The sequence below is a fragment of the Schistocerca nitens genome, chromosome 4 (genome assembly GCF_023898315.1).
Source record: "Schistocerca nitens isolate TAMUIC-IGC-003100 chromosome 4, iqSchNite1.1, whole genome shotgun sequence".
Taxonomy (NCBI): domain Eukaryota; kingdom Metazoa; phylum Arthropoda; class Insecta; order Orthoptera; family Acrididae; genus Schistocerca; species Schistocerca nitens.
In genome coordinates this window covers 95,383,988-95,456,076 of record NC_064617.1, presented here as the reverse complement: position 1 = coordinate 95,456,076, position 72,089 = coordinate 95,383,988, and the positions used below count along the sequence as shown (strand labels likewise).

Sequence of the window (72,089 nt, the reverse complement as noted above, 5' to 3'; positions counted from 1 at the left end):
GTGACAGAATAAAAAAAAATATTCTGCCATCTATGACAATCGCACAGCCTATTCGCTCTATACTATGACATTGAGTGCTTTAAGTACCCTACTGTACTTATCAACGTACTTAGCACGAAATGTTATTTAGATCATCATGTCTGGAGGACGCTCAGAGACACATAGGCTGGAAATGGGAATCAGGTGCACCAAAACGAAAAAGAAAGGCTGAGACGATTATATCCAACCAAACTATGAGTTCGAGTATGATGGAATTTCTTAAGAAAACTTAAAGTCTGACTGCTCCATGGGCCTCCGATGAAGCTCTTATCCGTCTTTAGTTTCTGAAACAGAACCAGCTTCAGCGCCGAATGAATCTGTTAATCTTTCTAATACAGCATCAGAGTTGGGTGAAATTGCTGTGATCCGAGATCGTGAACCGAATAAAGACATCTAAAGTGATAATCAAGAGGAAACCGTTCATATGAGAGAGTCATTTATAGAATTAGGTCCGGGAAAGTGGATATTTCCAGTAACAGATTCGATCACAGTTACCGCAAAGGTGCAAATAAAAGACATTTTATTAAATTTAATTTTAGATTGAGAAACGGCGAAAAGCAACGTTGCAGATGGTTAACTTACTCCCTATCTCAAGACAAAGTTCATTGCTTTCCATGTCGACCTTTTTCACATTTGCAGACGCTGATGGTAAAAGAAGGATGTTGTGACTGAAAAGATCTGAGTAGGATATTGCAAAGGCGTGACCAAAGTTAAGGGCACATGGAGTGCATGATTAGATGGATGGATTCTGTAAAGGAATCACATACGGAAAAACGATAGATAAGGGAAACGACAGACTGATTAGGGAATCACAGAAGTATTGTTATAACTTATTTGAAAGATTGATCGATATTATAAAAATACACTTCACACACTGGCGTTTAGAGGGCATCGAGAATCATTTAAACTGAACGATAGCGGAAACAATGTAAGTTTTATAGACCTATTTAAACCGTTATCCAGATATGATCTGACACTAAAAGAGCACTTACAACGTATTAACGAAAGGCAACACTGTCAGCATTAACCGAGCCACGGCATACAAAATGAATTAATTATATTAAGTCCTAATCTGTTATCAACGAAATTATAAACAGAGTCAAACAACAAAAATATTAAGCCTTCATGCTCGTTTGTTCCAGGGATTCGAGCTGTGTGGAACAAACCTCAATAATATAATATGTTGTAATTCCTGGACTGAAGAGAACATGTCGTCGGGTTTATTGCCGTCGCAGAAACAACGGGAGAGTATTTAACAATTGCCTTATTAAAGGAACTAGAATAAGGGCCTAGACATCTTCAACTTTTGTAGTCCTGTCTTCCTCAGTTGCGTGTAATATTACGGTATATTGATAATTTTTACTTATGGACCGTTTGACAGCAACTGAATAAAACACAATTTTAGTGCCATACGCGTTTCGCCTTTATTTTCTGCAAGGCATCATCAGTGGCAGGTTACGTGGACAGTTTCTTACATATTACGCTCCTGTTGCATTTTTGGTGTTGTTCTTCTTCTTATGAACGCCAATTTGCTGTTTTTTCCACATTCCACAGCACTATGCACTGAACGCTTGTTTTAATGCAATGTTTTGGTTTCTTTTGAGTTTATTGTTGCAGTACACGTGTGGTATTAGATTTTACTACGTGTCAACAATATAAGTAAGCTATGGCAATCGGTTCAAGGATTTGAAAGTCACTGCTGATACTTTACGTTCATTTCGTGACTGGATTCAAGAATTTCGTAACACAGGATTTGAAACAAGCGTTGCAGAATCTCGATTGTTTGTAGAAAAAAGTAGTTAAGAAAATGAGTCTCCGTTAAAAAAAAAGAATAGGACAGAAAAAACGAATGTTCAGTTATAAACAGTTTGTTGAGCCCATACAATCTGCTGAAATGCAGTACAGAGTTAGCTTTTTTAACACACTGATAGACGCTATAAAAGTCGACACTGAACGCCGATTCAAAGCTCTCAACGAATATTTTCAATGATTTGGTTTTATTTACGGTATGAATTATTTGCAATCGTTATCCAAGGGCGACCTTCGCAAACATTGTAATGATTTAGGTACAATAGTTCGAGAAGGCCAAAATAGCGGCATACTTTCGAACTTTGTGAGGAACTCCAACTTTTAAAATCCAATCTACAGGGCTCAATCAAAGACGCAAAACATCTTATTCAGTGTATATTAGAAAATAATCTGCAAGAAGTATATCCAGATCGTTACATAACAATCAGAATGTTGTTGTTGTGGTCTTCAGTCCTGAGACTGGTTTGATGCAGCTCTCCACGCTACTCTATCCTGTGCAAGCTCCTTCATCTCCCAGTACGTACTGCAGCCTACATCCCTCTGAATCTGCTTAGTGTATTCATCTCTTGGTCTCCCTCTACGATTTTTACCCTCCACGCTGCCCTCCAATACTAAATTGGTGATCCCTTGATTCCTCAGAACATGTCCTACCAACCGATCCCTTCTTCTAGTCAAGTTGTGCCACAAACTCCTCTTCTCCCCAATCCTATTCAGTACCTCCTCATTAGTTATGTGATCTACCCATCTAATCTTCAGCATTCTTCTGTAGCACCACATTTCGAAAGCTTCTATTCTCTTCTTGTCCATACTAGTTATCGTCCATGTTTCACTCCATACATACTCTTTCAGAAACGACTTCCTGACACTTAAATCTATACTCGATATTAACAATTTTCTCTTCTTCAGAAACGCTTTCCTTGCCATTGCCAGTCTACATTTTATATCCTCTCTACTTCGACCATCATCAGTTATTTTGCTCCCCAGATAGCAAAACTCCTTTACAATGCTCACAATTCCGGTCAGTACAGCTTTTGCCGAGAGAAGTTTCTCAAAGTTACAATTGATTAAAACATACTTAAGAAAGAAACACGATGTACCAAGGAAGACTATCTGCGTTGTTAGTACTATCAACTGAAGCGGAAATAGCGGCTGGTATTAACTACGACGTAATCTCAAAAAAATTCAGTGAGGCGAGAAGCCGAAAGGTTCGTTTATTTTAATGTGTGTTTGTTTAATGTAACTTTTGTTATTGCAGTAATTATAATAATAAAAATTATGTATAATATTATTGGTGTATAATTCAGCTCATTTAATTTAACATTTTCTTTCTGACTGGAAAGTGAAAGGGGCCTCGCAATGCTGATTCGTCGCCGACGTTCAGTTTTTCGCCTAGCGCCGCCATTATTCTTACTACAATGTATGCAATGGTTCAGTACCGCATTGTGACGTGAAAACTGCTATCTTTTTGTCTTAGAAACTGACAGTTTGTGCAGAAGTAATGGGCAACCGCAGAAGCCTTTCAAAGAGGTGGCAAAATTCTATAATTGTAGTTTTTTATGTAACTTTGTCACATTATTGTGTAGTCATGCCATGTGAAATGCCGAACTCGTAATTCCGTTGACTTCAAGAGGCGGTGTGTTGCACACTACAGAGTTTGAGTAGGTGGACATCTTTTCGACCTTGAAATTTCACACTTTTTGCCTTTCTTGTAGGAAGCGACAACCAAATGATTGAGGACCGTATCACGGAACTAAAGTTGATTTGTTTATAGTATTAACGCTCAATCAGTGTTGTGGAGTATGAGGATATCCCATCCAACATTCCAATCAGCGCTGGAATTTTTCGTACTGAGCACTTCTGCTTCACAGTAGCTTTCATTCAGTTTGTTATGACCGTATGTAGTTAACAGTCTTATTGCCGCCACAACAGGCAATGGACGTAATTTCCCGTGAGCAGGAAAAAAAAAAAAAAACAGTTGTCGGACTTGGTAAAGTTACAATATTTCCCGCCGCGCTCGGCGATGTTAAATTTGCAGACTACTAGAGTTGCAGTCAACCACTGCTATCAATTTGTGAGATTTGTTATGAATAAAAAATGTGAGCTTCGAATTCTAGGAGGCGGGAAGTGCGAATTCTTACCCCCTCCCCCTCCATTGCGGATGTGTAGGCGGAAATTCAACTACATAAATTGTGAGAAGATGAACGTTTCGTTGTTACTACAACGGCATTACAAAATATTCAGAAAATGTTGTCAGTATGCTTCAGTAAATGCAATTAGCCTACAAAGCACACTATCAATCAAAGACAGCCTTCCATTTCTTAAGAACTATGCCACGGCCCTTTTTTTTTTTTAAAAAAAAAGGGGGAGAGAGAGAGAGAGAGAGAGAGAGAGAGAGAGAGAAACTTTTTTAAAGAAATTTGAAGATTACTAGTAAAAGTGTGTTGTTTGATGCTCCTGGTGCAATTATTTGTAAAAATTTGTCTGCCAAGACTACACTGACATGTTCCACATTGTGACGTTTATTGGGAATATGAACACGTAATTAACTGCTTGGAAGGCTGCACTACATCATTGTAGTTACTGCCGATGACGGAGGGGGCGGGGTCGCTGGACCTGGGAGTATAGAATGTTTTTATATTTTCGAAGAAGAATGACAGGCATTCTACGTTATCTTCTTGTTGTCTTAAAGAGCTCTTTGCCTTATACATTTACATAAGCCAGCAGCCTCCGCAGAATCTCATATAATCTATTTCCAGCAAACACGCAACACTTCATAAATAGTGCAGATCAGTGCTTTAACTGGTTTTTACATGTAACATATTGCATATGAGGTCGATAAAAGAACGTCGACAAAGAACTTCATTTAGACGCAACGCGTTTGCTAACAATGGCGTTAACTTCATGCTGGTGCATTCAGGTGGCATTCTTTTCTATCAAAAAATGTTTCTCCCTGCTAAAAGAGAGATAACGTTTCTACAGAACATTAATATTCTTAATTTATATAATCAAACTGATTTTCCAGATGCATCGAGCAGATGTAGCTCACATGATCCCCTCCTGCAGGGCAGTAAACTGCGCCACATCAAGACTGTCAATTAATCCCTGAATTTCTCCAAATAATATCACGCAATATTTGTAGAAAACTATTCATCACGCTGTAATTTGTCCTTTTTTGTCTCGTGCGTTCCCTTCTATTCCACATTCCGGCTTCTATGAAATTTACTTAACGCAACACGTAGTGACATGACAGCAGGTTGGCTGCCCTGCCAGCGGTAGATACCCGAACGACAAAGTAAGTATAGCTGCAAGCCAACAGCAACAACGGTAGGTAGCAACTTCGTAGTTTGGGTATAAATACGGGGAGACAGTCAGGTCAATCATTTTCAGTTTCGTCCGTGCAGGCTAAGTGCTACCGTACAGCTGTTGAAAATGGACAAAGCTGCTCAGGATAATCGCACGAATCAGTGCAACCCAAATCACGAGAAAACCGGGCCTGGTAAGTTATAAAAACCGACTGGCTCAAAGAGTGTGCTGATTACTTGGTAGTCAAGTACTAATGGTGCCATGTTCCTATGTTACATGTAATTTCGAGAATGTTGCAGAAAACTTGACATAAATGACACGATCTGTTGTGTAACGTTGCTTTGATAAGTAATTATTTTAGTGTTTTCTTGAACTATAAGTACTAAGGTATTGAAGCACAACTGTTGGTGACAGTGGTTACGTGCTGTTGATTTTGTTAGGCTGTTGTGCATAGTTACTGTGTGTGCCATTGTGTTCTGTAGTTCTTTGTTTTAACTTAAGGGTATCGTACACGAAAAGCAGTGCGACTGGTTTTTAAATTGTTTCAGTGCATATACGCCCCTACCGTTTTTAAACAACGATTTATTCCCAGATAACACTTTGGCTATATTAATGCAGTAAAGATGCTTATTTTTCGGTGATTTTGTTCAGCCTAGGATTCTATATTGTCAATAAGAGGCTTTGAACCATGAAGTTCTTGATGTCACATATCTTGATGGGAGTACAAAAAAGAGAATTTCACGTAATTGTTGTTTAAAGTCTGTGTGGTCAAACTTGAGGTACAGTGAAGTCAAAAGTATTGCTGGTTGCATGTGGATTGTTGTTACGTGTATGCTACATGTAGTGCAACAGTATTATTTTTAGGCTGCAACGGGTAAGAGAGCATTTTGTATTCATCACAGAGGATAAAACTGGCTAAAAGTTGTGTAGTGGGCAACCCCTTTAATTTTTACAGTTCATGTACCATATATGTAAATAATACCCTTCAAAATACTCGCCGGAGACTTCCCCATTATTAATGTAGGTATTCAGATTAAATCCCCATTATTAAGGTAGGTATTCAGATTAAATTTGCAGTTATAAATGACAGACTGCATTGAATATGACACGAACGTAATCATTCAGAGTGGTAGCTCGTAAGTTTACATTTTGGGTGTTTTCAAATTTTTAAATTTAGATAAATATGGGTCTGAAATTGATGGCATCTGTTGTATAATATTTATCCTTATGAACATATTTATGCAATTTCAGCCGCTGTCACTAATAATAGCATATTTAACTTGACTGAAGGAAGAAAGGATTGTATTCGTACATTTTTTGTACGTAATTAAGTGTAGTTTATGGCAAGAAGGAAATAATGTTAAAAGCTTTCACTACTCTCCGTTTCGCGTGTTTGTGTAAATGGGAGTTTTCGTGCTTTCTTATTTTTTTTGGGCAAATTTACAATATCCCTAATACATGTATTAGTTAATTAACTTCCGGGCAAAAAATCAGACATTCTTACGTTACACTCACATAACAATGTTATATTGCAGTACATCTCTGTTAACTCTCCGGCTGTTAGCTCCAATCATTGTTGTCTCTGTTACGAAAGATACATTGTTTATGAAACATTTTTATAATCCGGAGGACACTTGTCAACCGCGCGAGCTCTGCTGCCTCAATCTGAACGGAGTAATTCTGTATTACTTTATTGCTTCTTGGATTCAATCTATGTTTCGTGTGCGTAAATTTAGACGTATTGAAACTGATTGCACTTACCCTCCGTGTTACCCAGTATTCTCTTTATTTTTAAATTTTGAAAGAAATGTCAAAGGCAATAAACTCTAACAGAGTTTAGTAGAGATCCTAATGTATGGCTGGAATGATTCAATGAGCTGAGTGGTGATGATGCTCACATTGATAGTATTGATTCAGAGACTGAGGATTCTTTTCATGAAAGCGATCATGATTCAGGTAAAGAACAAGAAGTGTCAGAAAACGATGAATATGAAACACAAAAAAGATATAACGCGAGACGATGCAAGTGAAAACCGATTCAGGTTTCTGTTTTGATGTCGAGGTTTGATAATGTCCGTGATAGAGGTGTTCATAGAGAGATTGACAAGTTGGCTGCTATCATAGCAATCATAGAGGTATTGAACTATTCACGAACAATTGCCAAAAATATTTTTCACCTGGTGAATATCTTACTGTTGACAGATAGCTTTTGGCATTTAGAGGAAACTGCCCGTTCAGGCAATATATTCCTAGCAAACCAACTAAGTGTGGGTTAAAAGTGTTTGCTTTGGTTGATGTAAAAACAACTTAAACTTTGAATTTAGAAAAGTACGACCATGTAATGTTAGTAATTGAGAATGAGGGTATTGTTCTTCGAATGGTCAAACTGTTTCAAACATAAGAATATATTGTACCGTGTACAAATACTAAATGTATTTTATTTTGATTTAATAAAAAATCATCAAACCAACCTAGACCGTTCAAAGTGTACAAATTGTGGATGACACCAGTCATCCGCGCGAGTGACGATGTCACGAATTTTCGCACAAGTAACGGAAGGTTAAACGTTGCTTGTAGTCACTCTTCATTTTGTTTCGTCATTGCCTCAGACAACGGATGTGATCTGGGAGGCAGTAGTTTCTTTGCTGCAATCTTTTCGTGGTAATTTCCATAGTACCTAAAACAGTTTAAACAGAATTAATGTTGAGACTCTTTCATCGTCTTCATCAATGACCTTCCCTTGTGTACTAGATTGAAGACTCATTTTACTTTTTTCGCGGATGACACCTCCATCTTCATCAACAAAATTCCCAACCACGATCTTTTCCCAAAAGAGAGTTATTAAGTCATTAGCAGTCTCTCCAGCTTAGACATTCTTTTAGAAACCATCTTAGATAATTAGGGATACTGACAACTGCATGTCAATCTATCTGCTCCCTGTTACGTTTCATTGCTTTAATTGAGCAACTACACGAAACCAATGATTAATACCATACCCACAATACCAGGAGGAAGATGGACGTGTATTATGAATTAAAAAACCTTAGTATTGTACTTTTAGAGTCCATTACATGAGCTGCTAGGTGTTCAATGCTCTCCCACCGTCACAGAAATCACTTGTCCACAAGCTTTCCCATTTTAAACAACAGCTCAAACATATTTCAGTTTTTTCTTTTAATTCAACATGGTCACTTGACTAGCATACAAGTGAGGCCCTAAGAGCAGTAAGGGCGAAAAGCCAGTCTTCGACCCCACATTTAAGTGAATATCAGAGATATCAGTGAGACAGGTTTTTCGTGACTGAACATGTATGCATACAGTGTTGGCCTACAGTGCAGATAAACCTGACCCACCATAAGATCAACAGATGAGAGAACCATTACTAAATGGTACAGCCTCACGATCAATGATGTTCCTTATGGTTCTCAGCGTCTCAAATGCATTGCTGCGTGATAAAATCCAAAACTCATATCTCATTCAGAATCCCACAAAATAGGTTTTTCTATAAACATAACTATAACTTGTACTGTGTCCGATCTAGGGATTTTACTATACAGTGAGTCAATTGGCGTATCTGGGGAATGTGCTACTGTCTAGCTGGAATTATGCCAAGTGAACAGGGATAAAAATTGCTGCAGTGTGCTGCCACCATGTGGCATTGATGTAAACTTTTACTTGAATAGTAAGGGCCAGCTGTGCACACCATGAATCATGTACGTTGTTTATCAAATCTTTATGTATTTGGCCCATAAGGCAGTTATGTTACGCCAGACACGCAATGCTTTTCCTTAAAACGTGCATAACTGAAGGCATGCTTGTGGCCCTGATGCTGAGTTCCACCGTGTCTAGGGAGCAATGTAGCGTAGCGCAGTAGATTTAGTGCGGTCTGTTTCAGATTACCGCATGTACATTGCGTTTAACAGCATTCAAAGAAAAATAATGAATAAATCTGCATGGTGTTCATGTGCTCTTGTGGATTTGCACAACAGCTGCCACTGGCTATGTTCCAGATTAATGTGTTACCACAACCTTTATTTGGCATTCGCTTTGTTAGCTTCACCAATTCTTATCAGAATATCACCTTCCAGCATAAACCAGAGGTTAAATTATAATTTAACCAGTCACCAATAGGGTGGGTCCTCCAATACAACTCTCTGGCCTAAAGCTGTTTGAGATCTTGCAGGTTACAGACTTTCCAGGACAAAACAAAAAGTAAAATGGCAGAGTAGTGGTAAAGTTTATCATTATGGGCTGCTTCAACACTTAGGTAGGCTGTACATTGTTTTTCTTATTAAGGTACCATACAGAGGTAACTTTGCTCCAATTTTGAAGGAAAAAAAAGAGAAAAAGATTCGGTACTGGCAAGCAGCTATTCTATTAAACATTTCGGAACAATTTCAGTTTCGTCTAACAGTTACAGGCTTCTGCAACAATGTTGAGTTATTATGTCACTCGCTGTCTTGGATAGTTTCTGGTAACCAAATACGTATTATTGAGGTAATTTTTGCTAAGAAAAAGTGGTATTTTGCTACCAGAAAACAGGCTTTTTAAATCATACAACAAAATGTACACAACACCCGATTTTATTACTGTACAATCAAAAGCAGCCGTACAGATTACTTTCTGGGAAAATGGGGCAACTTTGCACCACTGGCAAAGTAAATGGAAGCTAGGAGCTCGCCGAAATGCAGATTACACCACAGAAAATATGAAGGAATGACTGGAATTGATAAGAAATTGAACGCTTGCTTGAAATGTCACAGAATGTGTCAGTTGTTTATTACTAGTAAACAACCTAAGAAGTGAACAATTCATGCAGTGCTCAATTATTCTAATGATGAAGATCCTTTCTAGAAAATTCATGATGAAAGTTCGGATGAAGATTGAAAATCGTGCAGAAGAAATCAAATAGAAGTATTTTTCTTGAAAGTTTTAACAAAAGATGTTGCATCTGATAAAGATGTACTTTTCCATAAAGGATTAGTTGAAGGTATAAATGCCTCAAAATGCTTAAGTGAAGAGCCATTTTCTTTATGCCAGATTTGCTTGATGGTGATGAATTTCTACAGAATATTTTCCTGCAAAGGCATTTTGACAAACCGACATAGCTACTGAAATATTGGTCCTTGTTTGATAACAGAAACAGCACTTAATTTTGTTCATGTTCGTTAAGTTTTTCTACCTTTAACTTTTATTATTTTTGTCTCTTTAGTAACCTGTTGTTCAGGGTCCACTTTGATCCACTTTTAAAATATTATTAAATTTCAAAAATAACTTCTTTGATGTCTTTCGAATATTCACATTTTCAAAAGTCATTTTACAAAACCCCTTTACATTACTCAGTCAAAATGGTTACTTTTACTGAAGAAAATCGAGTGTATGTTCTTTGGATTAAAATTTAGTTTCTGTAACATATAATTTTAAAAGCATGGGCAGGGTCAATAAAGTGCAAAATACAGAATTATGTATGTTTTACAATATGCTATAATTAATTCAAACATTAGACATTAATTCATTCCACAGTGCACAGTTGGTTTTAGGTGCATTTTATTGTGCTTCTATGACATAATTGTTGGGTAAAATTACTATTCATATTAAATTCGTTATATGGGCATTTATGGCTAAGTCACCACCTTAGTCACTTTTTGAAATTTTCTCCTATCAACATGTTAAATCCTTTGGTAGCAAATAATGACAATGCCTCCTGTGGGATATGGGCTTTTTGCTTCTGAGTTAATCTTCTGTTTGATTCATGCCTTCTATGCTGGTTGTGAATTCGTATTTTGTCTTTTGTGACTTTTTTAGTTGTCTTTTGTGACTTTTTTAGTGTCTTCTTTCACTGGAATAATTGTTTTTGGTACAAGATGTTCCTTGCTTCACTTTCACTACGAATTTCAAGGCTCCCTTCTGCAGTATACAGGGTGGAGAAAAACTGTGTCACAGAATTGTAACCCAGGATAGCTGATGACAGTAGGAACCAAAATTACTAATGTTGTGTAGGTCGACAACTCACTATTTTTAAACTAGGAGGAATTGGCGCCAAGTGCTCCGATTGGTCGTGGGATTGCCCTGTTGCACTGTCGGTTTACACATACATACGTCCCACCTTGGATAAATCATGATCTCGGGCAGGCAAAGCATTCAGTCATACGTTGTCCAGAGCATCTGGCAATAGGGCAATCCTGCAGCCAATCGGAGCACATGGTGCCAAGTTTCTGTAGTTTTAAAATAGTGCATTGTTGACCTACACAATATTAGCAATTTTGGTTCCCAATGGCATTGGCTATCCAGGGGTAAAATTTCTTGACACAATTTTTCTCCACCCTGTACGGCACATTGTGTCCCACAGTACTCGACTGTAAAACAGGATATGCTAATCAAAAATATACAGCCCTTTTTGCTGCTGTCAGGAAAGTCGTTCTATGTATAAACCCAAAACTTTATTTTTGAACATGTTTTTGACAGAATTTTCATCAATCACAGTATTTTGCCCATTTGGTCCACCCAGTTTAAAGAGAATAATATTTGTTTTGTTCAATGACAACTTTAAAAATGTCTCTTTCAGGGTGATTTATTGCCTTTTCGATAATGTGTTTCTTATTGACTCCTCTCCTTTTATAGGTCGTGATGCTGCGTACCAGGGAGCAGGAACAAAAGCAGATCTGGACAACCGTGCCAATCAGTTGAATCCGAACAATCCTAATTACCAAGGAGGGAAGAAGTGAGGAAGAATGGGTAGTTTCTTCTATATGACATGTGATTAATCATTAAAAGATTGATAATTTGTAGCAAAGCTGGTTAATAATTCTTGTCTCAGAAAATTATGTAGTTTAACTAAAGGCAATTAAATTTTGGAACTCTGAAATGTTGTATAATCATTAAAAAATTGATAATTTGTAGCAAAGCTGGTTGATAATTCTTGTCTCAAAAAATTATGTAGTTTAACTAAAGGCAATTAAATTTTGGAACTCTGAAATGTTCTTTTTTCTCTGTTCATTTGCCTAGATCCTTCTTACGTAATTCTGATTGTAAGATAATCTCAGGCATTATTAATCTGATTTCAGTTTTATCAGATACCAGTAGTTGCCATTATGTGCATGGCAAAGGTGCTAGACATGACTTGGTTTCTGCTAGGTGAAGCTGACAGAAATGATCAGATTTGCCCTCACACATTCACTGGCTGACTTATAAGTACAAGTGTGTAACCATCTGATGTGCCTAGGCATTATCTTCGAAAGCAGAATGTATACTTGTCTTTTTATGAATTAACTCAGTGTTGTGAGGAACACAATTGCAAAAATATATTCACATGTTTTAGTAGCACTGCAAATCACCATAGTAAAACAACTATTTCAGCCTTTTGTTCCAAAATAGCAGAGTCCATCCATACACCTCTTCAACACAGTCCGTTACTGTAATATTTTTATGTTTCAATTACAGGCATGTAAGCATTTGCGGACAGATATTGACTGTTGCACATCTAGAGTGATCAGTAACATTAGAATCTACAGTAACACATTGCCAAACTGTTCAAAAACATGAATTCCGTGGAAGAAGTAAATCTTCTTCAAATTTTGTTTATGCAGTGACCTGTGTGTATTTTTATTTCTGAATGTAGGCACATATGTCAAAAATATTTTGTCGTGTTATGTAATCAGGGCTACGTTACAGAGATTTGCAATTTAGATAGCAATTTGCAAATTTTAAGATAGCAATTACTCCCATCCCACTTATGTGACTGGTATTTCATCACCAGAGTACTCATGGTTGTGGAAAAGGGTAGAAATACTTTAAATGTTGCATTACATCATATAACACACATTCTTATTAATGTTTCACAACTTAAAAGTCTTATTCACCTAGACTTTTGGGAGTTACTGAAATCATGTAAACTAGCTGTATATAGACGAACTGAAGAGTCACCAAGCCTTATTATATTCTATTTCATATCCCAAATTTTTTCTCACTGTTCCGTTATTTGTTTTTTACAAAAGATTTTTCTATGGGTTTTTTACAAAAGATTTTTCCATGGGAAACTTCCTTCTTTTGTCACTGCTGCTATGTTTTAAGATGCAGTAGCATTTCGGTGGAGTGGTATCATTGCAAATATTCATGACTAGTGTGTTCATCAGAAAATTTTCACAAGGTACCTGTATTGAATGTAGGGCAAAATGTTATGTTGTTTTAAAATTACACTGAAAAGTAAATGATTAGTATCAAAAATGCAGTGAAAAGTTGGTAGTACAAGAAATAGGACTTTTTGTTGAAAAGCATTCTATATTGCCCCACACTTACACTACCACCTCGCCAGACAAGTTAGTGCTTCATGTATTCAGCACAATCTGACTGTTGTAAACACTATCTAAGTTGCATGTGTGCAAGAAACTCCAAAGATACCGCAGTAAACATTGAAGGTCTATTTCAACACCTCTGTTTAACTAGGAATAATGTTCTTGACACTGTTTTCAGTATTTGTGGGATATTAAATCCTAATCTCCTTTTTATTTTTTTCCTGTTTGCAGTTATCTGCACTTTGTATTTGTTCACCCATCTGATATCTACTTTCAGGCAGTTATGTAATAACTTTCCTTTAAGATTATTTTGCCATAGCATGCCAATTTATGAGCACACATTAGATCATGACATTACAAGTCATTGATTATACCATTGTGTTGAAAATTTATACATGCAGGATACGTATTCACTCACAAGGGGAACTCTCCATCACACCTACCTCAGAGTTAGTGGTAAGATGGCCTAGTGGATAGCCCATCAAAAGCTGAACACAGATCAAGCATGAAAACAGGAAGAAGGTATGCTGAACTGTAAAAGGAAAGCAAAATAGATACAGTAAACTGTCCAAGAACAAGATGTGCAATAAGGAGAAGCCTGAGGCAGCAATGCCATCATGGGTAAGTGGTCATCGTGCTGGACTGCCAAGTGGATGAGCCACATTAGAAACTCACTTGTTCCATTTGGTGATTTTTTTTTTCCCACATTATAAACTGTCTGGTCATTAAAATGTTTGTTCTCTTTTTGTAGTCTTGAGTTGTCATACAATGGTTATAGATTATGAGTTGATGTAAGAATATGTTACTGTTGCAAGTAAAAATTATGAATAGTGAGAGCAGGTGAGATACCACATAGGCATCTCACAGAAATGAAAACAAAAAATAAACAATGTGAATTACAACAAAGGAATTCAAGAGTCACGACTTCGAACATGGAACACAGCTTCAAAAACATTAAAAACATACTTTTCGACAGAGTACAGAGAAACTGTGTGCTTGTGAAACTTGTATTCGAGTGATCACATCACATTCATATGAACACCTATATAGGTCAAGGAGGCATATATCACTCACCAGTCATACAAATTAGCTACGTCAATAAGAGATTCCTATCATACGACACACCTACTGCCACTAATGCCGCATATGACACATCAGATGTGTTTTTAGGTGGAGGATTCGGTTAACTTCTCACCTTTTCAACAAACTGCAATTCCCATTCGAAAGCCACTTCTTCGGCTCCCAATAGAGTAGTTGGGCTGAATCAATTGTCTTTATAGGTCACTACCGTTCACTGTTGCAAATGAACGCTATATCCACCGTAAGCATGACACCATTTCTGTTCCCGGCTGCTCTTTTGTGTAGTTCCTGTTCTTGGACGATCTGTGTTTAGTTTTTGAAGGGCTGTCTGCTGGGCCCTGTTACCACTAAATCTGAGGGGGTTGCAATGGGGAGTTTCCCTCATCAATTTAGTTTATATCAGAAATCATAATCCTTAGTTCATTTGCAGAGTGAAGTGAAAACATTAAATTTGCATGTTGGCAGACATTTCTGGTAAGATGTTTTCCCCTTCTGAATGGATTAATGATAAATAGAAGAAACAAACATTGCGGAATGCCTTGCCTAACTATTTCCTGCCTTGACTATATGCTTCCCTCATTTTTGAGATGGTTAGAATTCTTTTTTACCTTGGCTGAGAGTGAGTTTCTAATCAGATTTCAATTTTCTCAAATCCCATGTGGTAGCAGGTAGCACAAAACTAAAGCATGGGTTGGCATGATTGATGTCCTTTTTTTATATTAAAAGATTGTACCCCTTTCAACAGTATAGTGAGCTGGCTAAACATCTATCACTAACCTATGCAATCTAAATGGCTTTACCTGTGAAGAATTGTAATCAGTGGATTTATGTGGTCATGGTACTTGAAGCCTTGCATAATGGGATTCCTTTCATAATATAATCATATGTAACTATTTAAAATTTATTGATCAGGTGACCAGTTTTGATCATGACACAATTATCATCAGAGCATTAAAACTTTCATGATGATAACTGGGAGCTAGTGTGAGAAACAGCTTAGTATGTAATGACAACAAATGCAGTGGTGTCATTGTAGAGTTTTGATGTAAATGCAGTGGTGTCATCATAGAGTTTTGATGATCGCACTATGGTCAAAACAGGTCACCTGATCAATAAATTGTAAATTTAATAACTTACATCCAAATGCAGACTGATTTTACTTAACAACTTTTAGTATAGAATTGTGTTATTGTTTAGTTTTTTTTGTAAATTTCACACACTCACATTGTACATAGAAGCACAGTATTCACAGGACACACTGTTTATACCAGCAAGATTATTTCTAGTTGGTATACTAGTTTAATACAAGCCAGTACCATATTTCAACAGAAGTAAGCTACTACATATAATATTGTATTGTTTTTGTGCCACATACGCACAGAAGTAAAGATGTGTTTCTGTCCACATGTGCCCGGGATGTATTGCAATGTAGAATGAAACTGGAAGCTTAAGGTATGTGTTTGAAAATGACCTTGGGTTGAAATTGGCTGATGCACAGATAATAAAAAGGAAACAGCCTACTTAAATTATTCTGGGTCATGATTCTGTACTTTACATTCTTTATATGTTTAATGTATTTACATCCGAAAGAAGCAGTTGACACCTGTTTTTCGGTGATACTTTGGACATATTTTAACTATGCTTCAAGCAACAAAAACGTTTTGGCCTAACATAGCTGCACCTTTGTTTCTTCTATGGGAGGTTATATGTACAGTAAAGCCACATTTTTATGTTCCTGCATGTTCTGCTTTCTCATTTTTTATATTCACTTTGCTCAATCCCAAAAGAAGTCGTCGTCTTCCAATACAATGATTTTCTGTCCTAACTATTCCATGTTTGTTACAACATTTCATGCATTTTAAGTTTTATCTGATGTTATCATGAACTTTAACATTGATTTTCATACAGATTTCTGCAAAAAGTTCATTGTATTGCTGTTCAAAGTCAGTGCTGGAACAAGGCAGAACAAAGTCAGTGCTGGAACAAGGCAGAAAATTCACGCTATACGCAAACTTGTTGATCATGTAACAGAGTGTGGTAAGCAAGATTTTCATTGTTGGCATGTTTGGTGGTGGCTACCTGTATTATAGGTCTGCAGAGTTTGGAAGGTGGCAATTTAGTCACTGCCTTTATGATAATCACAATCTGATAATAGTGACTCTAGTAACAACCTTCCTTCTGCTTATTGCACTGTATTACAACAGTTTTAATTTAATTTCAAAATTATTTATACAAATAAAAACTGCTTTTGAAGGTAGGCATCTCTTCAATGGACATTCACGAATTGTTGCTTCTGTGTGAAATATCCTAACCTATTCAAGGCGCACAGTCTTTGGTCGGTACGAACTGATGTCAGACATAAACATTCCGCCTCAAGATGCTCCGTAACACAATTTGCAAATACCTTTTTAATGTGGTTTCACGAAAGAGTTGTGATAGTCGCTATTACACTGAAGCACCAAAGAATTCAAATGCAGAGAGATGTAAACAGGCAGAATACGGCACTGTTTCCGGCAACACCTATTATATAAGGCAGAATACGGCACTGTTTCCGGCAACACCTATTATATAAGATGATAAGTGTCTGGCACAGTTGTTAGATCAGTTATGCTGCTACAATGGCAGGTTAACAAGATTTAAGTGAGTTTGAACGTGGTTATAGATGGCGCATGGGTGATGGGATGCAGCATCTCCGAGGTAGCGATGAAGTGGGGATTTTCCCGTACGATCAGTTCATGAGTGTACTGTGAATATCAGGAATCTGGTAAAACATCAAATCTCCAACATCGCTGCAGATGGAAAAAGATCCTGCAAGAATGGGACCAATGACGACTGAAGAGAATCATTCAGTGTGACAAAAGTGCAACCCTTCTGCAAATTGCTGCAGATTTCAATGCTGGGCCATCAAGTGTCAGCATGCGAGCCATTCAATGAAACATCAACAATATGGGCTTCTGGAGTCAAAGGACCATTTGTAGATATGTCTCCAACAGGTAAGCATCCTGTCTGATCACCTACATCCATTCATGTCCATTGTGCATTCCGCCGGACTTGGGAAACTGCAGCAGGACAACGCGATACCACACACATCCAGAATTGCTACAGAGTGGCTCCAGGAACACACTTCCAAGTTTAAAACACTTCTGCTGGCCACCAAGTTCCCCAGACATGAACATTATTGATCATATCTGGGATGCCTTGCAACATGCTGTTCAGAAGAGATCACCTCCTCGCACTCTTACATATTTATGGACAGTCCTGCAGGCTTCATGGTGTCAGTTCCCTCCAACACTACTTCAGACATCAGTCGAGTCCGTACCACATCTTGGTGTGGCACCTCTGCATGTTCACTGGGGCCATACACAATATTAGGCAGGTGTACCAGTTGCTTTGGCTCTTCAGTGTAGAAAGAAACAAAAACAATTATTTCAGATTTTTGTAAATAGGCAAAATTTGAATTGTTTTAATTTCATATTTTGAACAATACAAAGACAATGACAGTAAGAGTAATTTATTCATTTTTGCTTCTTGTGTTTCTTATGCTCTCTGTACTTTAAACTTTTTTGTGTTCAGTCCATTGTCCATTGAAAACTGTAGAAAGAGGATTTTACTGTATAATTTTATCAGTAAAGAACGAAGAACTGACAGGTAAAGTACCTGTACTGTGAAAAATGAGTTATTATTACCTTAGTATTTTGAGTGTTTCTATACTGGAAGGTGATTCTATTCCCATTTTTAACTGAGTAAAAGTGTCAGGAAATATACCACATCATAGACAAAGTATAGCTTGAGAAGGGTCTTATCAAGTTAGAACAACATTTTAGTGCCATAATAACCAAAAGATATGCATTTTATTAGGGATATTATGATTTATTGTAATTCACACGGGGGATTTTGTTTTAAACTATTTCAAATTTCTGGCACTGTTAACAGCATCTGCCACAATAAATCTAATACATCTGTACTTGAAAGTTTATTACCAGATATGTTTGCTACCTGTTTATAAAGCAGTCCCTGAACTACGTGGTCAGCCATTCCAGTATGCCACCGCTTCTGCGACAGCTGTCATTTGACAACTCAAGTTTCGTTTATCTCACTGGTTATTTAATAATGCTTCAAACAGTTATTTGCTTTGTTTAATTTTCTTTATGTGTTGCATGTGTTTTTAACAACAGACTGGGAGATTTTACTTTAGTAGTAGTAACCGAATTGTGACCATTGGTTGCTGCTTGGCCTCTGGGCTAGGTAGAGATTTATCTTCCTGATACAAAATACGTTACTTAAAGATGCTAATTACATTGTAATCGTCACCCACAGATTTCTGTGCCTGTTGTGGCATTCTCCTTACGTAACTTCTATCCAACAATAAGACCTTTTTTGTCTTCTTAACCCTTTCCTTTGTAGCCCTAGCTTGTACTTAGTGTCATTCCACGATGTTACAAATTTTCTGTGATGATTTAGAGGGGTAAATGTTTCAATTTGGGGTGAAGGACGGCGGCCTGTAAATGACAGTCAAAAATTAAACAATAGCGGAGATGCTGAGTTGCAGGTAGGCATGACAAAAAGACCCTCACAATTAAAGCTTTTGGCCATTACGGCCTTTGTCAACAATACACACACACACACACACACACACACACACACACACACACACACACACACACACACACACACCTGCAGTCTCAGGGGCAACTGAAACCACACTGCGAGCAGCAGCACCAGTGCATGATGAGAGTGGCGACTGGGTAGGGGTAAGGAGGAGGCTGGGGTGGGAGGGGGAGGGATAGTATTGTGGGGGTTGTGGACAGTGAAATGCTGCAGGTTAGACAGGGGGCAGGGAGAGGTGGGAAGAGGGCAGGAGGAAGTAGCAGATAAGGAGAGGGATAAAAAGACTGGATGCGGTGGTGGAATGACGGCTTTGTAGTGCTGGATGGGTGAGGACAGTGATTAATGAAGGTTGAGGCCAGGAGGGATACGGGAATGTAGGATGTACTGCAAGGGGAAGTTCGCACCTGCGCAATTAAGAAAATCTGGTGTTGATGAGAAGGATCCATATGGCACAGGCTGTGAAGCAGTCATTGAAATGAAGGATATGCTTGGCAGAGTGTTCAGCAACAGTGTGGTCCACTTGTTCATTGGCCACAGTTTGTTCGTTTGTTTGTTGGTGGTCATTTATGTGGACAGACAGCTTGTTGCTTATCATACCTACATATAATGCAGCACAGTGGTTGCACCTTAACTAGTAGATCACATGACTGGTTTCAAGGTTGCCCTGCCTTTGATGGGATAGGTGACGTTAGTGACCGGACTGGAGTAGGTGGTGATGGGAGGATGTATGAGACAGGTCTTGCATCTAGGCCTATTACAGCAAGGGTTGTGTAAGGATGGACAAGTACACTATGTGATCAAAAGTATCCGGACACCTGGCTGAAAATAACTTATAAGTTTGTGGCGCCCTCCATCGGTAATGCTGGAATTCAATATGGTGTTAGCCCACCCTTAGCCTTGATGACAGCGTCCACTCTCGCAGTCATACGTTCAGTCAGGTGCTGGAAGGTTTCTTGGGGAATGGCAGCCCATTCTTCATGCACTGAGGAGAGATATCTGATGTTGGTCAGTTAGACCTGGCACGAAGTCGGTGGTCCAAAACATTCTAATGGTGTTCTTTAGGATGCAGGTCAGGACTCTGTGCAGGCCAGTCCATTACAGGAATGCTATTGTCGTGTAACCACTCCGCCACAGGCCGTGCATTATGAATAGGCAACGCGATCATATTGAAAGATGCAATCACCATCCCTGAATTACTCTTCATCAGTGGGAAGCAAGAAGGTGCTTATAACATCAATGTAGGCCTGTTCTGTGATAGTGCCACGCAAAACAAGGGGTGCAAGCCCACTCCATGAAGAACACGACCACACCATAACACCACTGCCTCCGAATTTTACTGTTGGCACTACATATGCTGGCAGATGACGTTCACCAGGCATTCGCCATACCAACACCCTGCCATCGGATCGCCAAATTGTGTACCATGATTCATCACTCCACACAACGTTTTTCCACTGTTCAGTCGTCCAATGTTTACATTTATAACACCAAGCGAAGCATCATTTGGCATTTGCCGGCGTGATGTGTGGCTTATGAACAGCCGCTCGACCATGAAATCCAAGTTTTCTCACCTCCCGCCTAACTGTCTTAGTAATTGCAGTGGATCCTGAGGCACTTTGGAATTCCTGTGTGATGGTCTGGATAGATGTCTGCCTATGACACATTATGACCCTCTTCAACTGTCTGCAGTCTGTCAGTCAACAGACGAGATCAGCCTGTACATTTTTGTGCTGTATACTTCCCTTCGCATTTCCACCTGACTATCACATTAGAAACACTGGACCTAGGGATGTTTAGGAGTGTGGAAATGCCCTGCAGTTTCCATTTATTCGGACCGCCTAAAGAAGCTCTAGGAGGTCAACGATTTGAAGATGATGACAGTGGAAGACTTTGTGCGCAACTGGCTGGCGACACGACCCAGTTCTTTTTATGATGAGGGCATCATAAAGCTGCCCATACGCTGGGACAAACACATTTCCAAAGCATGAGACTATGTGGAAAAATAAATTATAATTGCCTTGAGTTTTTCAATAAATGAATTTAAATAAAAAATAAAATCCCGTTTATATTTGATCTACCCTTGTACATGGAGGAGACCTGAAGACACCGGAAGGTTTCAGATTGTTTTTATAATGGTTGGACACAGATTTAGGAAGCAAATTTTACATTGTATAACATTTCCGGGGGCAGATGTGCACTCTGACCACAATTTATCGATTATGAACTGCAGATGAAAACTGAAGAAACTGCAAAAAGGGAGGAATTTAAGGAGATGGGATTTGGATAAGCTGAGAGTCCCAGATGTTGTAGAGGGTTTCAGAGGGACCATTAGGGGATGACTGAGAAGAACAGGGGAAAAGAATACAATAGAAGAAGAAGAAGGGGTAGCTTTGAGAGATGAAATAGTGAAGGCAGCAGAGAATCAAGAAGGTAAAAAGATGAGGGCTAGTAGAAATCCTTGGGTAACACAAGAGGTACCAAATTGAACTGATGAAAGGAGAAAACATAAAAATGCAATAAATGAAGCAGGCAAAAAGGAATACAAACATCTAAAATATGAGATTGACAGTCTAAAAAATGAGACTGACAAGAAGTGCCAAATGGCTAAGCAGGAATGGCTAGAGGACAAATGTAAGGATGTAGAAGCACATATAATTAAAGATAAGACAGATACTGCCTACGGGAAAATTAAAGAGACCATTAGAGAAAAGAGCACTACCAGTACAAATGTGAGGAGCTCAAAAGGAAAACCAATCCTAAGCAAAGAAGGGAAAGCAGAAAACTGGAAGGGGTATATAGAGAGTCTATACAAGGGAGATGGACATGGGGGCAATATTCTGGAAATGGAAGAGGTCATAGAGGAAGATGAGAAGGGAGGTACGGTATTGCGTGAAGAATTTGACAAAGCACTGAAAGACTTAAGTCAAAACAAGGCCCCGGGAGTGGACAACATTCCGTTAAGAGCTACTGATAGCCTTGGGAGAGCCAGCCGTGACAAAAGTCTTGCATCTGGTGAGCAAGATGCATGAGACAGACAAAATACCCTTAGACTTCAAGAAGAATATAATAATCTCAATTCCAAAGAAAACAGGTGCTGACAGGTGTAAAAATTACCAAACTAGCAGTTTAATAAGTCACAGCTGCAAAACTCTAACATGAATCCTTTACGGAAGAGTGGAAAAGCTTATACAAATCAACCTCAGGGACGATCAGATTGGATTCCGGAGAAATGTAGGAGCACACGAGGCACTACTGATCCTATGACTTCTCTTAGCAGATAGGTTAAGGAGAGGCAAACCTACGCTTCTGGCATTTATAGACTTAGAGGAAGCTCTTGACAATGTTGACTGGAATACTCTCTTTCACATTCTAAAGGTGGCAGGGGTAAAATACAGGGTGCAAAAGGCTATTTACAATTTGCACAGAAACCAAGTGGCAGTTATAAGAAACGAGGGGCACAAACAGGAAGCAGTGGTTGAGAAGGGAGTGAGACAGGGTTGTAGCCTCTCCCCAATGTTATTCAATCTGTATATTGAGCAAGCAGTAAAGGAAACAAAAGAAAAAATTGCAGTGGGAATTGAAGTCCAGGGAGAAGAAAAAGAAAACTTTGAGGTTTGCCAATCATATTGCAGTTTTTTCAGAGAGAGCAAACGACTTGGAAGAGCAGCTGAATGGAATGGGCAGTATCTTCAAAGGAGGATATATTATGGACATTACCAAATGCAAAACAAGGATAATGGAATGTAGTCGAATTAAATCAGGCAATGCTGAGGGAATTAGAATAGGAAATGAGACACTTAAAGTAGTAACTGAGTTTTGCTATCTGGGAAGCAAAGTAACTGATGATGGATAAAGTAGGGAGGATATAAAATGTAGACTGGCAATGGCAAGAAAAGCCTTTCTGAAGAAGAGAACTTTGTTAGCACTGAGTATAGATGTAAGTATCAGGAGGTCCTTTCTGAAAGTATTTGTATGGAGTGTAACCATGTATGGAAGTGAAACATGGGTGATAAACAGTTTAGACAAGAAGAGAATAGAAGCTTGCAACAGAAGGATGTTGAAGATAAGATGGGTAGATCACATAACTAATGAGGAGGTACCGAATAGCATTGGGGAGAAGAGAAATTTATGGTACAACCTGACCAAAAGAAGGGATCAGTTAGTAGGACACATAGGCCATAAACGGATCAGCAATTTAGTGCTGGAGGAAAGCGTGTGGGGTAAAAATCATAGAGGGAGACCAAGAGATGAATACGGTAAGCAGATTCAGAGGGAAATAAGTTGCAGTAGTTACTCGGAGATGAAGAGGCTTGCACAGGATAGAGTCACTTGGAGAGATGCATCAAACCAGTCTTTGGACTGAAGACCACAACATCATAATTAGCAACTGGTTTGGCTGCTTTAGTCAGTAATGAGATTTTCATGGGGCAATTTTGAGACTGTCCCAAAGTTACCCCACAGATACATTGTAACTAATTTTGATTATTTATTTGGTTGTACGAACCATCAAAGAAATATAAATGGGCGCTGGGGTTGAGGGAACGTAGAAATTATACTGAGGAAAGTCTCAAACAGGCTATTATTGTAATTAAAACAAAAACCCTGAGAACCAGAAGGTGAATCAAAAGTTCGGAATCCCAAAGAACAAAATATGGAATCCCAAAGAACACACTTCTACTAAAAGTTAAAGAAATGCATGGAGGAACAGTTGACAGGCATTTTGTATTTACAGAGTCAGAAGAGGAACGGTTTGTTTCCCATGCAATAGCTTTATCAAGTTTTGGATTCTCCTTGTGGACATTCGACCTGCAATGTACAGTACAGGTGTACCTTGACAGATGTGGCAGGAAGGGAGCCAGATTTAAAAACAACTTCCCTGGAATAGTCTGGACTAAACAATTTATGCAAAGGCACAATGCTGTTTTGACATGCAGGGCACAAAAAAATCACATATGCAAAAGAAGCATACGACAAAGATATCATGATGAACTCATACTTTGACTATTTGGAGGTACAGACAGAAGATTCCATTGGACAATGTGTGGAATTATGACAAAACCAATTTGGTTGGCGATCTGTGGTGTTCAAAAATAATTACTAAATGAGGAACAAAGTATTCTGAACAAATATGGAACTTGTCAAAAACATTCACCCCTTAATGGTGTGTGGTAATGCAGTCGGAGCACTCACCACTCCCTCCCCCGTTTTATGTAAATTACAATGCCAAAAAATTGAGGGTCACATGGATATAAAACAGGCCACCAGGAGCTACGTATGACAGAGCCAAATGTGGGTGTTTTGACAGTAAGTGCTTCCAGGATTGGTTTATCGAATTACTCTTGCCTGTCTTGAGACGACAAGATGGCGTTAAATTTATTATAGGTGACAACCTGAGCTAGCATATCAGTCTTGAAGTGCTCCAGTTGTGTGAAGAGTACAACATATAATGCATTGCACCGGCACCAAATACAACCTACCTTCTACAACCACTTGATGATGTGTACTTTCGATCTTTGAAAGTACAGTGGCAGAAGATCCTTGGGGACAGGCAACAGACAGCAGTGGACAGCAGGTGCAGCTCTGTGCCCAAGGACCAATTCCCCATCTTGCTCAAAAAGATGTGGGAATGTGTGACCTCAAGAGGAGATAACTTGAAAGAGGCATCCAGAAAACTGACACCTATCTGTGGAATTGCCAAATTGAGCTGAAAAGGCTTCCATCATTCACAATGGTCTGGGAAATGAACATCACTGCAGTCATCAATGATGCCTTTGTGGATCAACTTATGCAGAAGAGAAATTAAGCAACTCAGAAGGATCAATGTAAGGCATAAAAGGGTAAATGTTCCCATAGAAAAGAGCATTTCTGCAGAAGACATTCTTGCTGTCAGGATGAACAAGCATCCACTTGAAGAGAAAGAACTAAAACTGCACAGAGAGCTCCTCATTTGGCAAAGACGAGTACACAAAGGGGACACAGACAGTGACACTGACGAGAGCTTGTCTTCTGTATTGTATGCAGAATCAGATGACAGTGTAACCCTAGATGTTGAGAATGAAGATGATGGATCCGAAGACACTGCCGAGTCTTCACCAACCCACTTCATTATGTCCCATGGTAACCAAACAGAGAGTATGTGTGAGGGGATGTATGTACTTGTCACATATGAAAATAAATTGTATCCAGGACAAGTTACAAAAAGAACAATGAAGGGTTACGTGGTCTCTGCCATGGAAAAATTTGGGAACAAGGGGAAGTTGCCTGAGAAATAGGCTCTAGAATATGCTGCAGAAGACGTTGTACAAATCATCAGTCTGCCGGAGTAAGGCATCGAGGTATATTTTTATGTTAAGGAAATGGGACTGTATGGACTGGACTGAATTTTACCAGACACTTTTTTAGTTTTTTGGTGATTTGCATTTGTTCATGATTTTGTATCTGTTTGCAATTACTCATCAATTTCTCAAATTCTTTAATGTGTCTGATCTATTAATTCTTTGAGAATTTCTATTTTATTTTTATGTCACTGTGGTGGAGCCAACACTGATCCAAATAAGGAGTCTTAACATTTGGACAGTTCTTTTTCTTTATTGGTTTTAGCATGAAAAACCTATGGGGTAAAATTGGGACAGAATCTGAGGCGGCTTACTTGTCAAGGAATGGTTACAGAACAAAATGCATTTCATGTTCAAAAAGAGGAAGATTAAATCTATCAAACTAACTCACATTTAGCAATTTATAAATCCAGGAAAATACTAAATCTCAATCCAAAGTAGCTTCAGTTTACAATATCTTAAGAGCTAAGGGCACTTGTTAAGTATGGAGGATGAACAAGTGCTCATATCTCTTAAGGTAGGAACTTTAGAGCCCATATTTATTAGATATTTTTTTCTTGTCTTGGCCATACTGCCCCCTCCTGAAAGCTGTCTACTCTATAATCTTAGCAACAACAGTACCAGTAAATGAATTCGTATCAAAATGATTTCGACTTATAACTTGTGATTCAGTTGTTTCCAGACCAGGGTCTTTTGCCTCAGATTGATACACTTACCCTTCTCCATCATCCCTGAAAGTTTATTATATTATCACGGAATCACACAGTATGCTGTACTATCAGATTGCTTCTGGTCTTGTTGAGTTGTTTGAATGTTATGCTTACAGCACAGAAAACAAAGAAGCTGTTGGGCATGTATTAAGTGAAGCTATCAGGATTGTAGCATCCTTGGATTTTTGTCTGATTTGACACGTTTGGCCACTATTCAGCCTTCCGATGTAGCACTAAGCCTTCCCATGTAGCTTTTAACATCTGAAAACTGCAGCTCAGTTGCATTGCATCTGCCAAACCAGCTTGAAGTTTCAATATTAGCTGCTACTTTGTCAGTATTATATACTGATAATCATTAAGCTATCTTCACTTATATTGCTTGTTTATATAGAACAATCGTAGTTGACTTACTAATACACTGCATAAATGATTTCCACAGAAATGTTTCTCATCACAAGGATACTAGTGGAAGTTACAACAGATCTCATATATCTGTCATATTTTTATAATTTACGTATATTTTTAAAAAAGTGAAAAAATACCTAATAAAAATAATCTTGAAACTTCCTGGCAGATTAAAACTGTGTGCCGGACTGAGACTCAAACTCGGGACTTTTGCCTTCGCGGGCAAGGCAAAAGTCCTGAGTTCGAGTCTCGGTCCGGCATACAGTTTTAATCTGCCAGGAAGTTTCATATCAGTGCACACTCCGCTGTAGAGTGAAAATTTCATTCTAAAAATAATCTTGTTATGAACTACAACAAACGTTAATGACTGAATGTACTGGTGTGTAACCATAATAATCATCCATTCAGTCACCGTGTTTCGTCAATCCCCTCACGAAGGAGGGCTTTTAGGAATCTACTCTGATAATTTATAGTGATTACTTCTGGATTGCTTTGCACACATATTTTGAGAGAAAAACAGATATTTTGAAAAAAGCCACAGCACCTCACTCTTACTATTCAGCTGCTGTTATGATCTATTACATTTCCAACGAAGTGTTTCAGCTCCACGCAGGCTACTGTTAGCTGTCTAAATACTGGCAAAACCTCAGGATATCTCTGGTAAAAACATTAAAAAGTCCACCAAATTATCATTTCTGAGTCCAACTATTCAGATATATTGTAGCAGGAGTGGCTGATGAGATGTTATTTTACTTTGTGTTTAAATATATTGGGATCTTTAGTTTCCTACCTGATGTCCACTGCCAGTACGTTATAGACTTCTGCAACAGAATATAAAACTCCGAGATAGACACAAAGCCAACACCCATGACAGTAGTACAAGATTACACTGAGGTGAGGAAATTCATAGGATAGCGATATGAAAATATACAGATGGCAGTAGTATCGCATACACAACATATAAAAGGACAATGCAATGGTGGAGCTGTCATTTGTACTCAGGTGATTCATGTGAAAAGGTGTTCGATGTGATTAAGGCCGCACAACAGCAATTATCAGACAGAAAAGAGAATGGTATTGGTGCTAGACGCCTGGGACATTCCGTATTGGAAATCTAGGGAATTTAATATTGCGAGGCCCATTGTGTCAAGTCTGTGCTGGGAATACCAAATTTCAGGCATTACCTCTCACCATAGACAATGCAGTGGCCGACAGCCTTTGCTTAATGACCAAGAGCAGCAGCATTTTCATAGAGTTGTAAGTACTAATAGACAAGCCACACTGCGTGAGATCAGTGTGGGATGTACAATGAACATATCTGTTAGTACAGTACAGAAAAATATGCACTAATGGGCAATGGTGGCTGACGATGGACATGAGTGTCTTTGCCAACAGCACGACATCGCCTGCAGTGTCTCTCCTCGCCTCGTGACTGTACGGGTTGGACCCTAGATGACTGGAAAACCATGGCCTGGTGGAGGAGTCCTGATTTCAGTTGATGGGAGCTGATGGTAGGGTCTGAGCGTGGTGCAGACCCCATGAACCATGGACCCAAGTTGTCAACAAGGCACCGTGCAAGCTGAGGGTAGATCCATAATGGTGTGGGCTGTGTTTTCATGGAATTCTTCGGGTCCTCTGGCCACAACTGACCATTGATCGTAAATGGTTATGTTCAGCTACTTCATGTTCCCATACATAACAATGCACCATGTCATCAGGCCAAAATTGTTCACAATCAGTATGAAGAACATTCTGGAGGATTTGAACGAATGTTTCGGCCACCCAGGCTGCCCAAGATGAAGCCTATTGGACATTTATGGTACATAATCGAGAGGTCAGTTCATGCACACAATACCGGAGCCACCAACACTTTTGCAATTATTGATGGCTGTATAGGCAGTGTGGTCCATTATTTCTGCAGAGGACTTTCAATGACTTTCCACACCACGTTCAATTGCTACTCTATGCAGATTAAAAGGAGGTTCAAATCAATGTTAGAAGGTGTCCCATGACTTTTGTGACCTCAGTGTATATGACAGCTAACTCTGCTTATGGTAAAGAGATTGAAGAAATCAAATAATGGAAACACTAGGTAGGAACATCAACAATGCAGGTAAAGATAGATTGCTACTTATAGTAGAGATTACACATTAAGTACAATACAGGCACAATTACAAGACACTTACACATAAGGCTTTACGCCACAGCCTTCGTAAGAAAAAGAAAAACACACACCATCCATCCACACAATCAAGCACACCTCGTACACACTGCCAGCTCCAGCAGCTCAGGACAGAATGCCATGCCAGAGTTGGTGTTCATGTGTGTGTGAGCTGTGCTTGCTTGTGTGAATAACTGGTGGGTGTTTCTCTTCTTCTGAAGGCTGTGGCCGAAAGCTTTATATGTAAGTGTCTTTTAGTTGTGCCCATCTGCAACTTAATAACTTTTATGATAAGTATCAATCTATCTTTTCCTACATTGTAGATTGAAGAAATGTATGATGAAATATTCAGATGGTTAAGGGAGACAAAAAATTTAATTGTGATGTAGAAAAAGAAAGAGAAGGAAAAATAGCGAGTGAATATGGACTCAGGGGAATGGAATGAAAGAGGAAGCTGCGTGGTAGAATTTTGCATAGAGCATAATTTAATCATAGCTAACACTTGGTTTAAGTATCATGAAAAATGGTTGTATATGTGGAAGAGACCTGTAGACACCAGAAGGTTTCAGATTAATTATATAATGGGTAGACAGAGATTTAAGAACAGATTTTAAACTGTAAGACATTTACAGGGGCAGATGTGGACTCTGACCACAATTTATTGGTGATGAACTGTAGATTAAAAAAAAGAAATTGCCGAAAGAAAGGAAACTAAGAAGATGGCACCTGGATAAGTTGAAAGAACCAAAGGTTGTTGAAAGTTTTGGAGGAGCATTAAGCAATGATTCACTAGAACAGGGGAAAGGAATACAGTAGAAGATGAATAGATACATTTGAGAGATGAAAGAGTGAAGGCAGCTGAGGATCAAATCGGGAAAAGGACAAGGCCTAATAGAAATTCTTGAATAACACAGGAGATACTGAATTTAATTGACGAAAGAAGAAAATATGAAAATGCAGTAAATGAATCAAGTGAAAGGAAATACAAATGTCTAAAAAGCAATATTGACAGGAAGTGCAAAAAGGCTAAGCAGGAATGACTGTAGAGGATACATGCAAGGATTTAGAAGCACATTTCACTATGGGGAAAGAAAGATACAGCCTACTTGAAAATAAAGAAACTTTTGGAGAAAAGAGAAGCAGATGTATGAATATCAAGTGCTCAGATGGAGAACCAGCCCTAAGTCATGAAAGGAAAGATGGAAGGAGTATATAGATAGTCTATACAAGGGAGATGAATTTAAAGGCTATATTATAGAAATCAAAGAGACGTAGATGAAGATGAGATGGGAGATATGACACTACAAGAAGAATTTGACAGAGCACTGAAAGACCTAAGTCAAAACAAGACTCCGTTAGACTACTGACAGCCTTGGGAGAGCCATCCATGAAAAAACTCTTCCACCTGGTGTGCAAGATGTATGAGACAGGTGAAAGAACCTCAGATTTAAGAGGAGTGTAATTCAGTCTAACCTCTGTACAGTGATTACTGATACAATGCTAAAACCAGGTACAGTGATAATTTTACATGGTTCCATGTGATTGCATATAAGTAGTAGGTTAAATACTCCTCATTACAATGATGAAGTAATATTAGTAGCACCATTTTATAACAATAACAATGTTCTACAGATCTTACTATTTTCTGCTTCTAAGAATCTGACCATAATCATAGGTATTGTTTGTTAAACCTCTCATCCTTTAGTGTTATATATTCAGAAGCTTCGCTATGTGCTGTGCTGATGGTAAGCAGATAGTGAGCAGCATACAGCTGTGGACAAGCTGTGCTGAGTGGCAAACAGAAAGAGTTATAGCTTCTGTGTTTCAACCAGTGTTAACTGTTTTAGTCAGTACGTTGTTGAGCTTGAGTTGCAGCAGTCAGAAGTGTTGTGCTGGGATCATATGCAGTTTATTTCCAAGACTTTTGCAATCTTTGAATTTTTTAAGTTGATGTAAATTTGCTTTGGACTTGGCTAATAAAATTTTGGCAATGGTTGGAACTCGGAAACAGATATGGTTAGAGACAAAAATGGAGGTTTTGAAAGACATGAAAAATGGAATGAAACAGTTAGATGTGACCAGGAAGTATGAACTAGCACAATCAAGGTTAGCCACATTCCTTAAAGAATGAAAAAAATTGAAGAAAGCTTTCTCAATGGCATGTTTAACTCTTCAAGAGAAAGAATGATGACAGCTACTGCTGACAGTGTAGACAGTGCTACACTGCTGTGGTTTAGTGAGATGCATGCTCTGAACATTACAAATAATGACCCATTCATATGTCAAACAGGCTTAGATTTCACTTAGTTGCTTGATGATTCTAATTTTAGCCAAGTAATTGATGGTTGCAGAGATTTAGGAAAAGACTGGGATCATTTTCAAAGTGATTCAGGTGAAAAAAATTGGAATCTTTAGGTGATGCAGAATGTTGGTGGAAAAACACTGTGTGTAAACTGGCAGGAAAATACGGTCTTGAAAACAATGCAGGTGAGATGGGACTGTTTTACCCGTTGATGCCAGAGAAGATGATGGACAGTCTTTTGACAAGAAAAATGTAAAGAAGGGAAGCAACCCAAAGCATGCCTAAAGGTTCTTCTCCACAGCAACACTTCAGAGACACATAAGTTGACACCATTGGTGATCAGATGATCAACAAATCCCTGATGCTTGAAAAATGTAAGAAGCTTACCACATAAGACTACATACATTTTATTTTACCTTCCTTTAATTTATAAGCTGATTCATAGCCTTCAGCTGTAATGTTAGAGTACGCATGAAGATTGCTACAGTACAGTACTCCACCAGATTAACTTTTTTTAAATTCAAAATGTGATTTCTTTTATTGCAGTCAATTATAAGGCAAACTGAAAAGCATGGATGATGTCTATTTTCACTTCATAAAGAGATGGCAAGGAAAAATAAGAAAATTGCACTGCTGGAGGACAATTGTAATGCACATAACAACATGCTACCATTGAAGAATGTAGAACTATGCTACTTCCCCCTGAACTGTACTTTGATTCTTCAGCCTCTAGACATGGGGATATTAAGAACTTCAAGACAAAATACTGTTCACATCTAGTTCAACAAATGATTGGAAACATTGCAAGGTAAGTGGACATTCTTACAGTTTCAATGTGAAGCAGGCCTGTGACATGATTGCTAGTTCCCAGAACAGTGTAGAGCTGAAAGTGATTACAAATCGCTGGAAAAAAGCAAGGATTTCTGAAAATGAAAAAGTTGGTGAGAAAGTTGTGGTGGATGAAAAAATGCAGGGTGATGTTAAAAGTGATCTTGAGAGGTATTCATCAATAATTGGTAAAACCATAGGTGTATCAATAGTTGAATACATGTCACTGGATGATGAGGCACTGGTATTTAAGGCACACACAAATGAATCTATCATCAAAGAGTTGAAGGGTAATTTGCCTGTTGAAGATGCTGATGATGACAGTCATGTGATAAGTGAGAATCCTCCTCCTCTGATGGAACTAATAGGTCAGTTGGAAACTATCCAGCAAGTAGCATCTTCAGTCCCCTGTGTTTCAGCAAAACAATTGGCTGCGTTGAAGGAGATAAAGACAATATTTACAAGAGAATCATTAAGAAAAATGAAACAAACGAAAGCATATGAATTCTTCTGTACACAAGAGTAAGATACTCTACTAATAAATGGAGTGACAAAATGTGTTTCATTATTTATCCTTTAATGTTATTTCTCATCATAAAAGTACTACATTACTGTATATACTGGCCTTTAAGGTACAGTACTCTAATAATCACTATTAACAAAACCTCATTATAAAATAACCTTTCAACAAAACAATTTTCATGGTTCTATTGAAGTCCGACAGCAATTTCAATTCCAAAGAAAGGGCGCTGACAGGTGTGAATATTACTGATCTATCAGTTTAATAAGTCATTGTTGCCAAATAGTAACACAAGTTCTTTATAGGAGAATGGAAAATTTGGTACAAGCCAACCTCAGGGAAGATCAGTCTGGATTCTGGAGAAATGTAGAAACACGTGAGGCAATACTGAGTCTACAACTTATCTTAGAAGATAGCTTAAGGAAAGGTAAATCTACATTTATAGCATTTGTAGACTTGGAGAAAGCTTTTGACAGTAAAGACTGGGATACTCTCTTTGAAATTCTGAAGGTGGCAGGGGTAAAATACCAGAAGCGAAAGGAGTTTACAACTTGTACAGTAACCAGATAGCAGTTATAAGAATCGAGGGGCACAAAAGGAAAGCAGTTATTGAGAAGGGGGTGAGACAGGGTTGTAGCCTATCCCCAATGTTATTCAATCTGTACACCGAGCAAGGAAATAAAAGAAAAATTTGTAATAGGAATTAAAGTTCAAGGAGAACAAATAAAAACGTTGATATTTGCCGATGAAATCGTAATTCTGTCAGAAAGTAAAGGACTTGGACGAGCAGTTGAACGGAATGGACAATGTCTTGAAAGGAGAATATAGGATGAACATCAACAAAAGCAAATAAGGATAATGGATTGTAGTCTAATTAAATGAGGTGGTGCTGAGGGAATTAGATTAGAAAACACGATACTTGAAGTAATAGATAAGTTTTATTATTTGGGCAGCAGAGCAGCCGATGGCTCAAGTAGAGAGGACTTACATTGTACACTGACAATGGCAAGAAAAGTGCTTCTGAAGAAAGGAAATTTGGTAAAATTGAATACAAATTTAAATGTTAGGGACATCATTTCTGAAAGTATTTGCATGGAGGGTAGCCAAGTATGGAAGCGAAACATGGATGATAAACAGCTTAGACAAGAAGAGAATAGGTGCTTTTGAAATGTGGTGGTGACAGGTGTGAATAATACTGATCTATCAGTTTAATAACTCATTGTTGCCAAATAGTAACACAAGTTCTTTATAGGAGAATGGAAAAATTGGTAGAAGCCAACCTTAGGAATGATCAGCCTGGATTTTGGATAAATGTAGAAGCATGTGAGGCAATACTGAGCCTACAACTTATCTTAGAAGACAGGTTAAGGAAAGGTAAATCTACATTTACAGCATTTGTAGATTTGGAGGAAGCTTTTGTCAGTAATGACTGGGATACTCTCTTTGAAATTCTGAAGGTGGCAGGGGTAAAATACAGGAAGCAAAAGAAGAATGCTGAAGACTAGATGGGTAGAGCACTGTAATCTTACCCTCCCACACATCACTATTAAATTTTTCTTAGTGTCTTCATTATTTTAAAAAGCTGCAAGAGGCATAAGATATACTAAAGGAAAACTTTTTACTTACTTCATTTTCTCTTTTTTTTGTTGGCTCCAATTCTTGCACCTAGGGGTACATTCTTGCAGCTGAAATTTTGTCTTACTGTTTTCCAGATGACTAAATAACTAATGAAGTATTATCTGTTGCTATGATTTTCTTTTCTTTTATCCAATTCTTCTATATCACACTGACTTTACAATTTCCAATTCAGAACATAAATTCACATTGTTGCTGACAAGGTTAGAAATTCATTTGCATCCATTAGAGGAATGCCCACTACTCCTTACATACTGCAGTATTCACAATATTCCAAAGAGTTTACAAAGTAAAAGAGTTTACAAACTTTGTTGACAAAAGAAAAATCATCACCAAGATATAACATTATTTTATAAATGACTACAGAAATAAATTTAATAATCAGCACTACATTGTGCAATTAATAAAATGAATTTTATGCATGCCAGATATTTCTAAAAGAAAAATAATTTTATCTGTATTGATTTCAAAAACTTAATTTCTTTTCATACATTCTAGTCTGAAACACAGTACATCGTATACAAAATCAAATTAAATTCCTTCAGTGAAACAGCCGAGAATGTTCACCTATACAAGAATCGATAATATACATGGTATTGGTTCTTTCTATTAAAAAAAGGCTATGTTAGAAAAGGGTGTCCCATTACATTACGTAACTAATGAGGAGGAGCTCGATATAATTGGGGAGAAAAGTAATTTGTGGCACAACCAGGCAAGAAGAAGGGATTTGTTGGTAGGGCACATTCTGAGACATCAAGAGATCACCAATTTAGTATTGGAAGAAAGTGGAATGGAGGGGGGGGGGGTAAAAGATTTTAGAGGGAGCTAAATACAGAAAGCAGATTCAGAAGAATATAAGTTGCAGTGGTTATGCAGGCTTGCACAAGATAGAGTAGCATGGAGAGCTGCATCAAACTAGCCTTATGGACTGAAGAGCACAGTCCATATGTGGACCTTAGAATACTAGGGGTCTAAGTGACATTTCCTGATATAGCCATTTTAATGTGAAATTATGGTAGTTAAATAGTAATCTTTTGAGTGGTAAAGAGATACAGTTACACAAAAAACTATTGACAGTAAAATTATTGTAGCTTGAAGCATTTTAAATGAATATAATTAGTAATTAAATCCATAATATAATACTGAAATTATTGTGAAATGAGATTGACTTTTGTTTGTATTGTGTTTTATAGATTCCCCATCCTTTTTGTGAGATGACTGATGCCAATGTGTGATCCTGGCAAAGAAAGTGATAGAAGCAGCAAAGAATTGTCAGATTATATGATGTATTTCGTCTATTATAAAGTTCTCCTTTGCTTCTATTTAGAGATCACCAAGATGACAGTACTCCTTGCCTCAGGGCCTACTTATTTTATTTTGTTACGCTAAAATTGGTAAACTTATCTTTAGCTTCTGGTGGTCCCCAGTCACTTATTGTAGCAACATCCAAATAAACTCAGTAAAAGATCACAGCCGGCTAGGAAAGGATAATTGTGTATAATGCTACTACTACAAGAAAAACTTCTCAAAAATTTTTCACTATTCTCTGTTTCAATTTTTTTTTTTTCTTCAAAATGTGGGGAAGAAGAATGTGGAACATTGGAAGTCCTACCTGACAACAACATTCCTCCAGAGCCTCAATGAAGAAAAAAAAAACTAGTGAGAAGTTTGAAGCAAGTATAAAAAAAAGAAGCTAAGGAACTCAGGTCACTCATATGTTGACAGAAAACATAAGATACACAGAAAAAAAGAAAATTCAGCCATATGACAACATCTGCCGGTATAAATAAACCGATTATATCCCTTTACAACAAAGATAAAGCATTTTGATTCTCTTTGGAAACTTGAAAGTTGGGAGTTGTAAATAGCATTTAGATCCAGTCAAAATAAGCAAGGAAACAGTTGGAAACAAGAGGTGATCATGTGGATACAGAGGAGGCAAAATATTGTTCTCAAAACCATATATGAATCAAATAAAAGAGTGAGAAATATAATTAAAGGAAAAGGAACCATCAAATAAAATTTCTTACCATAGGACTGAAACAATCAAGGACCATATCAGAAACTTTCCTCATTATTGAAGCAATTTAATCGGAAATAGGCCCCAAACATGAGATATATTACCCCTGACTTAAATTTATCCAAACTGTATATTTTGAACACAAAGTTCTGTATAGAAGAAAAAAACATTGAGCCTTTGAAAGGAAGTTTTTACAGGAAAATTTTCGATACTGAATTCAAACTAAGTTTTCACAGGACTCAAACTGACACCTACCCGTATTTACTCGAATCTAAGCCGCACTTTTTTTCGGGTTTTTGTAATCCAAAAAACCGCCTGCGGCTTAGAATCGAGTGCAAAGCAAGCGAAAGTTATGAAAAATGTTGATAGGTGCCGCCACAACTAACTTCTGCCGTCGAATATATGTAGCGCTACACAAGCATGCTTTGTGGGCACAAAGATAAATACTGGCGCCAAAACCTCTGCATCAGTAAATAAATTTAAAAAAAAAAAGGTAGAAGACGAGCTTTTTTTTTCTCCGCCCCGAGTTTCGACCACTGCATTTTCATACATTATCCAACGAAGTAAATACAAATTCCGTATTGTTCATCTTCGAATTTAGCAGAATTTCAATGTACTACGAAAATCCGACTGGCAAGACTGTTAGGGATGTTTGTCAATATGGCCAACTCTACGTTCCGAGTTTTTTCCTACCTGTGAGAAGAGATGGTTGCTAATAGGAACCTGATGAAATGTGAATCACATGCAGTATTCTCTTCACCATAAGAATAATACGAATATAAACATTTTGCCATGTATTCTTTCGTGTTTGTTGCTATCTCATTTAAATCATGTCTGCGTAATAAACTACGAAACTACAGTGAGACAACAGCAAACGCGGAAGAATATACGTATCGTGTCATGTTTATATTCGTATTATTCTTATGCCTAATAGTGATACAGTCAGAAATGAAGCACGGCAACTGACTAGATTTTAAATGTAAGATGACTAATTTCTGTGCAGAATTTGATGTACTAAAGAAGCGGCCGCAAAGATTTTCAAACGGAGGAAAATTTTCGCAAAACTTTCGTTCAGAACATGTTCTACCATACGCATGTTCTGTCATACGCATCTGGTTCTTGTTGATCATTATCAAAGAAAGCAGCAGTGTAAGTAACAACAAATAGCAGTCTCTTGCCATTGTTTCGCTAATGAGACGATTCCTCTTTTTTTTAAGCGGCGGTAGCGCGCACAAAAGCAAGTCATGCCGCGAGCGGCAACAGGCCGTAAACACGCACTATCAAAATGCGACAAACAATGCATTACACAGTACAGTAATGCATTTTCAGTTTAGAGTGACGTAAACATCTATAACAAAGAAAACGGCACTTATCAGATCAAAGCAAAATAAGCAATCGATTCAAACCAGACGAAGCACGTGAAAAAGGAAGGGTACCCGTATAAATACGGACGGAGCGCCTGACGCATAGCAATGGTTACCTGGTAAAGCTTAACTGCTAACCTTACGACTCGAACCAAACTACTGTAGCTGTATGGTCTTTCATTCGACCTAAATTGTGTCTCATATTACAACGGACCAACTTTGTTTCGATTTGGAGGTGCGGCCTAAAACTTTTCTCTCCCCTTGAATTTCGAGTCTCAAATTTCAGGTGCGGCTTAGATTCGAGTTCGGCTTAGATTCGAGTAAATACGGTATGTAACCTGTGACAGGCTGCAACTTATGATAGAGGATGGTACAGATGTAGAAAAAAAAGGCTGAAATGGAAAAAAAATACACCTGCCAAAAGTGGAGGCTGTTGAAGACGTAAAAAAGAAATACAGTGAAACAGATGATAACAATACAACTTGTATTTATTTCAACCTTCAAAAGATGATGCCAATGCCAAACTTAAGAAATTGAAAGGCTTACTACATATGGCAATTATGGACATATAACCTGGATATTCATGATCTTGGAACCTAAATGGCATATACACATATGGCATGAGGGGCATATTGGAAGAGGATTCTAAAAGGTAGCTTGCTTCCTGCCTTCTTAAATATATCGCTAGCCTGCCTACCAATGTGACAAACATAGTAACATTTAATGATAACCGTGGATGGCAGAACAAAATCATGTGATCACCAAAGTTTGGCTTTACATAGTGCAAAACACCTGAACTGAAACAGTGACACACCATTTTTTTTGTTTCAGGCCATTTTTAGAATGAATACAATAAGGATTTTGGGCCCTTAGAGGGGTAAAGAACAAAGAGGCATGTCTCTTCTGAAATACTGAGTGGATTTGGCTACATTTTCAAGCTGCAAGTTTATTGTAATGCTTATGGAAAATAAGAAATTCAGTAATGTTCTACAACTCAACATTTTCTTTCCAAAAACAGTAAAAGGAATCCAAAAAATAAAGTTTTTCATTTCAAAAAGACAAGTTGAACCACTCTCTTTTACAACACTACATCAGGAAGTATTAAGCCATTCAAAGTGTTTCCAATGATTCCACCCATCTCAGGTTGCCTTCCTGCACAGCTTCCAGCTCTTCAGCCAGCAGGTATGAAACCTAGACTCAAGGAAAACAAATATGACAATCTTATGGAACTTCTCCAATTTGCCCGACCAATCCCCCATCAATTCTATGTTTGGCTGCCTCATAAGACGAAAATAGAAGCAACCACACCAGTTGCTGAAGTAGAAGAAGAATCAAAACAAGACAGTGTTTATGATACAGACATTGCAGTTAGATTTTCTTATACATACGAAGTATTCAATGTACACTGAAACTTAAATTATAACGAGTTTTCATAAATTTGTATAATATTAAAAAAATTTCAAAAAACTACTGCTCTCATTTTCCTTTCCATTTCTCTAGAAGTCAAGAGATGTAAGTTGTGTCTTCTTGAAAGATGAGGGTTCTAATTGCAAACATTGCTTTAAAAAAAAAAAATTAAAATAAACGCTAAAATAAAGAAAGATTTGAAGTGGTACTGCTTGTCTAAGATTCGAATAATACTTTGAAACACAAAAACATATTTAATATAAGTAATTGAATAGTTGTTACATTATATTATACTTTGAAAACTTGATTATTTTAATTAAAAACATTGTTAATCTATTTATTCCACACAGAAACAATTTTTCAAACTTCGACTTTGACTGATTTACTCAAAATTACAAAAATTAGACTTAGACCTTTTGTATCACTAGGTACTCTCTTCAAAGTAAATTGTGCCTCTACCAGTTCAAGATTAGTGTAACACTTGCTCTTGCTTCTTCACACTCTACATATCTTTTACCCAATGTATTCGATGTCCAGCTTTTAGTCATCATCTACATTTTGCTCTTGCATTCAATATTGACTTTGGTATTAAGTATTTTCTGGCAACTTTTGCCACCCTTCTCATGCTAAATAAGTTTTTAAAGTTTCTAAGTGTACATGATATTGCTGGAAATATATTGTTGTTTACTGATTTGCACTTTGTATCATTATCTTATCAGCATTCTTTCCTTACAAAAGATCCACTATCAAATTCATTGTCAATTTTATTAATAACTGGGGTTAATTAACTTTGTAAGTAAGAATGCAATCCAATACTCCTTGTTGCCAGCAAATCAGTTCCGTTTGTTATGCCAGAAAGTGCAAGTAAAAAGATGGCAGTATTAAAAGTTCTCAAATGGAGCAAAATTTTTTGTGGGACGTTTATCAGAGAAAAAAAATATTAGTATAGAAGTTCCTCTGGATAGCAACTTAGGACCAATATTGCACTTAGTACACATCAATAATACCCCAAATTATGTATCTAAAAACAAAGATGATGTTACTTACCAAACGAAAGCACTGGCAGGTTGATAGACACACAAACAAACACAAACATACACACAAAATTCAAGCTTTCACAACCCGCGGTTGCTTCATCAGGAAAGAGGGGAGGAGAGGGAAAGACGAAAGGATGTGGGTTTTAAAGGAGAGGGTAAGGAGTCATTCCAATCCCGGTAGCGGAAAGACTTACCTTAGGGGGAAAAAAGGACAGGTATACACTCGCACACACACCCATATCCAACCGCACATACACAGACACAGACACAAGAACTCTTCTTTGCATCACTGGTACGAACAAAGGCAATAGTTATCCAACCGTTACCAGTTCCTTGCACAGACATTGCCAAACTAAATCTTGCAACAAAACCCATCCACCTGTGTGCACCTGTGAATATAGCAGACATGTCTGATTGTCTCTGTGTATGTGCGGTTGGATATGGGTGTGTGTGCGAGTGTATATCTGTCCTTTTTTCCCCCTAAGGTAAGTCTTTCTGCTCCCAGGATTGGACTGACTCCTTACCCTCTCCCTTAAAACCCACATCCTTTCGTCTTTCCCTCTCCTTCCCTCTTTCCTGATGAAGCAACCATGGGTTGCGAAAGCTTGAATTTTGTGTGTATGTTTGTGTTTGTTTGTGTGTCTATCGACCTGCCAGCGCTTTTGTTTGGTAAGTCACATCATCTTTGTTTTTAGATATATTTTTCCCACGTGGAATGTTTCCCTCTATTATACCCCAAATTATATTAGAAACTAAGAAAAAATTCTCACTGCTGATGACAGCAATAGCATAATCAAAGGTAAAACACCTTCTTGGTAATAATAATAATAATAATAATAATAATAATAATATTCAATAAACTGACAATGAACGTTAAGAAAATAGAGTGATTTTTCAGGTTAAAGATTTTTCATGTCAAATTAAAAGTAAAAGAAAATTTTATGGGTTATGCAACAAACACAGTACGGTACAATATGGATGTATATTGCCATTGAAATGGAATGGGCCCACAAAGATACTGGCAAAGAACGTATCATCAGCATGTTATGCCTTAGGTATTCTGACATGATGGAAATATATTGAATCTCACGGCAACAAATAGAACTGACCTTGTTATGGATGTTCACATTGAAAGTGGTATCACTGACCATGATGCAGTAACAATGCAGTAACAATGGTTACCAATGTACAAGAGGCAACTAAAACAACCATGCACTGGATAGATATGTACTTAAGTAGAACAGTTCATAATGGGAGGGACTGTGTATGATGTATATGTTCAGCAAACTAGATAAAAAATCATTAGTGTCCTACCACAATGAGGAATGTGAAACTTTCAGCACAGGGCAGGAGAATATAGAGGGACTATGGCTCAAATTTAAAAGAATAGTTGACCATGCACTGGATAGATATGTACTTAAGTAGAACAGTTCATAATGGGAGGGACTGTCCATGGTATACAGTCACCATAAAGAAACTTCTAAAGAAACGGAGACTACTGTATAATAGGGGTACAACAAAGCGCAGGACTATAAAGAGATGCTGAATGAAATGCATTTGGCTGTCTAGACAGCAATGCGTAAACCCTTCAGTGACTACCATAACAGAATATTGTCAAATGATCTTTCACAAACCGACGAAGTTCTGGTCATATGTAAAGCTGTTAGTGGCACCACAGTTAGTTCCAGTCCCTAGTGAATGAGACAGGAACTGAAATTTAGGGTAGCAAAGCAAAAGCTGAAATGCTCTGTTTTCAGATGTTCCTTTACAAAAGGAAAATCAAGGAGTATTTCCCCAGTTTAAACTCCTGCACCACTGAAAAGATGAGTGAAACCAGTATTAGTGTCTGTGGTATTGAGAAACAGCTGAAGTCATTAAAACTGAACAAAGCTCCATGGGATGGTGCAATCCCTATCAGATTCTATATTGAATCTATGGCTGAGTTAGCCCCTTTTCTAACTATAATCTATTGTAGATCTGTCAAACAAAAAACTGTGCCCAGTTCTTGGAAAAAAGCACAGGTCACACCCATCTACAAGAAGAGTAGTAGAAGTGATTCACAAAACTACCTTCCAACATCCTTGACCATCAATTAGTTGTAAAATCTTAGAACATATTCTGAGCTAAAACATAATGAGGTATCTTTATGCAAAGCACCATGGATTCCGCACACATGTGAAACCCAACTCACACTTTTCTCTCATGACATACTGAAACCTTTGGAACGAGGCAGTCAGGTAGATGTAGTATTTGTTGATTTCTGAAAAGCTTTCGACTCAGTACCACACCTGCACTTATTGTCAAAAGTTCGATCATACGGGGTATAAAGTGAAGTCTGTGGCTGAACTGAGGACTTTTTGGTAGGGAGGATACAGCATGTTATCTTGGATGGAGGGTCTTCATCTGACATAGAAGTAACTTTGGGTGTGCCCATGGAAGTGTGCCTTGTTCATGTTGTATATTAATGACCTTGTGAACAATGTTAATAGTAACGTCACATTTTTTGCAGATGATACTGTTATCTATAATGGAGTACTGTCTGAAGGAAGCTGCGTAAATATCCAGTCAGCTGTTGATGAGATTTCAAAGTAGTTTAGAGATTAGTAACTTACTTTAAATGTTCAGAAATGTGAAATTCTGCACTTCACAAAATGAAACAATGTAGTGTTCTATAACTATAGTGTGAGTGAGTCACAGTTGAAATCAGCCAACACGTACAAATATGTGGGTGAAACACTTTGTAGGAATATGAAATGGAATGATCACATAGGTTCAGTTGTGGATAAAACAGATGGTAGACTTTGGTTTACTGGTAGAATATTGGGGAAATCCAATAATTCTATGAAGGAGTTTGCTTACAGATCACTCATGTGACCTAAAATATTGCTCAAGTGTGTGGGACCTGTACCAAATAGGACTAACAGGGGATACTGAACATATACAGAGACGGGCAGGATGAATGGTCATAAGATTGTTTGACATGTGGGATAGTGTTACAGTGATGCTGAAGAATCTGAACTGGTAGACACTTGAAGATAGATGTAAACTATCTTGGGAAAGTCTACCAACAAAGTTTCAAGAAACAGCTTTAAATGATGGCTCCAGGAACATAGTACAACCCCATACGTATCACTCACATAGGGATCTTGGGGACAAAACAAGAATAATTTAAGCATGCTCAGAGGCATTTAAAAAAAAAAAAAAAAAAAAAAAAAAAAAAAAAAAAAAAAAAAAAAAAAAAAACGATTCCATATGTGAGTGGAATGAGAAGAAACCCTAATAACTGGTACAATGGGACATACTCTCTGCCATGCACTCTGCAGTGGTTTGTAGAGTATGGATGTAGAAGAGCCTTGTAGTTGCTTTGTATTGCTATGTAGACTCTACTCCTGGCTGTGAAATAACTTTTTGGGGTTCAGTGCCAAAAATACAGACATTTGAAGTACAGATAAGAAGCTTAAGAACAACAACAAAAAATATGAGGGCTGTTTTTTTTTCAACCTCCGATTGGCTGTAAATATCCAGAAAATGTACAGAAAATAATAATTTTATTACCAAAAGTACAGTAAAGTCTCAACTTATTTTTCTACATAATCGCCAAAATGATTGAGGCACTTGTCATACCGTGACACAAGCTTTTCGATGCCTTCCCCAAAGAATGTTGCCGCCAGTGAGGACAGGTAAGTCTTGACGGCGTCGTGAAGTTCTTCGTTAGTAGCGAAGCACTGCCCACCTAACCACGACTTCAGTTCTCAGAACAGGTGATAATCACTTAGTGCTAGGTCCGGGCTGTACGGTGGATGTTCAGAAACTTCCCATTTAAAATTTTTGAGGAGGTCTTTTGTCATGTTGGCACTGTGTGGTCGGATGTTGTCATGGATCAAAACAACGCCAGATGAAAGCATTCCTCTGCGTTTGTTTTGAATGGCTCTGCGGAGACGACATAAAGTTTCACAATAAACTTCCTTGGTTATCGTCATAGCTTGCTCCATAAAGTCCACCAGCAGCACTCCTTTATGGTCCCAAAACACAGTGGCCATTGTTTTTCTTTTCGTCAGTGAATGTTTAAAATTTTTTGGCTTGCTTGGGGAAGCTGTGTGCATCCACTGCTTTGATTGTTCCTTTGTTTCAGGATTGTCATAGAGGACCCACGTTTCATCACCAGTAACAATCAACTTCAAAAGAATGTTTCCCTCATTGGCATAACGTGTGAGAAACAATAATGCTGACGCCATCCTTTGCGTTTTGTGGTCGGTACTCAGCATTTTTGGGATCCAACGCACAATTTCCGATAGCTTAGGTCTTGAGTCAAAATTGTGTACAAAGCAGACCTTGAAATGTCTGGAAATTCATCAGACAGTTCACTAATTGTAAACCTTCGTTTGCATCTCACCGCCTGATCAACACGCTCAATGAGGCCTACAGTGGCGACAGACTTGCGACCTTGTCCACCTTCATCATGGACGTCTGTTCGTCCTTCTTTAAATTTTCAACACCATTCCCGAACACTACCATCACTCATAACGTTGTTACCATACACGTTGCTCATTATGCGGTGGATTTCTGCAGTACTACATCCTTCTGCTTGCAGAAAACGGATTACACTTCGTAACTCACATTTGGCGGGAGCATCGAGCATAGCGGCCATGTTTACATGGACGTAGCTCAGCTACGACTGACACACTGCAGCTGAAAATGGCAGAGGTTATGGAGGGGGAGCTGCGCAATTGCATGATGCGCAGGTCCGGCCCCTCCCTACCTCTCACTTGCTTAGATGGACGATCGGAGGTTGAAAAAAATGCAATAATCCTGCTCACTGTAAAAATCTGTTTAAGCAGTTGGGGATGGTATTTGAATCATCTGAGTACATCTGCCACTCTATCACACACATATAGTGTAACAGAGCATTATATCAAATAGCCCAGTCCACTTTGTGCATTCATACCAGCTAAAGACGATTGTCTTAGTGGATAATAGTTAAGTAGTGTATAAGAAAGGAGCAAATACTGTGCATGCTAATCTGTGTTTGCACAGAGGATGTGTGCACTGTAACGATAAAGGCAGCAAGCAGTCGTGTAAGGCACTGGTGTAACATTTCAGCATCAGCCAAAGGATCAAAGTCCAGAAGGAAAGGAAGTTTGCGCACGGCACTGGGATGGAGTAGCTAGAACACTAGAGCAATTTCTAAAGCCAACCATTCATCAGCAAGATTTATAACAGGTAAATGACAGATCCAACATGGTGAAAAACACACGAAGTGCAGACAGCAGCTCAAGTACACTACTGCTATCCCATTTTTTTCACCATACACATTAAGAAAAATATTAGTAATTATTATACAAACAATCTATCCACGATGATGGAACAAGAGCCAGACTTACAAAAAATAATATAAAACTCAAAACTATTTTTTCTACCAGGGAATTACACTATACAGTAACTTGTACAAGACCATTAAAGAAACAACTATAAATTACACGTTTAAAAAGGTTCCTGATAAATGTTATGATATGGAATGTGTCACCTGAACAAAGGATGGCAGGGACAATTAAAATAATCTTTTTATATGGCTACCTGCTGGCCCTTAACAGATTTGTGATTGACTACTGTTTTCTATTCAAGAACCTGAACTTGAAGTAGAAAGAAGTATTAGGAAGAATAACTTTAATCTACATGTGAAAACACTCCTGCTGTCTTCTAACCATTAAATTTTCATTGAAAGATCATCAAAGAATTTTATAGTTGTGTATTTCACTTCTTGTTAGACTGACTAGAGGAAAGCATGATTCACTTTGACTTCTAGTACTGAATTTATAAATATCTGTTGCACTGTCAGACTGCAATGGATCATGACAACAGAGTTCATCAGTGGTTAAATCTTCTGTGAGCCTATGTTAATACTAAAAAATGCTTAAAGAAATACTTGGAATGTATAATTGTCACAGTACCGATATCATCTGCAGGGTGTGTTTGTAGCTTACGCGAGGTGTGTTCAGTATGTACAATGACTAGCGATGAGATGTGAGTCGATAGTTAATAGTAGGTTTTGCAATACAGCTAATTTGTTTGCAGCAAGTATGCATGTATAAGAAAGTGCTGTACAAAATGTACAAATCCTTGACAAACTAAATATGTAAGTCGTTTTATGCCTGTATGTAACTTTTTATTGTACTATTACAATGACATGACTAATATTGTTTTAAAATTATGCATGGATAAATTTCTAACAAACAAACTAAATAAACAACTGAATTCTTACTATGACTGGTAAAAAATTTACTCCCATGACAACATATCTGTGATCACACAGCACATTTATTATATAAGCAATGGATGTAGCCTTTATCAGTAATTATGGGCTTGTTTTAGTTTGAATTAAAAATTACTGTCACCAAGACAACAATCTTACTGATAATTTTTAAAGCATTCATGGAGATTGGGTGGAATTGAATTTCAATTTCTTTTAAAAAGTACAAACAGTAAACATAGATTCTTGTATTAGGATTATTACAGAACCATTCAAATTGTTTCATGTGTCTGTCGCAAGAGCTCACAGTTTCCTGAAAGCTAGCATGGTAAATATCACAGTGGCTTCAGTAAGTGCAGGAACTGCACTGCATGTTCCAAATACCCACCAGTAGTTTCTGCAGTCCCATTCGTCAAATATGAAATAGGCCAGCAGCACACAAGCACTGGCATGACAGGAAATAGCTGCACTATTAAGGAATTAAGCATGTAGAAAACATATCAACAACACAGAGAACACATGGTGCATGAAATCTTCTGCACTGGCTGTTAAAATACTTTTATTAAAAAGTCACTACTGGTTTAGCATCAGTAAATATGCAACTTCAGGTGATCTGTACAAGAATTTAAAATATTACATAATTAGAATGGTGTTTTTTTTTTTTTTTAAAAAAAAGATGTGTACTACCATAAAACATCATATACCACAGACTTTAAAAAAATCATGGTGCAGCAAAGTGATTATTTACAGCCAAGTCCCAGCATTCGATGTCTAGATAAAACTGAAAAGTGCGCTAAAAATGGTTGTCTATGATTAAACTGACTGGGATCACATGGCACCTATAAGTGACAGGAAACCAGATAAATCTTTTTAAATTTCTGGCTCCTGTATAATTATGGGAACTAATTAAAAACTCCACATTAATCTTGTAATTTCTTGTACAGATCACCTGGAAATGCATCTCTTTTGATGTGAGACAAGTGGTGACTTTTTAATGAAAGTATTTTAACAGCCAGAACAGAAGATTTTATTCACCTTGTGGAAAACTGACCACAATTGCTCAACCTGTTCAATAATGGAGTCAAAAGTAATTCATTAGAAGCAGTTCACATTTTTTTTACTAATTGCATGTGCTGTAGCTTCTTGGTTGTGCCAAATCACCATTAATTTGTATTAGATGGAAAGCAGTCTTAGAAGAATGTCTTTGAAGGAAAGCTACCAGGGAGTTCTGATGTTACATGTAAAGTGAATTTTTTTTTTTTTTACTTAATAATCACAAGAAATATTCATACTTACTCTTCATTAATGGTTATCATAGCAGATTTTAAGCTCTTTTCGTATCAGTTAAAAGATAAAGGGTAATTTCTTGTTATGCTATGTTTTATAATAGTGATAGTAAATCAAGATATTGTCACCAATAATGAGTTTTACAGGAAAGCTACGATTTCTAATTCAAGTACTGCAGAAATTACATGATCACATAGATTTCTTTCAATTCAGGAAGAATCCAGGCATGATACTGATAAAGCTAATAAATGGTATATCCAGAAATAAAGTTTCCTGATGCTGTTTGCTTTAAAGTATGTGTATTTAGCCAGAAAAATTGTGCATGCACAACAGATCTATGACATCCAATCAAATGCCGGCCAGACAGGTCCCATCTGGTGCCAGTACCATGACAGCAATGCCATGAAATGGCAGCTCTTGTCCATTCTCCCACCACCTGTGCAGGTTGGACAATGATAAGGTTCCTTAATACACAAAACATCGAAATTCATATCACCTCTCTCAGGTATACAGACAGAACATCACAAGCAAACGGACTGTTCATCGCTGATGCAGGCTTTTTTCCAAAGGTTGTCAAAGTGTCAATGATAATGAGAGCAGTTGGTGACTGACACTCATCAATGATCACTGGGTTGAGATGGTGCAGGAATGCATCCTAGAGAACTGTCGCTTCATGATTAAGGAGCTTGGCAGCCATTTTCAGCAGATATCGCAATCTTTGTTGCATGAAATTGTCACTAAGCAGCTGCCATTCATGAAATTGTGTGCCAGGAGGCTGCCAAAAAACCTGAGACCCAAGCACAAAACAAAACGCTTTGGAGAAGCACTGACATTTCTGCAGTGGCATGATGATGATGGCGACGAGTTCCTTGACAGGATCGTCACAGGTGATGACCCCGTAAACCAAGCAGCAGTACTTGCTGGTTCCATTCACAAACAGAGATTTATATGACACAGGAATAGAAAAGTTGATCCCATAACATAACAGGTGTCTCAATTCTTCTGGTGACTATCTTGAAAAATAGCTCAAATGCTGTACCTGTTGCCAATAAAGTATATTCATGTAAGTAAGTTTCATGTAACTATGTTGTCTTCGGTTTTTTAAAAGAATTTGAGTAATGTATTTTCTGGATGTGCTTCGTATTTCAAGAAATTTCCAAACATGAGGAATAACATGTGTGTTGAACCATGACAGTGATTACAGTTGCTTCAGTTTCACTAAGTGTCACTAAACTGTCTACCATGACCCTGGTTTCAATGGAGGCAGTTCAGCTCTAAGGTTATTAGTATCCTTGCAGAAACTGTCACATGTAAATGTTTTTAAATATTCATCAATTAAAAAGAGCTTATAATACAACGTCAGTTAAAATCCCATTCACTCTCTCTCTGTTGTAGACACAGAAATCCACCAAATCACATTCAGTCACTCATAATTTAACATTTCAAACTTTTTGCCCTATGCCATAAAATTTGCTAAAAATGAGCAAATCAACAAAGGAAAGACTAATAGTAATCAAGAACCAGGAAAGTGTGGCTGGCCTATGAATTGCAACAAATAGTGGATGAACCACCCACCCTGATAAGATATTAAAATATCTCCCCTAATAATTTATAAATCAAGGCTTTTCATATAATTACAGTAGTCATAACTTATTTGTCTCTTCCCTTGGTCAATTACAGCGTACTGAATGATTGCTTGCAGAGAATAATTCTGAAGTGGTGCTAAAGGGTACTTATTGCACCCTTTTCAGGAAGCATAGTTCTTCTACTCATGTAAGGCTCTCAACAATTTTATCCAAAACATAGTATGTTGTATGCATTTAAGTCTCCACAATGGATAAATGGTTGACAAGACGATCTGATGAAGTTGAAAACCTCATTTCATAATGTTTCATGTAGCAGCAGTGAAAGGGAACAAACAATTGCCCCAAAACGCATGTGCACTGCTACAACGACTGCTTATATGATGTTGCTGAGGAGATGAAGCAAGCAGTAATATTCATCATTGACAAATCAGCTGTTCCTCATTTAACACTCCACCCACTCATGTCTACTTTCCTACAGATGTTATAACCCCTTCAGCACAGAAGCATCAGAAGCTTTGAAATTAGTTTCTTGGAAATGAAGAAACAAGCTTCTCATCTGTATGAAAGGTTTCAGTTTCTCTACACAAATCATGAATCCATTTACGTCCCACATACAGGAGATATCTGTACTTCTTGTGCTGCCAGAGCTGACATTGCTGCTTTTATCATTGCAACATTCAAAACTTTTTGCTCTATGTCATAAGATTTGCTAAAAATAGCAGATCAGCAAAGAGAAGTCCACCAGTAATAAAGAACCAGGAAAATGTGTCTGGCCTATGAATTACAACAAATATTGGATGAACCAACAACTCTGATAAGATATTGAAACATCTCCCCTAATAATTTATAATCAAGGCTTTAATGTAACTACAGTAGTCATACCCTATTTGCCTCACTGGTTTCTTCGGTGCTGAAAGATGGAATAATACTAGTGACTGTTTTTCTTTGTAGTCTTCCTCCTTGCCTTGGAATAAGATATGCTCTTTGTCACGGATGTTTGTGATATGTATAAAAAAAGTGTGCTGGCGCTAAGGGCACCCGTACCCGGGGGAAATGGTTCCCTCTCCCCCACACCCCGCCCTCCCCCTGCCCCACAGCTCTCACAGAAAGGAAAAAATATAGTGTAGTCAGGTATGTTTCTTTCAAGAAAATTATTTGAAAGTTGGTATTATGTAGGTCTTTAACAGCTTCGGTACTGGAACTTTTTTATCGCTGCTTACAAGTCACCATTTGTCTTCCAAAATATTAAAAATACTCCATGTCCCCTGGTCTACCCCCCCCCCCCCTACAAAGTATTGCATGGGTGCTCTTGGCTGGAGCAGAGTTTGAACACAGATCTGTGCTCTATTGGCTGACATCAAGGCCTAGTTGCAGCTGAGCAGTGGAGGCATGCGCATCACCGGTGAAGCGCGCTACCTGTGCTGAGTGAAAAGAAGAGCTGTGAAGCTGTGCTCTGACTGTGGTGTGACTCTAGTACAAATTGTTATGTGCCATTTTTACGACACTGCAAAATTGTTGTGTTCTCGTGTCTCGCGTCACAGAATGGGCAGAAACAGATGGAAGGACAAGGCAGACATAGAGAAGAAGCCTTCGGCACCACAACCCAGCAGGAATGCGGATCAAAAGCACGAAGAGCATCATGTACCTGTCCCCCCTCTGTACATTCAGTGCAGTAGAGGGTCTTGGACAGAGATATATGATGTTATAGGCAGCTGCTGCAGCGAAGTAGGTGTAGGGTCCCTTGACTCAGATGCCATCGTCCAACTGCAGACAGCGAGTCCGGCCAATTACCACGCACTGAGGAGCGCCTTGGCCACCCACATTGTCGATCCACCTACTGTGGAGAAGACGACTGCGCTGAAACAGCGTGAGAAGCAATCCGAGGTCCTGATCAGAGGACTACCTTGGTTATGTGATGACAAGACGGTCTAGGAAGGACTGTCATGAGCCAGATTCTGGGGTGCAGCTACTGAGCTGCATAACCGGACGAATAAGAAGAGGCTGCCACTGTACATCGTCATAGTGGTAACTGAGACGGATGACAGCGACATCTTCGGGTTAAGGAAGCTCTTAGGCTTTCCCGTGACCGCCAAAGCTCTTCCCCTAGGGATGGACCCTAACCCAAGTGCTTCACATGCCAAGCTGAAGCGCATGTGGCTAAATACTGCCACAACTCGCTGCAGTGTGTAAAGTGCGCCGGTGCACACGACACTCGCACCTGTGAGAGAAGTGCCGCCCTGTGCTTGCTGTGGTGGGCCACGTGGCAACTGGCATGGCTGCCCGGCTTTCGCCAGTGACAACTACGCTGGAAAAAAGGCGCAAACAGAGAGGCGATGACGACGATGCTGCAAGCGCTGCCGAACGAAGAAGAAGCCGGAAGGAGAGAAGACTGCTCCCACTGCCCACAGGCAGCCGGAATATCGCACCAGTGAGAGTGGCGCAAGGGACCGGTCACCGGCGGTAGTGCAGCAGGTGCTGCAAGTGCAGGAGATAAGTGCCATGCTGGCGGCCACGGCAGAGGAGACAATTGCGGCCTTCAAAGCCGCCATGGACGGGGATAGGGCAGCCTTCAAGGCCACCCTGACTGCAGAAAAGGGGGAGGCATGCAACCAGCTGCGGCAACTGCACTCGCATATGGTGCACAACATCTGTGCAGACGCCGCAGGCGAAGAGAAGATGCCAGCCGCTGCTCCCCTGACGGAGCAACCGGCAGAAGGACACACCAAAGAAGAAGACAGAGTGCGCAGCAACAACGCTGAAGTCCATCTGCTTCGAGCAGCTCTGCTCCGACAAGTGGGCTACCGGGGTGACCAGGACACTCGAGGGCATGGGCTTCATCGTCCGCTACATGGGGAAGACTCAGCCGCGGCCATCATTGAGCCTGTCAGTGCAGCCAACAAGCGAGGAGTGATGCCAATACGCGACCATGCATCTCCGTCCACTTGGCTACGACGCATGCCCACCAGACACTGATGGACGACCTGGGCCCTCCCCCACGCGAAGTCACCACTGACAGCATAGCAGGGGCTCTCACAGCTCAAACTGCAGCATATCGTGCAGCAGCACCATCTAGGACTGATTTCTTATGATGAAACTTGGCATGACACAGTATCTTGATTGCATGATACCCGCTTATAACATAACCCATGGCCTATCACCATCAGCAAGACACCCACTACTGCTCTTACTACCCGACATAACTATCACAGAGGCACTTGCCTTGACACTTTTTTCCCTCTGCCCTTCAAACCACTACCCTTCATTCGACTTTCGACTCAATCTATCTCCAGATGAGCGCGTATAAATGGTTAACCTTAACCAGACGCACACAAACATTGCAGTACCCACATCCTGCAATAGTAATAATGGTTTATTTGTCCATAATAACTTTTACAGTCCTGGTCATAGTCAGTCAGTACATACATGAACAATAATAATAGTTTAGTAGTAGAAATACAGTACATACAACATTAAAAAGCCTTGATGGAGTACAAACATTTAGCAATTAACAGCTGCTTTAATTTTATTTTAAATATGTTTCCTTTTAACACTTTTATGGTATTTGGCAGTCTGTTGTAAAAAAATCTTCCAGCAGAAAATGGATTATGATCGGTTGCTATTCTATTTCTGAATTTTATGTGGTAATCCTCTTTCTTCCTTGTGTTATAACTATGGATATCACTATTTATTATACTGTGCTCCATATTTTCTTTTACAAACAGTATAGTCCTTAGAACATATAATGAATACACTGTTAGCATATTATACTTAATGAAGTATTCTCTACAGGATTGACTTTTACTAATATTCGCTATTATCCTAATTGCTCTCTTCTGGGCTCTAAAAGCCCTATCCATGTATACCGTTGGTGCCCCGTGCCCCGCCCCAAATCTCAATACCTCTGGTTTTTTTTAAGGCCTATTTCACTGTCTGCCTTACAGATTTAATTTTGCAGTAATCTATGCCACAGTTACTCACCTCCCTTGACTAGTATCTTTCTCTTATGAGAAAGACTACTGAGTTACTGGAAGACTGAGAATTGTTTTAATCTGCTATGGTATTTCCAGCTTGTATCTACTAACCCCAGGAATTCAACAAATGTAATTTATTTTAAAGCAACAGGAAATGTCATTAACTATAAATAGTAGTTGGCAACAGTTTTATGAATTTTTCATGGAAGTGCAATATTATGAAAAGGAAAGTTGTCACTCACCATATAGCGGAGATGCTGGGCCGGAGATTTGCCTATCTGCAACTCAGCATCACCACTATATGGTGAGTGGCAGCTTTCCTTTTCATAATATTGATACATTCCATCCTGGATTTTCCATTGTTTGATTTCATGGAAATGCTCTACTCTGATTTTGTAAAATTGCTAAGAGATATCACTGACAATTACTAAACACTGCATATTTTGCAAAGAGAATACACAATAGAATATAGTCTGACACCAAAAATTTTGTTTTGAGAAAGCATTTAAAGGATACAAATCATAGCCACCATTGGCATGAACATGGTTATTCCAAACAGAAAGCCAAGGAACTCGAACCCTATCAAACCTAGGGCAATACTGAGACCTACAGTCAACCTGAAAATTAAGAATCAGAATTGACATGGATATGAATGTTAATTTAACCTAGCATAACGACTGATGACTTACTCTTTATTTTTGTATTCATAATCTTCTGGTGTATGGTCAGGGGGCAGACATACTTTAATGCTTTCATCCTGTAATAAGAACACAAGAATTCTTAAAATACGTCTACATCTACATCTACACAAATACTTCACAGGCCACTGTATGATGCATGGCAGAGGGATTATAATAATAATAGTTACAATATACTGATTTTTCAGAAACAGAAACTGCACCACGTATGCAACACAGAGAATAATATATTGTCCTTTCAGTTCTCACCAAGTGAAAATATGTTTCATTTATTTGGTTTCACAGCAACACAAATTTCTCACCTTGGCCCAGAAAATTAAAAGTGTAATTGTCAAATGACCAGTAAGTGTGAGAAATCTTGCTGGGACAATGCTGTCAGCCACATACACCATTCTGCTTTACGTAATGAAATACTTTGGCAGGCCAGAGAACACTCATTAGCATTAATACCTGAAACAAGGGAGTCATCATTGTCTATAATAAACCAATTAATAAGTGGCTGCCTAGAAACAGGCTGCAATTTCACTTAAACATATTCAAAGAACTCTTTAACTTCCTTAAGCATTGGAGATTAAAGTTGAAAGCTAAAATCTATCAAGTAGTAGTAGTAAAGTTGAAAGCTGAAAACTATCAGGTAGTAGTAGTAGTAGTAGTAGCAGTAGTTTATTCATCCAGAGATGAAAGGGTGTTGTCAGAAAATAGGCTACAAAGCATAAAAAATACAAGGGTGTACAGAACCCCACACAGTATAAGGCTGCATAGTACCATACACAATATCATATTCAAATTTGCATATACCACTTTGATGAATAACAAAAATTTATGCAAAAAGTGTTTTAAAAGGAATACTTAGTTGATATTTACATAAAGATTTTGTTCAAAATGTTCATTCACATCAGAGTATGCAGTTCATTAAATGTACTATTGACAGTACGCTGATAGTAAATCAATATTTGCTACTAGTTTAATGCAGGTATTCATTAACACTATAATAGTATTTGGTCATTAAAACTTTTAATATTGCATCCTTAAATGAAGACAATGTTTTTATTTCTTTTATCTATGAAAAAACGCTTGTTTACCCTTTTTATTGTGAGAATGGAGATCTGAGTTAATTTTGAAACTGCCATTGTACCTTTTATATTAATTACACATTTTTGTATATAGAGGCACAGCAAGAGCAGAATATTTAACTGTTGAAATAATTGTTTGAAGGGTGTTAGCCTCAAACAATTTGGCTATGAACACTGAAAAAATTTTTCAGGTCCGAAGATTGCTAAAATCATTTATTCATATTGATTACCAGTTTTGGCAATTTTTTGTTTCCGTCTTTGAATCTGCAAGGATGGGACCAAAAATGCTAGGATATAGCAACTAACATAACAACACACGTAATCATATCTAAGATTTGCAATACATTGAATAACCACAAGCTTACATCGTTGCACAATCTTCTTCAGTACAGTAAGCAGTGCTATACAATGTTCGTCCATGTCGGTATCGCAAGCTATACTAGAAGTCGGCATGTCAATTTTAAAATAACAGCTATGTATGCACATTACTATGCCAATTACAAGTGTTCACATTTATCACCACTTTACAACTGACAGATCCCAGGGTAAAAAGTCTTAGTGATACGTAAGTACGTCAGATGGCACAGTGGTAGTAAAGATCGATATTATCATCTCATATTAGATTAAGGCATGGATCTACTATTCATTACCATTAAATATGCCTAAATCATTATCACAACATATAGGCCATGTTAGTATTCTACAATTATAAAAAACTGTCTGTAAATGCAAGTTCAACACTTATAAAACATTAGGCAGAAGCATTACTTGCATGTCAATACAGTAAGTACAAACATTTGTAAGAGAGGAGTGTATCATATTGGCATAATGCTGTACAATCACATGCCATCCTATTTGAAACAGATGCAAAATTTACAAAAGTTTAAAGTGAAACTGAAAGGGTACTTGCTTGACCACTGCCTCTATTCTGTTTCCGAGTTTTTTGAGTACCAGAAAAGTGTAATGTAACTGCTCAAATATTCTTAATAAGTCTATCATTTTATTTCATTATATTAAATTTGTCATCAATATTCAACACGTATTGAATAATTTTTAATTATTTATCCTTTCAAAATAACAATGTGTATGATGTTGTATATACTGTACCAACCTGACTTGTCCTACATCATTTGTGCAAAATATGTACCTAAACACGATTTACAGGACCAATAAAGAAATACAAATACAAATTTACACATATGCCTTTTTATACCACTTTAGAAATTTTTTAAAGCATTTTTAAAAAAAATCTTAACAATCCTTTACTAAATTGTTCTTCATACAATACCACAAAAATGATAACTATAATCACTTAAAAGCTCTCTATTTACAACTAATGGTATCATATGTAGGTTGAGTTTTAATACATCCAGAAATAGCTTGATATCTACAGGCACAGATATGACATTTCATCAAGAATACACTCTAGGTATATATACCAACAATGGAGTTATTTAATGTTTGTGCTTTTGTTATCGACTATGATATTTACTTGAGCTTACCCACATCAAACAGTCCCTCAAGGTGTAGGTGAAATAACCTGACGCCTATGCGCAATCTGATCACCTGATATCTAGGTGAACACTCTTCTAATGCTTAATATAACCAAAGTACAATTATTACAACATACGGGGATGCAATCACTCTTAAACTGAGCCCATGATCTAGTTTTACCAGCTCACTCTTAAATATGCCTGTGCTAGAACAAATATGTTAACTTGATATTCACCCTAGATGAGTAATGTTAAAAATGTCATCCTTTAATGGAATATGGCCAGTGCCCAGATCATCATAATTTTAAAACATTTCTATGCTAAATACTTGAGACAAATTTTCATATAGAATTACAATATATGCCAATCTTTATCGAAAAACTTTTTCCAAGAATATTTCTAAAATTTTTTTTGGCGATTCTTAATATCAAAATACATAAGAGAAACCTAAAACTTTTCCAAAAAATCCTATGTATGCCTTAAGATGCCATATGTAATCTAATTTTATTACATCCATATGTACTCCAAATGTGTGAACTTGTATACGACAGTATCTCATGCGATGTTTAGGTAAGAGTTCATTCCCCACTGTCTACCTGCAACTTCGTCACCTGATGACCACTGGAAATCTCTTCCACAAACAATTTGCCACATAGGATTGCAACTGCTCTTAACTGAACCTGTGAACTATATATTTATAATTTTTTTTCTCTTTTTGTAAGATGTAATGTATAAATGAACTTATTTATAGCAACACATATGACGTCTAGGTGGATTCATGTTCCCTGATGTCTAAGTACAAACAAGTCACCCAGTGTCAAGGTTAACTCTCTTCCATTGTTTGCTGTGATCAACATACAATTACACCCCACTTAGATTACAGAAGCTCATAAAATAACCCACAATCTAATGTTGCTAATCATTCACAGATATCTGTATACAATATAATTATTATATTCATAGGTGTTTTCCCTAGATGATGATCATCAATGTGCCATCGTATATTTCTAACAATATCATCTTGATTAATTTTACTCCGTCCAGAATTACTAGGAATCAAAGGCAAAATTTACACAGAATACAGCCTGAGATTGTAAATAATATTTTATAATTTTGTTAACAAATATGCTGTTTATATAAGCTTATTTATGACAATACATCATTTGACATCTAGGTGAGATCTCATTACCCAACTTCTACATGTAACTAACACCACTCAACGTCACGGTGAATTTTCTTCACTTCTTAGACATGTCATGTACTGTTCTATCATATGGAATCACAGTAGCCCTTATTGAACCTGTGATCCACCTATTTAACATTTATTTGCTTTTTTTATGAGATGTGGTGCATAAATGTACTTATTTATGACAACTTTTTGTACAACGTCTATGTGAAAGCTCAGCCCCAACATCCATATACAATGTCGTCTCCCGATGTCTACATAAAATCCCTTCCATTACTGATACAACCAACATAATTATAAACTTGCCAAGGATTGCAGCTGCTCTTAAACTAATCTGTGACCTTGTATTACTAACCCTTGGTACATAATATATTGCAGCACAATTATTATTTTCATGTGATATTCTCTCTAGATGATTAATACCAAATGTGCTATCAAGAAATATAGTATATAGTATGGCTAAGTTATTCCTTCTATGTCTTGTGATATATTAATAGTTACATGTAAAAGGCATATAATCAAAACCAATCTACAAAATTTTGAATACACCTTTCTCAATATTATGTCTCAATTTCAATTGTAATATGTGAGCAGTATTAAATGCAAGACTAACAGTAGTTTTCTGAAATTGCCATTTTCTGTTTGATGCTTTTCCTCTATATGTAATAGGAATAAATTTTATCTCAATTTTACATTTTATGTCAGTTTGTTTTACAGTGCTATTATCTCAATTGTTTTTGCTACATTTTTTATTAATCTTTCTGTACAGGACATCTACTAGGCCATAATGACAGCCACTGACAACAACAATTAGTTTAAGTGTCATCAGCTCTCTATCTACACTTTCATTATCTAATGGTAATCTTACAATCCTATGTGACATGGTACTAAAGTATGCCATATTGTAGCACATCAACTGACATGATTCTTTGAATCTTATCTGAGTTTGTAGGTTTTCTAAAAATGCTGAGGCAGTTCATGTCATTCTGTTTCATTAAAGTTATATCTAAATAGTTAATGGCCTTGTTCTTCTCTCTCTCTAATCTTCGATACACTTCCTTCTACATGCAATACCAATTACATGTAACACAAAGAAAGCGAAACTTACCTGGTTAGTGAGGCAGAGCACATTTGGCTCTCCAGACTAAATTTTTGTCAGCATAAACACTTAAAAATTTGGTGACAACTACCCTCTCAGTATGTTTATTTTGAATTCTGAGTTCTGGGTCATGATGTGACTTTGTTTTCCATTAATGAATATAATTAATTTTTGACAGATTTATGGTTAACTTGTTGATTTCAAACCAACTCTCGTTGCACCTAGTTTACATCAATTACAACAACATTTGTGTCATCAGGGAACAGAATAATGAGAGTTGCACAGACTGGAATCTCGATGTCATTTAGTACTCTTGGACTACTGACGTATGACACACAATTATTTCCTCATGCAAATGTATTCACACAACTCCATATCATTATATAAATCACTGCATTAGTGCAAAAATGGGTGACCGTCCAACTAAAAACTGTGAAAACGACAATGAATCAGAAAGGCTGGTCAGTACATACATTGAGGATGCCCAATACCAATTTCTGCAACTGTAAAAATAGATCACAGCACTCATAATTTTTGGAACACTCTTTTCTGCTCCAAAAGCTGAGAGAGCTGTGATCTATTTTTATGTGTATATACTGGTGACACTGGGAGATGCAGTGCCTGAAGATTAAAAAGGGATACAGTATGGGCAAAAATGAGAAAAAATGTCCATTAAATATGGGCATCAAAACGTGTAAGTAAGAGCTGTGAGCACTTGTGTATCTTTGCTACTGTGAAACACATCTCTTCTATTGCTAGTTCTTTGTTATTGAAAATGACCTACAGTTTGCAGTTAACAAATGAGAACATATTATTCTGTTAGTGTGAAACAGCAGAGCTTCTGATGTAATCCGCTTGCTGTTACATGTAACCTGGACTTGTGAATCATCGCTAAATGAGGTGCTCAATATGGTGTCCATTCATAGTAAGACATGATTATGTCTGACACACTCTCTGAAAAATGCCGTGTTGGTCACGGATGCACTGGCACGCACTGATGATGTGTTCCTGTAGTGTTTGTACATACTTAAGGGGGCTTGCATACACCAAAGATTTCGTGTCCCCACAACCAAAAATCCAGGGGATTGAGATAGGGGAAATGAGTTGACCAATGTACTGGACTTCCTTGACCAAATCATTGTCTATTAAATGTCTGCATGGGGTATTCTTGGACATATTGGAGAAAATGGGCTGGTGCTACATCTGCAGCCACTTGGAATGGTACTTCCTCTAGCTCATGCAAGTCCCTTGATAGGAACTGGCCATACCTTGCACCAGTTAACCTGTTTGGTATCATGCACAGTGTCTGGAAAGTAATATGTCACATTTTTTTGCGACATGGGGGGGGGGGGGGGGTATGTTGCAAGGCGGGTGGACCAGTTGGGGAGGGTGTGGGGACCCTTATGTTTTCAGTGGCAGGTTGCTCAATTGTCTCGGTGCTCTTGGGAGGGTTAGGGTGGCTTCTTCTGTGACCCACTACTTCGCTTCAAACTTGCGATGGTGAAAGCTTTAGCACAATGCTACGCAATAAAGTTTTGCATGAAGCTCAACAGCATGCAGGTGGAAGCTTCTGGAATACTTAAGGAAACCTTCAGAAACGATTACCTTCATGACGGTTGAACAGGTGGCACAAGGTGTTTAGAGGTCACGAGGAGGTAACTGACGAGGCCTGTGCAGAATGCCTTTCTGTACTGTGAACAGATGACTGTGCAAGTCGTGTATGCTAGTTACTGAATTCAGACCACTGAAAGAATGTTCACTTAAAGTCAGAATAATTGGACTTGCCAAAAATGGTTATTCATGAGACTGTATTGGAAGACATGGCCATGTAGAAGATTTTTCCTAAACTTATGTCCAGAAATTTGACCGAAGTGCATAAGCAACATTGAGTGGAAATGTGTGAAGGACGCAAGAAACTCTGTGAAAATGATCCCAATTTCCTGCACCATGTGATCACTGGGGATGTATCGTAGGTCTTTCAGTATGACCTGGGGTCAAGAGCACGGAAAGGCACATGACACAGTTATTGTGTCAGAAGAAGGCTCACATGAACAAGTCCCAGGTGAAGTCTTCACTACTTTTTTTTATTTTTAATGCAAAGGGGATAGTGCACCATGAGTTCATACCCCCTAGCCTGACCACCAACGCTAATTCTACAAGAAAGTGCTTCAGAGACAGAATCACAGGATCACCCACGTCCAAAAGGAGTTCCATGCTTCATGGAAACTGCACCACGACAACACACTGGCTCACACTGCCTTTGTTGTCAGCCCACCTGAACTTGATCAATGTACAACAGTGCCACAGCCAGCCTGCTGTCATGATCTGGCAACAGAAGACAGTTTCTTGTTCCCTTGGCTCAAGGGAGAGCACTGTGAATCAGAGGACAACATGTAAGCTACTTCAATGGCTTCCCTGAACAGCATCCCACTGAGGAGTTCCAGAAAGCTTATGATGGATGGTAATCACACTTGTGAAAATGTATTGATGCAGAAGGGTCATGCTTCCAAGAATTTTAAGTTGTTGAACCTACTCAGTCAATAAACTTGGGTGGGGTGGAGGTGGGGATGGGAGGGGGGGGGGGAAGGGGGGATTGTGGTGGATGCTATGCATTACTTTCTGGGCAAATCCTGTAACGTCCTATTAGTCTATTGCCAGTAATTCTTGACCATACATTAAGTGAAAATCGGTCCTGGTGCCCAGCTTCTTGTGGATTTGCATCAACTCACATATTGATAATGAAAACTGACAGTCCCTTCTCACTTCTGAAACCATACCCATCTGTGAGCAGTAGCTTTGTGGTGAAAAGTGAATCTTCATCAGGCCTTTGCAATAGTCGTTGGTAGAACTGCATTCTAGGTGGTTGATCTTGTGGCCGAAGGGCTTCGACATGCTATACAAGAAATGCTTACAGTAACTGTTCATGCAAGATTGCCCAGCTGGAAGATGACTAAGTCCAGTAGATGCTGAAATTTTGCATACACTAATTTAACAAGTTTCTTCCAATCATTCCACTACTTGCTCCTCCACGATAGGAGCATGAATTGTGTAAGGCTTGCTATGATCTGCCATTGCAGCTATGCAACCTGCTAACAGTTGGAAAGATGGCTGACTGAATAATTGTGCACATGGTGCCCTGCATTACAGATATTTTTCAAGATCAGGATGTGAGGAAATTGGTTCAATGGTTGCTTCCATTTGCCAGACCATAACAGAAGATAATGTCTACCACGTCCCATGTGGAGTAATAGGCTTTCATTATGCTGGTAAGTGCAAAGATGGAACTCCAATAAAAAAGCATGTCATGAACTTAGCAAAACACAAACTGTTTCTATTACAAATAATGTATGCACTGTACTTACCCAGAACGTTTAACATCATTTACAGTAACAACATTAACAGGTGTTTACAGCATGCCGTATCCTTAAAAAAATAACACAGAAATGTGTCCTTACTTGTTCACTGCATTCTGTATGGCAGTGGTAATAGCATAGAGCTTGCAGTAGAAAAGATGCGTTTCACAATAGTAAAGATGAACAACTGCTCATAGCTCTTAAGATGTGCATTTTAAGCCCATGTTTACTAGACATTTCTGTCTTGTTTCGGTCTGTGCTACCACCTTTCTTAACAGGTAATGCTTTTTTAACATTCTGTGTACATGATTACACCAAAAAGAGCACAATTGAATCACAAAGCTGATCATGATGCATCCAAAATAAGGGAGGTAGGATAACAAATGCAGAAAAAAAGGTTGCATGATAACTGTACGTTTAGTTTTATCTCCTCCTCCTGCAGAGCTACACACTGAGGTCACAAAAGTCATGGCACTGCAATATGCTCATATACAGATGGCAGTAGTATCATGTACACAAGATATAAAAGGGCAGTGCATTGGTGGAGCTATCATTTGTATTCAAGTGGTTCATGCAAAAACGTTTCTGATGCAATTATAGCCATGTGATGGGCATTAACAACCTTGAGTGCAGAGTGATAGTTGCAGCTAGATCCATGGGACATTATGTTACCGAAATAATTTGGGAATTCAGTATTCTGAGATGCACAGTGTCAAGAGTGTGCTGGAAATACCAAATTTCAGGCATTACCTCTCATCACAGACAACGCAGAGGCCAGTGGCCTTCACTTAATGACTGAGAGCAGTGGAATTTTCTAGCAGACAAGCAACACTGCATGAAATAACCACATAAATCAATGTGGGATGCACGATGAATGTATATGTTAGGACAGCGCAGTGAAATTTGGCATTAATGGGCTGTGGCAGCACATGACTGAAGCGATTACCTTTGCTAACAGCACGGCATTGCCTGCAACACCTCTCCTAGACTCGTGACCATATCGGTTGGACCCTAGATGACTGGAAAACCATGGCATGGTTGGATGAGTCTCATTTCAGTTGGTATGAACTGATGGTAGGGTGGGGACAGACCTCATGAAGCCATGGACCCAAGTTGTCAAAAAAGGCACTAGGCAAGCTGGTGGTGGCTCCAAAATGGTCTGGTCTGCATTTACACGGATCATTGACTGGAAATGGTCATGTTCAGCTGCTTGTAAACCATTTGCAGCCATTCATGGATTTTGTGTTCCTACACAACAATAGAATTTTTATGGATGACAATGTGCCATGTCACCAGGTCATAATTGTTTGCAATTGGTCTGAAGAACATTCTGGGCAGTCCAAGCGAATGATTTGGCCACCCAGATCGCCCCACATGAATCGCATTGAACATTTATGGGAAGCAATCGAGAGATCAATCCTGCACAGACAACACTTTTGCAGTTATAGGCAGCTATAGAGGCAATGTGGCTCAATATTTCTACTGGGGATTTCCTCCAACTTGTTGGGTCCATGCCATGTTGAGTTGCTGTACAACACAGGGCAAAAAGAGGTCCGACAATATTAGGAAGTATCCCATAACTTTTGTCATCTCAGTGTACTTTTGTACTGGTATTTAATGTGTTTACTATACTTTAAAAGTATCTGAGTATGAATACTGCCACATTAAAAAAAATTATTTTGAGGACATTAGCACGTGAGAGGCCTCAGGAAGACAGATAAAAGAATAAAACTTGTCATCAGAGTTTATGAAGTGATTGTTGATTATTTCATATCATTGTTTAGGGCCAGAAGTAACGCCATCTTCATTCTTAATTAATGTTGTCGACTCCTGTCTTTCTTACCAACTGTCTCAATCACAGCTTTCCACATTTCTTTTCATTATTTTTTTACTGTTTCGAATTGATTTGATTTTTATTTGGTCCTGCTGATTGCATGTTGTACAAATAGTTTACTAGTAATACAGGACAAATCAAGTGAAATAATGTGGTATTACATGAGCATTTTATATATCATGTTTTACTTATTTTCTAAGAACAATTGGTTGCATGTAATATTATACCCCGCTGTTTACTGGCACAAATTTCAGTAAATGACTAAAATTACAGAATAAATGGAAGTCCATATTTTTATCCTAATGACATTCCATATTGTTGACTACAAACACCATCAGTATATATATCGACCTGTAATAGTAAATATCATGAGAGATTTGAAGAGACTCCTACAGGATGTTCTGTTAGAAACCCCATATATTAATCTCATTGCCTGTTTTTGAAGTATGAAAACTTTTTCAGCTCCTGCAGCATTTCCCCATAATATTATTCCATAAGAGAGTACAGAGTGGAAATAATGTGAAATTCAGTAACAACATTATTTCTCTTTCGAAAAGTGAGCAATGGCTCTCAGTGTGAAGCACGCTGAGCTAAGTTTCTTGACCATATCATCAATTTGCTCTTTCCATCTGAACTGACTGTCCATCTGTTTGCCAAGGAATTTTGTATGTGGGGTTTCACTTATTTTCTGACTGTTAGTATGCATTTCTGAAACTTGAAGTTTTTTATTTGTTGTTTGAAACTGTATAATATTATTTTTGAACAATACGGGATTAACCTATTTGCTGTGAACAATTTGTATACTTTTTTAGTGCGCATCATGGCTGCATCCTGCATTATGGAGTTGGGTCCTTTGATCAGATTACTTGTATCCTCAGCAAACTATTTTTTCTCTGTTATTGTTTGTAATTAGTGGATCATTAACATAATGTAGATCAAGAAAATCGGTAGCACACGGACTGAGTCCTGAGGGTCACCATATTTTACATTTCCCCAATTTAAGTTTATTGTTACACTGGCCTCCACTGAGATAACTCTTTGTTTCATGTTGTGTAAATAAGATTCTAGACAAGCTAAAGGTTTGCCTTTGATGCCATAGTGTGGACATTTTTTTAGCAATGAGTTATGATGTGTACGGTTAAATACCTTAGCAAGGACACAGTTCACCTAGTATTGCATCTATTAGGGTAATATAGCTCTGTCTGTGAAGAATCCATTATGAATGTTGTGTAGGTATCAGTAAACCATTTTGTGTAGTGTGACTATAAATCCTCTCACATACTATTCTCTCAAATACCTTTGAGGGCACTGGCAGCAGAGAAGTGAACTGATAGTTGGATATTACATTTCTAATCCACTTTTGTGGATTGGCACCGCTGCCACATGTTTTAATCTATCCAGAAATATCTCAATTTTCATTGACTGGTTACAAAAATAACACAATGTGTGACTGATTAAATCTGCTCATGATTTTAAAATTCTACTTGATGCACCACCATATCCAGAAGACTGGGAGCTTTTAAGCAATTTTATGATTTTTAAAATTTCTTTAGGAATTGTGCTTTTGAAATGAAGTGCTATGTTTGTTGTGATTTGCACATGATTAGGTAGCTCTGTGGCTTCAGTGGTAGAGTGTTCATTATGGTTCCCTGCTTTTTTAGTTGTTGTAATAAAAACTACTGACATCTCAGACTGAAAAATTTTGATTATTCTACCCTATACCATTGCCTTAGGACTGTGGTATTCCTTGTTTGACCTGCCTTTTTTGTGTATAATGCATGTGTTTTGCCTTACTGATTACATATGTTAGAATTTTACAGGATTTCTTGCAATGTAATTTCACAACTGGGTTGCACTAGTCCTCTGTTCTATATACAGATCCCTCTTTTTTGTACATATTTTAATGCCAGTTGTTATCAGCTCTTTCCTTCCATTACAGGCTGATTGGGGGGAACACACTTCAAAAGGTTTGAGAAATATGTTCAGCGATGAACTGAATTTTTTATTCACTTTGTCTGCTTGTTATAGTGTTTGATGCAGTTATAGAATAACATGCAATCTGCAGTTTTACACTAAGCATCCAGCAGTCTTTATTTCTACAAGAGATATGTATTCCAGACATTTTGCATGTGCATGTGCATGTGCATGACTTGACTATAAAATCAACATTATAATAGTGCAGCAGAACATGGTACTCATAAATTTATCTACTTTAATGTCAGCATAACTAGCACAACAGACACCCTAAGTCTCAGCTTGATGGAGCACAAGGTAAAAGTTACTGTTTTGCTTTTGTTGCCTATTGTTTTTTTGTAAACCGGTATGCATTGGAAAGTTTCTGCAAGCCATACTCAATATCAAACAGTTATGATATTTAATCTGCAAACCAGCAACATACTGTTATTAACAAAATTGTCACACATCTCCTGTAAAATCTGCACCAATCAACACTTGAGATTGAATAGATACTTATACAAACTGTGTGAACGTGTTGTTGTGGACTTCAGTCTGAAGACTGGTTTGATGCAGCTCTCCCCACTACTCTGTCCCATGAAAACCTCTTCATCTTCAAATAACTGCTGTAATCTACATCCATTAGAACACACTTTTTGTATTCATATCTTGATCTTCTTCTCCAATTCTTATACACCCATTTCCATCAAGTATTAAACGATGAGTCCTTGATGTCTCAAGAGTGTGTCCAATCAGCCGATCCCTTAGTCAAGTTGTGCCCCAGATTTTTTTTCTCCTCAGTTCTGTTCAGTAGCTTCTCATTAGTTATGTGATCTACCCATATAATATTCAGCATTTTTGTATAGCATCACATTCCAAAAGCTTCAATGTTTTTGCTTCTTGTCTGAACTGCTTATCGTCGACGTTTCATTTCCATGTACAGCTACACTTCAGACAAATACCTTCAGCAAAAACTTCCTAACACTTAGATTTATATTCAATTTTAAGATATACCTCTTCTTCTGCTTATTATTTTCCACAGTTAAATTCTCTATGAGGGCTGGCGGACATAGTGCAACAGCTATTGACTTATTAGACACAACAACCTGCACTGTATAATGAATAGTTAGTTGTTTGATGTGATCTTGTTGTCTTTCTCAGCAAGGTGTGCGACCTTGTTGTCTTTCTCGGCAAGTTGAATATATATATAGGTCTTGGGTTTCCAGCTGAGTGAGTTCGGTGAAATGGCACATTGTTTCAATGAGTGTAATTCGCACCATCTTCTGGAGAAGTGCTGATATGGTGTCTTGGTTGTGGCAGGCTCCCCCTCAGCTCACTCCAGAGCAGATGGGAGTGAAGAGAGGCCACCTTTGAGTACCAGTGTGGTCAACCAGACTCCCCCTCACATGCCGTGAACAGAGATGGTGGATAGCAACTATGTTGTGATTTGGACTCATTACTGGGTATAATACAATGGAAGTGCTCCCAACCAGAAGACATCTGCATGGCATGTGAGGTGGAGGCTGACTGACTTGACGGGCTCAAGTGTGAGCCTTCTGCACACTCTCACCCACCTCATGATGATGGGAAGAGGCAGCTTACCATACCGCGGTTTCAGTACAGTTTGAACATTAATAAAACTGACAAAACCGCAGGGGCAGATTCCTGACTGGAAATGGAAGAAAAGAGGCCCTATGGACATGTATCCAGAAATGCATGGTTACCACGGTAGATGGTGCTGATGATTGAAAGTTCTTCTGACCATGTGGTGTATGTTCCTTGAGGGTTGCAGGCTGTGTTATTAATGCAGCATACTGTAAGCAGCAGAATGGTCTTGTATTCATTTTGGGAACAAGCCAAGATGGTGTTTGTTTATGGCCAAAAAAATGGAAACAGTAGAGAGGCAGCAAGGTCTTCCAAATCTGGTGTACACTCAGTCCACAACTTCCCTATACATTCATCTTTCTGAAAGAACCCATGATCATACAAACGTCGAAAAAGGACTTGAAATGTAGTTTGAAATTGTTGGGGTCTGTAAGAGTACTTGTATTGGTATAGCCGTAATGCGTCTCAACCATTTCCACCTGCTTGGCCATACACAAACATGACCTCGGCTTGTTCCCAACATGAATACTGCACTATTCTGCTACTTACAGTATGCTGTGTGAATCACACAGTCTGCAACACACAAGGGGCACACAGCACCTGGCCAGAGGAACTTTCATTTGTCAGTGCTGTCTACTGCAGCAACGATGCATTTTTGGACACATGTTCATAGAACATTTTTTCCTCCATTTCCACTCAGAAATCCACCCCTGCAGTTTGTTGGTCTTATTAATGTTCACTCTGTATATGGACAACTACAAAAATGTTATGACACTAAACTAGAAGATGATATAAGTGAAATTCATAGAGAGACTGTGCAATTCAATGACCTCACTCAGCTGGAAAACTGAGAGCTTTGTATTAGTCAATTATCTACCTGACCATGATGGCCGCATGTTAATAATAAAATATACTGATCAGTTAGGTACATATCATAGAAAAAAAGTGTTGTATCACATAACCATAAACAATGACTCAATCACAGTGCTTACTGGGTAATTCAGGAAGAATGCTGGGAAAAATTTATGAGGGTTGCTCAGAAAGTAATGCACCTTATTTTTTTCTCAGCTGAAAACAATGCTACAATTGTGAAACAGACTGTATGTATTATCTGAAGTCTCCTGAGAGAGCATGCCACTACTTGGAAAAATAAAGAGTTATAGCATTAATGGAATATATCTTGCATAGTTGGAGTTTTACCTTCATAATAGAAATAAGACTCTCATTAACAGACTGTCACAAGCACAAAACTAACCTGAGAATGAAACTGTAATGATTTCTGATGACACAACCACACTAGTCATGGTTCAAAAATAAACCTCAGCAGACACAGCTCAGATCTACATCTGCACCTATCTACATCTGTGCCTACACCTATACTCTGCAAACCACTATGAAGTGTACAATAGAGGGTACAACCCATTGTACCAATTATTAGGTTTTCTCCCATAACATTCATGCACGGTGTGTAGGAAGAATTATTATTTAAATGCCTCCATATGCACTATAATTAATCTAATCTTGTCCTCAAAATCCCTGTGGGAGCAAAACATAGGAGGTTGTAGTACATCCTAGAATTATCATTTAAAGATAGTTCTTGAAACTTTGTAAGTAGCTTTTCTCTGAATAGTTTATCTTCAAGAGTCTGCCAGTTTAGTTTCTTCAGCATCTCTGTGACATTCTCCCACAGATAAACAAATCTGTGAAAATTTGTGCTGCCCTTCTCTGCAAATGTTCATTATCCCCAGTTAATACCACTTGGTGTGAACCCCACACATTTGAACAATATTCTAGGATTGGTCACACAAGTGATGTGTAAGCAATCTGCTTTGCAGACATTAAATTTCCCCAGTATTCTACCAATAATCAAAGTCTGCCAGCTGTTTTCCGCCAACACAGGCTATGCGTTCATTCCATTTCATATCCCTACAATGTGTTACCCTCAGTATTTGTACAAGTTGACAGATTCTAGCTGTGATCCAGTGATATTTCAGTCATAAGATACTACTTTTTTTGTAAGTGCACAGTTTTACATTTCTGGACATTTATAGCAAGTTGCCAATCTTTGCACCACTTTGAAATACGAGATCTGACAATATTTATGCAGCTTCTTTCAGACAGCATTTCATTTTAGATAAGAAAAGTCTGTGATTATTATTAATGTTGTCTGCAATGTCATTAGTATACAACATGAACAGTAAGGATCCCAACACACTTCCTTGGGACACACCTGAAGTTCAGTGACTCTCCATCCAAGATAACATGCTGTGCCCTCCCTACCAAGAATGACAATGGCTGAAGACACCTACTAGTGGCTCACAACTGACTGCTTTCATCTTAATCTCACAAAGACTCATATTGCTCAATTTTGAACCAGCAGTAATGACTCATTATCATTGGAAGTCAGTGTTAATGGGCATTAATTAAATGAAACACACTGAGTAAAATTCTTTAAGGTTCAGTTGGATTATGACTTAAAATGGAGTCAACACACAGAGGAACTAGGCAAGCAACTCAGTTCAGCATACTACACTCTCACAAGCATTTCTCACTGTGTTTACTTAAAGACAAGAATGCTGCTGTACTGTATTTTGCAAATTCTCAATTCATGTAATATGGAATTATCTTCTGCGACAGTGCACATAAAGTAAACAAAGTGTTTATTCAGCAAAAGTGAGCAATAAGAATATTATGTAAAGCAGATAACTATATGCATTACTGAAGCATTTTTAATGATCCTGGATTTCTTTCAATAACTTCCAAATACATTTATTTGTTAACGGTTTTGTGTTGATAAAAAAAATCAGTTGCAACTCAACTGTCATTTATTCAGTCAGAATACAATACACAAAAGTAATTTCATGTAAATTTTGTCTCCTTGTTCAGTGCCGAGAATGGAATTTATACTTTACTGGTAAGATATTCAATAAGCTCCCATGTAACATAATGCTAGAAACTTGGAATCATGACCAATTCAAAAGAAAATTAAAAACATATGTCATGGAATGAAAAGTTCTGTTAGTTACATAGGAGGTAGCAGCATTTATTGTAAATTTGTGTGACAAGTAAGTAAATATGTTCCGATGTTACATTTACCCGGAAGTACATATTTTCTTTGAAAATATCATTGTAATTAAACAAAACAACAGCAGCTTTATAGTATGACCAAAGAGACAGCAGATTTCTTTTTAATTTACTTGATTAAATTTAGATAGATAGTCATGAATACCATTCAGCAGTTACAGTGGCAGTTTATTACTAATACAGTGTACAGATGAAGTTTATGATTTCTGGGTCATTTCTTAATATTCACACTCACTCACTCCTCTCCCCCAAAGGTTCTCTTTCTTGATGAGATCTGAAGAACATGATGAATGAATGAAAACATCAGTTTCAGTAGTGCTTCATGTTTTCCATGTTATGATATTTTAACACATTCACTATTTCATGGTGAAGGTAAGATTCTTTTAAGCTGTCTATATTTAGGTCTCCACACATCAAAACAATGGGATATTTTGAAGTGTACAGCTGTAGCAATGTGTCTAGTTTTCAAATAAAAATTGGTAAGCTACCATTAGGTGATTTATAGGTGCATGTAAAGAAAAATTTAATTAACTTAATATCTACGGCAATGAACTGAATGCTTTTCTCGTAATTCATTCGTTTGAATTTTTAACTATGGGAATACATTCTACACTGTCTCTCGACCTTTTCCTTGATGAACAAAAATGCTTGACAGTATGGTACTGGTAATCTGGGAGCAGAAAGTAAATAGATTCGTCATCTCTGAGCCAGTGTTCAGCTATAAAAAGCAAATTCATCATGATTGAATAAATTTCTAAAATTATTTCTAGGACTCATTTATTTTTTCATATGGTTTGCGGATTCTGGAAGAAAACACAAAATTATAATTAATTGTGAGGGTGCAATGGTTTTGCTTGATGTTTTCCTTGCTTACAGTCGCTTGTGATGGCCCACTCTGTGGAGTGTTTATCCTAATGAAGTTCCGTTGTCAGAGAATTTATGTCAGTTTAACGTTAGCTTGCTTGTATAGCATATAAGCTCTTGATTTATTTCTGCAATTTTTATGTCACAACTGAAAACGGATACCGAAGAAAATAGCACTTAGTTAATTCCACTTCTAATTCGATGACGTTCTTCGAGACGACACCAGCTGGGATAGTAATAACAATAAATCATACAAGGAAGTGAAAAACTTTCCACTGCTAAAAAAATTTACCACCGCGGAACAATTTTCGTTGTGTAGTGATGCGAAGCTTTTGCTATTTGGAAAACTGAATACAGTTTATCGCCTCAGTTCATTTAACAATAGTAAACGAATCTTCAGTAATATCGGTACGCAAAATTGGTATTTAAAGCTCCATACATTTATTACTTACGTGAAACGTTCTTAATTATTATGCTATAATCTGCAACGTTCTAGTTGAACACGCTCAACTCGCAATAGCGTCTGCAACGGTTACCATGGAAACGCTGTAAGAGCTTGACAACAATTATTGCACGGCAAAATAAGTCTCGATATTTTAGACATCAACTGTCCATGTAAAAAGTGGTAGTCGTGATTATTATACAGAGCACGTCACAAGCTTATGTGAATAAAATATTTGTGATAAAACTATGGGATTATACTTTAAAACAGTGGCTCATTGCATCTGATTGCCTGATATTTCAAAACGTCATGTTACCAGCATTGCGTTCATGTTTTTATACTGAATGCGATACTTTTGTAAATTATTACAGCGCTCTGAATACTGAACCCTAGATCGATTATTTAGGGATTACAATATGAAACGTCTAGTCGCACTATTCCACATCTTTTCTGTTTTCGA

General features: G+C 38.0%; 1 protein-coding gene across 4 annotated transcripts; it reads right to left on the bottom strand.

The window, feature by feature from the left end:
- Window positions 1–38,834: 38,834 nt before the first annotated feature.
- Window positions 38,835–71,730, bottom strand: LOC126252768 (transmembrane protein 107-like). Of its 4 annotated transcripts, none has more exons than XM_049953695.1 (6): window positions 71,640–71,730; window positions 53,946–54,093; window positions 53,635–53,702; window positions 53,462–53,562; window positions 46,490–46,570; window positions 38,835–38,969 (listed from the first exon to the last, which is right to left on the bottom strand). In XM_049953695.1, the coding sequence occupies exons 2-6, from the start codon at window positions 54,033–54,035 to the stop codon at window positions 38,914–38,916; spliced, it is 396 nt and encodes a 131-aa protein (XP_049809652.1). In that variant the 5' UTR covers window positions 54,036–54,093; window positions 71,640–71,730; the 3' UTR covers window positions 38,835–38,913. The 4 variants fall into 4 exon arrangements, with proteins under 4 accessions (XP_049809652.1, XP_049809653.1, XP_049809650.1 ...); XM_049953696.1 differs by having other exon boundaries at window positions 46,490–46,565; XM_049953693.1 differs by lacking the exon at window positions 38,835–38,969 and having other exon boundaries at window positions 46,126–46,565.
- Window positions 71,731–72,089: the final 359 nt, after the last annotated feature.

Coding starts and splice junctions, on each gene's coding strand:
- LOC126252768 (XM_049953693.1), bottom strand. CDS start 54,035: ATGGTGTATGTGGCTGACAGCATTGTCCCAGCAAGATTTCTCACACTT. Junction 53,703..53,945: donor TTTTAATTTTCTGGGCCAAG/GTGAGAAATTTG, acceptor TTCTTATTACAG/GATGAAAGCATTAAAGTATG. Junction 53,563..53,634: donor TATGAATACAAAAATAAAGA/GTAAGTCATCAG, acceptor CTTAATTTTCAG/GTTGACTGTAGGTCTCAGTA.